Below are 72089 nucleotides of genomic sequence, written 5' to 3'. Positions count from 1 at the left end.
TATCAAAGTAACAGCAAATCGAGGCGACGTAACGTCAGCCCCTAACCCAAAACCAGAGGACCAGGAAGAGCCATAAGATCGACGAATACACGCCCTCGCATTACGAAGGAAATGACAGAAACAAGGAACAGGCAACCAAAACAGACGAAAACAACATAGTCCCCGCAAGAACTGTCAAAACTCGAATTAAACCTGAGTCAAGCGGCGAAACGCTTAACGAAACGAAACAAAACGCGCCGCTCAAGCTGGGTCAACCGCTAAAAGCCATACACAGTTATATAAAAGTTATAAAGTTCTAAATAAAAAGACATTTCATGTGACGTACAAAACACTCATAATTAAAGAGTTCTAATGAACAAGACTTATTCCAATTGACGTGCAATACAGAGTCGTAATTACAGTGGGTCTAGAGACCTGGACTGCTTGTCAGATATTAAAATTGAAGGCGTGCTGACGCATTTGTCTTCTTCTTTGGCGATCATCCGTGCTTTTATAACGACCCTTTTTATTTCAGCCCTCGCACGTGCTCTGATAACCTTTCGCGAGCAGAATAGTTCGCATGGTTTGAAAGTCTGTACGTAACAAAAGCGGCGGGCACCTGGACGACCATTGCAAGACTTGCAAAAGGTGCAAACCATTCTACTCATGAACGGTTGTCAGAGCACGTGGGAGGACCGAAATTGAAAGGGTCATTATTGAGGCACGGATGATCGCCAAAGAACCAGATAAGTGCGTTGGCATGCCTTCAATTTTACTTTCAGAGAAGAAGTCCAGATTTCTAGGCCCATTGTAATTACGGCTCTGTTTCGCATGTCAATTGGTATACACCTTGTCCTTTAGAACTTTTACTTTTCAATGACTCTGTATGGTTTTGAGCGGTAGACTCAACTTTAGCATAGAGTTTCGTTTGTTTTTGTTAAGCGTTCCGCCCCTTGACTCTGCTTTTCTTGGAGTTTTGACACAATTTTGCGGTGACTAAGTTGTTTTCGTCTTTGTGTTGGTTGTTTCTTACTTGTTTCTTGCATCTGCCTCGCGCGGCGAGGACGTGCATTCTTCTATCTTATGGCCCTTCCTGGTCCTCAAGTTCTGGGTTCGGCGCTTACGTTGCGTAGCCTCGATGTGCTGTTACTTTGATATTGTGGGCAATGATTTGTATCTGAGTTAGAGTTTTATCACGACTGCTGATTTATTTGGTCACGTGCATTATGGATGGCAATTTATAATGTCCTGTTTTCTCTGTAAAAATGTGTTGGTAGTCAGCGCTAGTCCTGTGCGCTTCTTCGTTTGTCCTTGTCTTCTCGCGCTGCATTATTTAACCGTGGTAACAGACCAACAAGCCCAAGCAGCCGCTTTAGCTCGCTCAGAGACACTTGATACATAGAGAAATTTGGTACATAAATAAGTTGGTACTAATAGAAAGTGTGCTAAGAGAAACTAGGTCACAGAGAAACTTTTTCACTTAAAGAAAGTTGGTGGATAGAGAAAATTTGGTACTTGGAGGAACTTGGTACTTGTAGATAATTGGTCACTTAGAGATTCTTATTTACCAAGAGGAACTTGGTCACACAGAGAAACTTGGCGCATATAGAAAAATGGTACGCTGAGAAACTTGGTACATATAGAGACTTGGTCACTTAGCGAAATCATGGTTAAAAATGCCGCGCGAAAAGACGGGGACAAACGAAGAAGTGCACAGGAGTTGCGCTGACTACCAACACATTTATTCAGAGAAAAGATCAGCTTATAAAATGGCATACAGAACTCACGTGGCCAATTAAATCAGCAGCAGTAATAAAACTATCTAACACACTAATTATTGGCCACAATATCAAAGTAACAGCAAATCGAGGCAACGTAACGTCAGCCCCGAACCCAAAGCCAGAGGACCAGGAAGAGCAATAATATCGACGAATACACGCCCTCGCATTACGAAGCAAATGACAGAAACAAGAAACAGACAACCAAAACAGACGAAAACAACATAGTCTCCGCAAAAACTTAAAGCAACTTGACCACTTAGAGAAACTTGGTCACTTAGAGAATCTTGGTACTTAGAGTATCCTGGAAACTTAGAGAAACCCGGTACTTATAGAAAATTGGTATTAGAGGCACTTGGCCACTTTAAGACTTCGTCACTTAGTGAGTCTTGGCCACTTCGGGAGACTTAGTTGCTTAGGGAAACTTTGTTGCTTAGTTGCTTAGGGAAACTGTCCCTTAGAGAAAGTTCCTGCATATAGAAAGATGGTACTTAGAGGAAGTGGGTACTTAGACAAACTTGGTATTACAGAAAGTAGGTACTCCGAGAAATCTTGTGACTTAAACTTGATACCAACAGAATCTTGGTCACTTAGAGAAACTTGGTCAATTAGAGACACTTGGCACTTAGAATCACTTGGTCACTTAGAAAAACTTTGTCGCTTCGAGAAACTTGGTACATAGAGAAACTTTGTAGTTAGGAATATTTTTTATTTATTTATTTTTTCCTCAATGGTCCTTTTCGGGACATTACATGAGGGGTGGGGATAACACGGCAAAAATAATGTACATTAACAAAAATGGACAAAAATTATGATGATGAATAGGCTTCCTCGATAGTGGTCTTGAACAGTCGATGATTTATGATGGTGGCCACTTCGGCGGAGAGGTTATTCCAGTCACGGGCAGTTTTTAAGAAAAATGATTGCTGGAATGTGGTGGTATGTGCACGTTCACGGTAAACAGCGTTCGGGTGGTTATGGCGGGAAATGCGATGCACACGTAGAATTAATCGGTTGGCTTCTGGAAAGTTGTGAAAGAACTTATGAAATAAGCAGAGACGTGCCGCGTTCCGACGGGTGACTAGCGTAGGCAACTGCAATCGTGATTTCAGACCTGAGATGCTGGTATGATAGGAGTAGACAGATGAGATGAACCTGGCTGCACGATTCTGAACTGACTCAATGGTATTAATTATGTTAATCTGATGGGGATCCCTGACAGAATGATCATATTCAAGTTTAGGTCTGACGAAAGTCTTGTAAGCGAGCGATTTGAGAGAACTTGGTGCTAGAGCAAGTTTGCGCCGAAGATATTTAAAAACACTGTTTGCAGAGTTAGTTATGTTGGTGTCATGGAGAGTCCAAGTTAGATCATGAGAGATATGGACGCCTAAGTATTTGTAATGATTGACCGAAGAAATTGGGCAGTTAATAATAGTGTACACTGGCGCGATGAAGTTGGGGCTACAGTGCAAAGAAATCAGTGAGGTCTTTGAAACATTACGAGACATGAGCCACGTGTCACACCAATGTTGCACTTGTGAAAGGTCTTCTTGAAGAGCGACGATATCTGAAGAGTTTGTTATGGGGCGATATACGACACAATCATCAGCAAACAGTCGGTCGTTTGAAGAAAGACTAAGGGGAAGATCAATAATATATATTAGGAAAAGAAGGGGACCTAGTACACTTCCCTGTGGGATGCCAGACTTCACGGGTGAAAGAGATGATGAGTGACAATTAGCATAGACGAACTGATGACGGTCAGTTAAGAAGGCACGAATCCAAATAACGATGAAGGGGTGCAGATTCAGACGGGAGAGTTTGTGTATTAAGCGGCCATGAGAAACTTTATCGAACGCCTTTTCGAAATCAAGGAACACAGCGTCACATTGAATATTACGGTCCAAGTTCGAGTGCAAATTGTGTAGGAAAAGGGCAAGCTGTGTCTCATATGAGCGGCCTTTAAGGAATCCATGCTGATTAGGATGGAAGAAATTTACAGAAGTTAGAAAGGCAGCAACATGTGAGTACAAAATATGTGATATGATTTTGCAGCAAACGCAGGTGAGTGAAATCGGGCGATAATTTAACGGGGATGAACGGTGACCTTTCTTGAACACTGGAATGATTTTGCCGATCCGCCAGTTACGTGGTAAAGATCCTGATGATAGAGATTGCTGAAAAATGAGTGACAAGATCATATTGCTAATATCTTTAGTATTCTTGAGAACTTTAGAATTTAAGCCACCAATACCAGATTACGAAGTATTGGTTAGCGAGTGAATAATTTTGACAATACCTTGAGGTTCAAATGATATGTTTTCCATGTGCGGATGGTCCAAAAATGGTATATCTGGAAGGTTATCGGCAGGCTCACTAGTGAAAACAGAAGAAAACGCACAGTTAAGGACACTCGCCACATCAGATTCATAAATGGGAAATCCGGAATTATCACAGAGGGTAATGACAGAAGGTTCATGAGGCATAATGATTTTCCAAAATCGCTTGGGGTTATTTTGTAGCATTGATGTTAAAGTGTTTCTGAAGAAGGTACGTTTTTCTTGTGCTGTTTGCGCGTTTAGTGTTTTTCGGCGCTGGTATATTGACACCGCCAAATCATCGTCGTCGTTCTACTAGAACCACGAGAGCGCGGAATGCGCGCGCGAGCTGGCCTTAAAAAAAGAAGCCGAAGTGTCTGTCTGCGAAGGCTCCGCTTTTGGGACTACTACTGACGTCCGCTGCAGTCACCTACTCCAACCGAGCTGTACCACCCGTGACATCTGGTGGAGGGCGCTGGGTAACGCATTCTATGCCTCGGACTCCCCCAGCAAGCAGGGATTCAAGTGCTCGAGGGTCATCTGCCATCGAGGTGTCGCCTGTACACCACGGCAGCCGCCGGCTCCAAGGCCTTCAACCCGAGTTTGGGCTTCTAGAGTCTCGCTCAACCCAAGCGGTTCGTTCAGCGCCATCGTCGACGACCGTCCAGCCCGAAATAGGCATGCAGACGACGATTAGTTCACCTTCTGTTGTGCTGCAGCAGCCTCGGGAGCCACCGATCTTCCAAGGTTCTCCAGGCGAAGACCCGGAAGACTGGCTGGAGAAATTTGAACGCGTGGCCCGGTACAACAGATGGGCGGAAGACTCCAAGCTTCAACACGTGTTTTTTTCGCTGGAGGGCGCAGCTCGTACGTGGTTCGAGAACCGGGAGTCGTCCATAACGACGTGGAACGTATTTAAAGACCAGTTCCTGAAGGATTTCACCACGGTGATTCGAAGAGAACGGGCCGATCTGCTCCTTCAGTCCCGAACCCAGCTACCAAATGAAAACATACTGGTATACTTCGAAGAGATGGCAAAGTTATTTCGTCGAGCTGACCCGGACATGACAGAGCAGAAGAAACTCCGGTACCTTATGCGAGGTGTCAAGGAGCAAATCTTTGCCGGACTGGTTCGCAATCCACCGAGCACGGTCGCAGAGTTTCTGTCGGAGGCAACCACCATGGAAAAGACACTCGATATGCGGTTGCGGCAATACGAGCGTCAACCTTTGGCCATGACTGCGGCAACCACGGACATCAGTAACACCCACATGCTTCGCGAAACCGTACGAGCTATCGTTCGCGAGGAGCTCCAGAAGCTGTTCCCGGCTACGCCGCCTGCGCCAACGGTTACTGCTCTATCCGAGGTTATTCGGGAAGAGGTGCAACAGGCGCTTACAACACCAGCTCCCTTTCAGCCGTCCACAGCCCCACCACAAATGACATACGCCGCTGTTGCTCGTCGCGCACAACCGCCGCCGACTCGTCTTCAGGAAACCCCGGCCTCTTTTCGGCCGCCACCACCTGCTCGTCCTGCTCCATCGTATCCCCGTAAAAGTGACATCTGGCGCACTCCCAACTACCGTCCTCTCTGCTATCACTGCGGTGAGCCGGGCCACCTGTACCGCAACTGCAGGTATCGTCAGATGGGCCTGCCGGGGTTCCCTGCAGATGCACCACGTCCGCAGCCTGGGCAGCGACCCAGAGAAATCAACGATTATCTGGCCGAATCTGCCGGTGGGACCCGCAGGTCGCCATCCCCACGTCGTCGGTCTTACGGTGACTTTCCTCGGGGAAGGTCGCCAAGCCCCCGCCAGGAAAACTAAAAGCAGCAACCTTTGAGGGGGAGGTTGCTCACCGACGAAATGTAACAGACCCTCCTACGCCGCAACTAGGTGGCCACCCGATGCCACTACCGAATGCCGTCCAACACCGTGAAACGCCGACTCGACGGGAATGCCACCTGACGTATCGAAATGAACCCGCGCCGCACCGCAGCCGTGACCGAACACCGCGCCGTACCGCTCACACGCCGTCTACGACAGCAAACCTGAGCATTTCCCTCGACGGAACAGACGTCACTGCACTCGTCGACACAGGGGCGGATTACTCTATCCTCAGTGGAAATTTCGCCGCCACTTTGAAAAAGGTCACCACTCCGTGGATGGGCCCACAGATTCGTACAGCCGGGGGTCACTTAGTTACACCGACCGGGACTTGCACATCAAGAGTAGCAGTTCAAGGCGCAACCTACCTGGCAACGTTCGTTATACTCGAACATTGTTCACGTGACGTCATTCTCGGGATGGATTTCTTGACCGAGAATGGAGCGGTCATCGCCCTCCAGTCAAAGGCCGTGTGTTTCTCCACAGAGAACGCAATACACAGAGATCCAGACCATCCGACCGCACTTTGCATCCTGGATGACCACGTCACCATCCCACCTCGTTCGAGTATTATGGTTTCTGTCGGCGCCAAGACTGTGCGGAATTTCGAAGGCGTCGCGGAAGGCAACCAGATCTTGCTTTTTGCCAGGAGCCTTGCTGTCGCCAGAGGAGTCGTTAATCTCGTCGACGGAGAAACAGAAGTGCTGATAACCAATTTCGGTGGTGCACACCAACATCTGAACGTGGGAACCGTTGTGGCTCACGTTGATGCCATCGCCCATGTCAGCAGCACACCCAGTATTTCCACAATGTCGTTGTCGCAAGAGCAGAGCCCAGTCACTGGTTTCACGTTCGACGTCAATCCAGCACTCTTCCCGACGCAGCAACAACAAGTTAAAGATCTTCTGCGCTACGGCGACATCTTCTCGGTATCATCGCGTGTTGGACGAACTCACCTAGCGAAGCATCGCATTATTACGGACGATAACGTGCACCCTCTCCGACAGTCCCCCTACCGAGTGTCTCCCGCTGAACGCGACGCTATTGGCCGCCAAGTCAAGGAAATGCTCCGCGACGACGTAATTCGTCCTTCCCGGAGTCCCTGGGCAGCGCCAGTCGTCCTTGTGAAGAAAAAAGACGGAACATTGCGGTTCTGTGTAGACTACCGTCGCTTAAACAAAATCACCAAAAAGGATGTCTATCCTCTCCCCCGGATCGACGACACTCTGGATCGCCTTTGTAGCGCTAAATACTTTTCTTCGATGGACCTCAAGTCAGGTTACTGGCAAATTGAGGTCGATGAGCGGGACCGTGAAAAAACAGCTTTTATTACTCCAGATGGCCTGTATGAATTTACGGCCATGCCCTTTGGACTGTGCTCTGCACCGGCAACTTTCCAACGCCTCATGGATACCGTCCATGCCGATTTAAAATGGCAGACGTGTCTCGTCTATCTTGACGATGTTGTCGTCTTCGCCCCGACTTTCCAGGAGCATCTTCACCGCCTCGAATTGGTCCTACAAGCAATAAGGTCTTCTGGACTCACGCTCAAAAATGAGAAATGCCACTTTGCGTATACAGAGCTGAAGTTCTTAGGGCACGTTGTGAATCAAGCCGGTGTTCAGCCTGATCCTGAAAAAACAACAGCTATTGCACATTTTCCGCCGCCGCAAGACCTGAAAGCTGTCCGCCGTTTTCTTGGATTGTGCGCGTATTACCGTCGCTTCGTGAAAGATTTTGCTCGCATTGCCGAGCCGCTGACGCGCCTAACAAGGTCGGACACACCTTTCACATGGGAAGCAGCGCAAGAAAATGCATTCCGCAGCCTTCAAAGTTTCCTGCAGGCGCCTCCCGTTCTGGCTCACTTCGACGTAAACGCCGACACGGAGCTCCATACTGATGCCAGCAACATCGGCTTAGGTGCTGTCCTGGTCCAGATCCAAGCAGGTCAAGAACGGGTCATCGCTTGCGCAAGTCGATGTTTGTCACCAGCCGAATCAAACTATTCCGCTACCGAGAAAGAATGCCTTGCCATTGTATGGGCCACTTCGAAATTCCGACCGTACCTTTACGGCAAAAATTTTAAGGTGGTGACCGATCATCATGCCTTATGCTGGCTCGCAAGCCTTAAAGACCCGTCCGCTCGCCTCGTCCGATGGAGTCTGCGGCTCCAGGAATACGACATGACTGTCGTGTACAAATCCGGGCGCAAGCACTCTGACGCCGATTGTCTGTCCCGCGCCCCAGTAGATCCTTCTACCGACGCCTGTAATGATGACGACATCTTACTGACTGCTCTCAGCGCCTCCTGCCTCGCTGACCAACAATTCGCCGACCTCGAACTTCGAGACGTAATGGAATTTCTCAACGGCAGCAACACGACCGCCCCACGCGCTTTCAGGCGCGTGTTGCCATCTTTATGCATCCGCAATGGTCTTCTGGTCAAGAAAAATTTCGCTCCAAACAATACGCAATACCTAATCGTCGTACCGTCTAGCCTGCGCAATGAAATCCTCCAAGCCTCCCATGACGAACCCACTTCTGGACATTTGGGCGTAGCCCGTACGCTAGCCCGAATCGAAGAGAATTACTACTGGCCTCGTCTCCGTGCTGATGTCACTCACTACGTCAGAACGTGCCGAGGCTGTCAGCGTCGCAAGGTACCGTCAACCAAACAAGCTGGGTTCTTGATGCCCATTAGACCACCCACAAGGCCCTTCCAACGAATAGGAATGGACATGCTGGGTCCGTTCCCACGTTCGAACTCTGGCAACAAATGGATAATTGTCGCGACGGACTACCTTACCCGCTATGCAGAAACGTCAGCTCTACCCAGCGGCACCGCTTTAGAAGTCGCTAAGTTCTTCGTGCATCAGATCGTACTCCGCCATGGGGCACCTGAAGTGCTGATCACTGACAGAGGCCCTGCGTTCATGGCTGAGCTGCTGCAGGAGATCTTGGTTTACAGTCATACCGACCACCGCCGAACAACGTCGTACCACCCTCAAACGAACGGGTTGACTGAAAGACTGAACCGAACCCTTTCTGACATGATTTTCATGTACGTCGATATTGAACACGAAACGTGGGACGAAGTGCTTCCTTATGTCACCTTCGCCTACAATACGGCCATGCAAGAAACAACGCAGATGTCTCCATTCCAACTCGTCTACGGCCGTGCAGTGACGACGATGCTCGACGCAATGTTACCACATCTGGACGACTCTAACCTTCACACTGATACCTACACGTTCCTGGAACGCGCCGAAGCTGCTCGCCAACTGGCCAAAGTTCGAATTCAGGACCAACAACTTCGAGATGCAGATCGCTACAATCGGCGCCGTCACGACGTCCATTATGCGCCTGGCGACCGTGTGTGGGTGTGGTTCCCCATTCGGCGACGAGGACTGAGCGAAAAACTCCTCCATCGCTACTTCGGACCATACCGCGTGGTCAGGTCATTGGGCGACCTCAACTACGAGGTCATTCCCGATGGATTTCAGAAGTCCCGACGGTCCCCGTGCCCTGAAGTGGTTCACGTGGTCCGCCTGAAGCCTTATCACGATCGGTAGCCTCGCCCACTAACCCCGTTCAGTCCTTCCGACCTCTCCACTCACTCCCAGCATCGGGACGATGCTTCTTTTTGCCGGGGAGTAATGACACCGCCAAATCATCGTCGTCGTTCTACTAGAACCACGAGAGCGCGGAATGCGCGCGCGAGCTGGCCTTAAAAAAAGAAGCCGAAGTGTCTGTCTGCGAAAGCTCCGCTTTTGGGACTACTACTGACGTCCGCTGCAGTCACCTACTCCAACCGAGCTGTACCACCCGTGACAATATTTCGTCCATGTTAGGGGAGAGTTAGTGAGCTTAGCCTTTCGAAATAAGCATTTTTTCTTGTTATTTATTCGTTTTAACGAAACGTTAAACAGTAGAGAACCAGCCCGCTCGGTTATGTCTATGGTTGGTATATGTAGTTTTAAGAGACGCTGAAATTCTGATTTGAAAAGCACCCAGTTTGATTCGACGAAGCGAAAAGGAAACCCAGGTGTAAACTTATCTAAGAAGGTTGTTATGTCGCGAATTATGCCTACGTAATTGCCTTTATTATAAAGTGTAATCATCTTTTTAAGTTTTTTGTGATTATTCATGCTGAAAGAGAAAGTAGTGTGATCTGCCAAATGGTCGCTCAGGCCATGCATAATACAAGATATAGAGGAAAAATTCTCTGGATGAGTCGTTAGAACAAGGTCCAAAATGTTGGCGGAGTTATCTGTTACACGCGTAGTAGTAGTAACTAACTGTGTTAAACCGAACGTAAGGCACGTGTTTAGGAATTCGCTTGGTAGTGTACATTTGGTTAGCATAGACGCTGCGCTGTATCAGACCAGTTTATTGACGGAAAGTTGAAGTCACCAAAAAACATGATGGACGTGTTTTGGTGTGTGGTGATTATGGTGCTCAGTGCGTCATGAAAAAGAGGTACGAAGGAACTATCATAACTGGGCGTGCGGTAGCAGACGCCAATTATGACGTTTGGAAAACTTTCGGTGCAAATTAGCCAAATAATTTCAAGCGGTGATGAGATATCTAAGCAGGAACAACGAAAAATATCAAAAATGCGAAAAATGTCAAAACCTGATAGTGAAGGCAGAATCTCAGAGTCACGAATGTTTGAACTAAGCCACGTTTCTGTTGGTAAAACGATATTGGAAGAGGACAAAGAAATTAGGCTGCATAAGCGATCTCGTTTAGGGATGACACTTCGAATATTGACTAACAAAAATGACATCGGATATGGGTCATGATGGCTGGTTTTGTGCTTTGTTGTGACTGGTTGCTATTTTGTTAGTTCAATAACATTGTCGGAATCACGATCAAACACCTAAGTCTTGTTTCCCGCGAGAAGCCTGTCGTATCTCAGTTTAAATTTTGTCTGGAGATTTAGACTGAGGCCAAATTCGACGAGGCGTTTACAAGAAAGTCGTGTTCAGGGCGAGAAATCCTCAGCAATACTGAAGCCACTGTTCTTCAGTTTGCCACTTGCTGAGCTTATTCGCTGCTTATCCTTGAAATGAGCGAACTTGACAATTATTGGCCTAGTCTTGCCGTTTTAAAAGGCGCCTAACCGATGAGCGCGTTCAATATCTCGGGGTTCAACAGGTTCTTCCAACTTCTCAGCACAAAGGTCGATGACATGTTTCTCGGACCCATCCCATGATTCCTTGCCTTTGTCTTCGAGACCGTAAAATATCAAATTACTACGACGTGACCTGTTTTCCGCTTCGTCAATCCGAGCAGGCAGTGTCAAGACTAAATCCTTACACTCCTTAGTCGTGACCCTGATGCATTCTACTTCATTTTTAACATCAGAGAAGCACGTGCAGTCGGTTTCAATTTTCGTCAGTCGCGTTTTCAGTTCGTTAAAAGTTAATTCGTGTTCGGTTAAATTGGAGCGAATGGTTTTCAATTCTTCAAGCATAGATATCTGCCCGGACTTTATTTCACGTATCCCTTCTAGCAGTTGGGCAAAACCTTCATGAGGAGGTCCAGGGTTAGTCTCTACATCACCGGCTAATATAGTAACTTCAATAGCATGCAAGCACAGTCTTACATATTGAGACATGAGCTGCGTGGGCCCGGCAGCACGAATAAACAACGGTTGCTAGTACGCTTAGCATAGAGGCAATAACAATTCGTTACATGCGCAGCGAAGAAGCGAGGCAGGTTAGTGATGCCCATTGTAGACGTGCTGCCGAGCCCACTGAAGGGTGCACCGATGTGCAAAGGGATTATAATGGCCGTCCTTGATGGCGATAGCATGATTGAAGTTCCGGTGACCAGATGTGAAGATAGGCACAGCCTTTGATCCAGAGAAGGGAGGTGGGGTTGCGCACACTGGTATTCGCAACCGTCAAATGATGCAGCGCCTTCCGAGAGACGCAGTTTCTCCGAGTACACCGATCGCTTGGGCGTGAAGTTGAAGTCCTCAGGCTCGGAACGAGCGGGGCAACGGGGCATCGACCACGGGCCAGGCGGGACGCCCGGTAGCGGACCAGTCACAAGGGCAGGACCGGAGACCTGCCCGCCGTAGGAGCCAGGGACTGAAGCCACCAGATGCCAAGGCACTGCACAGCGAAGAAGCGAGGCAGGTTAGTGATGCCCATTGCAGATGTGCTGCCGAGCCCACTGACTTGGTTCTTACAGACACTTGATACTTAGAGATCCTTGGTACTTAGAGACACTTTGTATTAGATAAACATAGTATTAGAGAAACTTGGTGTTTCAGAAAATTGGCATTACAGAAACTTGGTATTAGAGAAACTTGGTGCACAGAGAAACTTGGTACATAGCGATAGATGGTTAAATAGAGATTCTTGCTTACTTAGAGAGACTTGGTCACTTAGAGAGACTTGGTCACTTAGCGAAATCATGGTTAATAATGCCGCGCGAAAAGACCGAAACAAACGAAGAAGTGCACAGGAGTTGCGCTGAATACCAACACATTTATTCAGAGAAAAGATCAGCTTATAAAATGGCATCCAGAAATCACGTGGGCAATTAAATCAGCAGCAGTAATAAAACTATCTAACACACACTAATTATTGCCCACAATATCAAAGTAACAGCAAATCGAGGCAACGTAACGTCAGCCCCGAACCCAAAACCAGAGGACCAGGAAGAGCCATAATCTTGAAGAATACACGCCCTCGCATTACGAAGCAAATGAAAGAAACAAAGAACAGACAACCAAAACAAAGACGAAAACAACATAGTCACCGAAAAACTCTGTCAAAACTCGAAGTAAACCAGAGTAAAGGGGCAAAACGCTTTTACAAAACCAAACAAAACGCTACGCTAAAGCTGAGTCAACTGCTCAAAGCCATACATACTTATAAAAAAGATAAAAAGTTCTAAAGAACAAGACTCATTCCGATTAAAATGCAAAACAGGTTCGTTATTATAAAGTTCTAAAGAACAAGACTTATTACAATTGACATGCAAAACAGAGTCGTAAATACAGTGGGACCAGAAACTTGGACTCCTTGTCAGAAATCAAATTTAAGGCGTGCTGACGCGCTTGTCTGCTTTGACGATCATCCGTGCCTATATAATGACCCTTTCAATTTCGGTCCTCGCATGTGCTCTGATATTCGTTCGCGAGTAGAAAAGTTTGCACCTTTTCAACTATTGCAATGGTCGTCCAGGTGCCCGCCGCTTTTGTTAAGTAAAGACTAGCAAAGGGTGCAAACCATTCTACTCGCGAATGGATATCAGACCACTTGCGAGGACTGAAATTGAACTGGTCATTTTTGAGCCACGGATGATTGCCAAAGAAGCAAATAAGTGCGTCAGCACGCATCCAATTTTATATTCAGAAAATTAGTCCAGTTTTCTAGGCCAACTGTATATAAGGCTCTGTTTTGCATGGAAATTGGAATAAGTCTTGTTCTTTAGAACTTTATAATAACGAACCTGTTTTGCATTTTAATCAGAATGAGTCTTGTTCTTTAGAAATTTTTAACTTTTCTATGTATGTATGGCTGTGGGCGGTTGACTCAGCTTTAGCGTAGCGTTTTGTTTGGTTTTGTTAAGCGTTTTGGTTGTCTGTCCCTTGTGTCTGTCATTTGCTTTGTTCTGCGAGGCCGTGTATTCCTAGATCTTATGGCTCTTCCTGGTCCTCTGGTTTTGGGTTCAGCGCTGACGTTGCGTCGCCTTGATGAGCTGTTAATTTGATATTGTGGGCAATGATTTGTGTCTGTGTTAGATAGGTTTATCACGGCAGCTGATTTAATTGGGCACGTGGGCTATCAATGGTATTTTATAAGCTGCTCTTTTCTCTCAATAATTGTGTTGGTATTCAGCGCCAGTCCTGTGTACTTCTTCGTTGGTACTTTGTTTTTCGCGCGGCATTCTTTAACCATGATTTCTCTTAGTGACCATGTTTCCCCAAGTGACGAATTTTCTCTAAGTACCAAGTCTTTTTCCACGGTGTCTTTTTCCGACGCGGAGTCTTTTTCCGACAAGGAGTTCTTTTCCGACGCGGAGTTAATTTCCAACACGGAGTTTTTTCCAACACGGAGTTTTTCCAACACGGAGTTATTTCTATTGGAGTTTTTTTCCGACACGGAGTTCTTTTCTCACACGGAGTTCTTTTCCAACACGGAGTTCTTTTCCAACACGGAGTTCTCTTCGAACACTTAGGTCTCTTCGAACACGGAGGTCTCTTCCAACACGGAGGTCTCTTCATACACGGAGGTCTATTCAAACACGGAGTCTCTTCCAGCACGGAGTCTCTTACAGCACGGAGTCTCTTCCAGCACGGAGTCTCTTCCAACACGGAGTCTCTTCCAAAACGGAGTCTCTTCCAACACGGAGTCTTTTCCAGCACGGAGTCTTTTCCAACACGGAGTTCTTTTCCGACAAGGAGTTCTTTTCCGACAGGAATTTTTTTCCGACGCGGAGAGTTTTTACGACGCGTACTGTTTTTCCGACGCGGAGTGTCTTTCCGACACGGAGTGTTTTTTCGACACGGAGTGTTTTTTCGACACGGAGTGTTTTTTCGACACGGAGTGTTTGTTCGACACGGAGTGTTTTTCCGACTCGGAGTGTTTTTCCGACACGGAGTTCTTCTCCGGCACGGAGGTTTTTTCCCGACACGGAGTTTTTTTCCTTACACGGAGGTTTTTTTGCGACACGGATGTTTTTTTGCGACACGGATGTTTTTTTGCGACACGGACGTTTTTTTGCGACACGGATGTTTTTTTGCGACACGAAGGTTTTTTTTGCGGCAAGAAGGTTTTTTTGCGACACGGAGGTTTTTTTGCGACACGGAGGTTTTCTTGCGAAACGGAGGTTTTTTTGCGACACGGAGGTTTTTTTGCGACAAGGAGGTTTATTCCGACACGAAGTTTTCTTTCCGTCACGGAGTTCTTCTTTCCGACACGGAGGTTTTTTTTTCCGACACGCAAATGGCCAATACACGCAAATGGCTCATGCAAATGGCCAATACAGTCTGTCGGTATTTATCAATCTAAAAAAAACATACGACACAACATGGAAGTATGCAATTCTCGAGGACCTCGTAAACACTGGAATTAGTGGAAGAATGCTAAGATGTATTGAAGACTTTCTTTCCGCACCTTCAGAGTCAGATTGGGCAACTCTTTCTGACGAGTTCCTTCAAGAGTATGAAGGCTCCCAAGGTAGCCCATTGAGTGTGACGCTCTTTTCCTTAAAAATAAATTCATTAACCAATGTAATTCCACCTAGTGTACAATACATGTTGTACTTAGATGATCTGCAAATCAGCTTCGCATCCTGCAGCTTTGCTATCTTCGAACGACAAATACAAACAACTGTCAATCGCCTCACAAAGTGGGCGGATGAAAGTGGGCGCAGGTTTTCACCAGAAAAAAAGTCTGTTTCAGCCTGCTTCTCACGCAAACTATGCCTACATCAACAGCCATCCCTGCATCTCAATGGAAAAACCATTCCCGTAAAAACCGAACAAAATTTTCTTGGTTTGATCTTCCATTCACTACTAACATTCGGACCACACACCAAACAGCTGAAGCTCTGCACTTAGAAAGGCAAAACATCGTGAAAGTTATATTCCAGAAGACATGGAGTTCAGACAACCTTTGCTTACTCCGCCTATAACTATCACTGATACGCTTAAAGATGGACTATAGGTGCGTTGTTTATTCTTCAGTCCGACCATCCACATTGAAAGCTCTAGACGACGTCCATCATTTCGATCTAAGGATTATTTTTGGCGCATACCGAACGTCGCCTATTCAAAGCCTATATGTGGAATACCACGAACCATCTTTGCAATCGCGAAGAGCGTTTTTAACACTGACATTGCAGGAACACACCTCCAAGCCTATTTTGGAAAATACGTCAGACGGCTCTCTTCCGAAATAATACAACATACATACCGACCATAGGAACCAGGATAGACCAGATCGCCGAATCACATGAACTCCATCTTTCTATAGAGCATCTGTTCCCATACGAAAATGACCTCGCACCTTGGATGAAAACATCCGTGCAAGTAATTTTGCATTAGCCAAGTACGACAAGAAAGCTGTACCGTTGGCATTTTTAGAAAGCGAGTTTTTGAAATTGAAGAAAATATAATGAATTTACAGCTTTATACACAGATGGCTCAAAAACTTTTGACAGAGTTGGTGCAGCTGCCGTGCAAAAGTGTTCAACCAGTCGTGCCATTGTACTTAACAGAAAAGCAAGTGTGTACACCGCGGAAATATTTGTAATATTGACAGCACTGGACGACATAAGTAATCAACACAATAAAAACGCAGTAATATACATACTCCAGAAGTCCCATGACTGCAATTATCTCGAGAAATAGATAAAAAAATCCTCTTTTACTGCATTTCCTGCAAAAACTGCATCAGCTTGCAATACGCGGGTACAACGTACATTTCTGCTGGGTTCCAAGCCCTGTCAGAATTCCTGGGAAGGAGCTCGCAGACTCCGTAGCAGGAAATGTAACCAGGAGTGACGTCTGCAAAATGAAGGTCTCCTGGCAGGACTATAAAGGAACAATTAAGCGAGCACTGAAATCTGAATGGCAGGTCGAATGGAACCATGCAAAAAATAATGATCTGTACCTCATAAAGCCAAACATAAATTATAGAAGGATTGCCAACCAAAAAACAGATTATAGGAAGTCATATATTAAAGACTAATAATCGGACTCACACACTTAACGCAATTATCTACTCAAGGGAGCAGATCTATCAGAATGCCAGCAATAACATACAAAATGGTCCTATATGCTTCTGTGAAAAAACAATTTCCGTCTAAAGCCTTTTATGAACGTCCATAAGCACCCAAAGGGGAGCTTATTGCCAGCGATTGAAAAATCTATGCCACTAAAGGTATAGCTTTGGAACCATACAACTGTCTTAAGCTCTCTATAGAAAAATATATAAGCCTGTATATACAGCTATAGACAGAAATATAAAAGGTCTACAGCTATTTGGGCCAAAATCCTATAGCCGGCCATAGGACATTTTTGTATGGGCTGCAGTTTCCTGCTTTCAGTCACTCACATTTCTTAACCTGTCCATTGTATGAAATGCATAGTCAAACTCATTTTACAAAATTTTACAAACATCACAGCAGATACCATTCCGTCCATCTCTTCTGTTAGGTGATGAACGTATGGTACCATTTGATTAAATTATAGATTTTTAAAAACAATTCAACTTTATAGCTTTCATAGTTTTTTTTCCTATGGCATCATCTAAAGGGTACCCTGTCACAGACAAGGAGGCGCCGTAGCCATGCACAGCGGGAGGCAACTCCTCGCCCTCTTGCTCTCGGCAGTACCCTACATTCAGACTCCATATCATTCATTTTTTACCGCCATTATTAAGTCACATTTTAAGTAATGATATTTAGATCCTATGAATTGGTTCCAGCCATTTACATCGGGTTTTATTCACTTTGGTTTGCTTATTGCGCACAGCATATCATAATAACATCAGTTTCACTTATAAATTATATATCAATAAGCATCGGTTTGGCGCTCTTTGGCCTTAGTCGCCCTTGCGCCAATAAACTCTCAATAAACTGACTACCTACCTGATTACTGCTGCAGTATCTCAGTACCATGCAAGTCAGGCAGGCAAGGGTCGTCATTTTCAACTTTGTAAATGCGGCAATGCTGCACTAGGTTAGAGGAAGTGGATTTTATTCGTCCAGCTGTCGCCGCTTCCTCCGCTCATAGTCAGCGGGCCAGAATTCAGGCAGGATTACTGCATGGAGCTCATTGAAAGATGCTGCCCGGTGGCCGGCAAGCTGATACCATCTAGATGCTGTGCCAGGCAGTGCTGCAGGAACGATGTCTGCAAGCACAAATTGATCAGTGAGGCCCATAGCTCCCTGGTAATGGTTCAGGTACTCAATGAAATCCCGAGCACTTAACAGGTCATCACACCCGCGGTATGTTGGCATAGGCCACTTGACCGCGAGGTGAGGCACGTTCGGCTTGGCCAAAAGTGCCTCAATAGCCCCTCAGAGCAACTGAATCATCTAGGATGCACTTGTTAGTAGAGACTGCGCCCCGCCTTTGAGGAGGTTTGGGCGGGCTGCACGAACACGGGAGGCAAGGCTCCCAGTTCGATGAGCGGCACGGTTTCCACAGAGGGCCGGGCCTGCGCCTCACCGTTCCCAGAGCAGAACTGACTGCTAGTAGGACACTGCCTCTGCTGCGAGGGACGGACAGATTTCGGAAGCGTCGCACGTACCACTTTCGCGCTGGGCGGAAAACTTGTACGGCGGAGGCAGGTGATTAACGGGTGCACTGCATGATGCTCCCAATAGAGCTCCAATGATAGCCGCATGATCTACGGTGGGGTTGCATCGCCTTATGCCCCAATAGGACTCGCTGCCAAACACGATGTTGGCTATTCGAAGGAACAGCAGCCAACGGATTAAATGTCGGTACGTTACAGTAGATAGGTGACGCGTAGCTGCCGAGAGTGGTAGACACGGTGCGCAAGTGTGATCGTCAAGGCGACTTGCTCGCCAATGGGCCTTCAAAGGTATAAGAGCCAGCGACTAGGCACGTTGGTGCGAGTAGTCTTTCAGTGGAAACAGGCCACTAACCACCACGAGATCAGGCTTCACGAGAGACAACGGCCTTGATCAGTCGTCACCACAAGTGCCCTGCGGCTCACTCAACCTCAGCAGAGAGATCTACTCGCCACAAAGAGACAAAGGCCTCCTAGTTCACGAAGGTGATGTTTATTCACGCCGTCCTTCAGTGGTACACACTCAACAGTCACTCCGACACGGGGCGCGCTAGGAGCGACAAGAAAAATGCGCTCCGTTAGTGCGCCGCTGAAGGAGATTGTCCTCGCGGCAGTGCTGTGATCTCGTGTGTGCCGTTGGGCCGTTTGCTTGAGAAAGTGGGCAGTCAACGCAAGGTTCACCTGTCGGAGGTTGCTCGACTCCTGGACAGGCTTGAGCCGCTGCAGGTGGAGGACCCGTGCAGAGATCTCGAGAATGCCCTGGTACGAACGGCAAAGGCCGGCCCGAACAGGTTAGTGTACGCGCCTTACCCTGTCTCGGTGGAGTCTCTGTCTCTCTTGGGCTCTACTCGGACAGTCGCGCAGACCGCAGCCGCACAAGCGGGTCTCAAATCCCTGAAAAAATTTTGCAATGGCAAAGGCCCTTGGGAAGCTGCGGCGGAGCTACTGCGGAAAGACGCTGATTATTCACTTAGCCGCCTCTCCGTCGCCTGAGGCCGGAAAGGGGAAAGGGAACAACGCGGAATGCCTGCAGCTGCGAGGAAATGCAACGGCGGGACGCCCAGATTCCACAAACTTAACTTCACTAGAGAAACTTGTTCACTTAGAGAAACTCGGTCACTTAGAGAAACTCGGTCACTTAGAGAAACTCGGTCACATAGGAAAACTTGGTCACTTAGAGAAACTTGATCACTTAGAGAAACTTGGTACTTAGGTGAACTTGGTTTCTTAGAGAAAGTTGGTGCTTATAGACAGTTGCTACTTAGAGGATGTTGCTACTTAGAGAAACATGGTGCTTACAGATAATTGGTACTTAGACAAAACTGGCCTTAGAAAAAATTTTACATAGAGAAACTTTGTCGCTTAGAGAATCTTAGTACTTACAGAAATTCGTCACTAAGGGAAATTTGGCACTCAGAACACTTGGTACTTAGCAAAAATGAGTACCTAGAAGAACTTGGTACTTATAGATAATTGGTTACTTAGAGATTCTTGGTTACCTAGGGAAACTTGGTCACTTAGAAAAACTCGGTCACTTAGAGGAACTTGGTCATTAGAGACACTAGGTCACTATTATAAGCTTGTCACCAAGAGAAAGTTGGTCACTTAGAGAAAATTGCTCACTTAGAGAAGATTGGTTACTTAGAGAAAATTGGTTACTTAGAGAAAATGGGTCACATAGAGAAGATTGCTCACTTAGAGAAACTTGGTGCTTAGAGAAACATGGTGCTTAGAGAAATCTGGTCAATTAGAGAAACTTGTCACTTGGAGAAGCTTGTACTTAGAGCAAGTTGGAACATTGAGAAACTTAGTAGATAGAGAATCTTGGTCCCTTAAAGAAATATTGTTTTTAGGGAAGCATTGGTTCTTCGAGAAACTGTAGTTAGATAAACTTTGTAGTTTCTCTTTGTAGAGACACTTTGTATTAGAGGCACTTCGTATTAAAGAAACTTGGTATAACAGAAACTTGACATTAGTCAAAGTTGGTCACTTAGAGAGACTTGGTACTTGGAGAGACTTGGTACTTAGAGACAAGATACTTGGATAAATTTGGTACTTGGACAAAGTTGGTACTTAGGGAAACATGGTACTTAGACAAAATTGGTTTTAGAGAAACTTGGTACTTAGAGAAAATTTGTCACTTAGAGAAACATGGGCACTAAGAGAAATCATGGTTAAAGAATGCCGCGCGAAAAACAAGTACAAACGAAGAAGTACACAGAACTGGCGCTGAATACCAACACATCTTAATCGTACTACGAAGCGGGGCGGAGGCGTAGCAATGTTGATCAAAAAAAACTATTCCTGTGACATTTTATCTGATCACTGCTTAAGTGACGATGACATAGAAATGCTGGCAGTTAGGTGTGGCGGTCAAGCTTTTTGCGTTGTTTATCGTCCCCCACATGGCAATATAGCCAATTTTTTTTGGCAGCTTCGAACACGAGTTATCTTTTCTTTTTGAAAACTTCTTGGCGTGCATCGGGGGCGATTTCAACATAGATATGAGCACAAGCAGTTCAGTGCAAGAGCGCATGTTAGTCACCATACAAACAGCTGGCTTCCAAAATAAAATCCGCGGACCTACACGTGTTACCTCACATTCTTCTTCTTCTTTGGATTTACTAATCACCAATCGCGAGGATGCGTCATTTGTCGGTCGTATTGCGATAGACATTAGCGACCATCTTCCTATCTTCGTCCGTCTTCAAAAAGAACCTTTCGCCAAGACAGCCTTGAAAGTCCGTCGACAGCTACTTTCCCAAAACCGCCTTGACCATTTCAGGAACAGTATTTCACTCGTGAACTGGAATCCTGTTTTCCAGCACACAACACCCGATGAATCATACAGTGAGCTCCTTCGGCTCTTTCTCACAATTTATGATGAGTGTTTCCCTATCGTTGAGATAAAACCTTCAAAAAAAGCACGAAAGCCATGGATGACTGCTCGCCTGGTACGACTGGTAAAAAAGAAACATAAGCTCTTCGCGACTTTCATAAAAAGTAGAGCCCCCGCAGTGTTAGCCACTTATAAGTCGCTAAGGAACCGCTTAAATAGCGAAATTAAATCATCCAGGACTGCCTACTATAATAATTTGTTTAATGCGCATCTCTCCGACCGCCCGAAAGAAAAGTGGAGACGCCTAAATGTTCTGCTAAATCGAAATAACCAACATCAGGACCTCGCGAGCCTAGTTATGCATGGCAAGGAAATAGCTGGGCCGTCCCTTGCAAATGTCTTTAACCAATATTTCACTGAAGTTGGAAGCAGTCAGTACAATCCAGGTATGTCTCGATTTTTGGGCGACAGGCTAAACGAATCGATGTTTCTTGAACCAACCGAGGAAGCTGAGGTTTACTCAATGTGCAAAAGTTTAATGAACACGACAAGTCTTGACCCAAGTAATATCCAAAGTTTACCTGTAAAATACGTACTACCTTTGATCGTGCCATGCCTCACACATATTTACAATACCGCGCTTCGCACAGGACGTTTTCCCGCTGCCATGCAGGTGGCCAAAGTTGTGGTTATTTATAAAAAAGGTGATAAAAACGTTCTAGGAAATTACAGGCCAATATCTGTACTACCTTTTTTCTCCAAGGGGCTAGAGCGAATAATGCATCGACGATACTACAATTTCCTACAGAAGCACTGTGTATTAGCCAACTGTCAGTATGGATTCACCAAGCATAGATCAACTGAGCATGCTCTGCTTGATCAAAAAGAATACATATTAAATAACTTCGAAGCTCAACACCTCACCTTAGGCGTCTTTGTAGACTTTAGCAAAGCATTCGATACACTGAATCACGAAACTCTGTTTAAAAAACTCGACCACTACGGTATACGTGGCCACGACCTCTGTCTCATTCAATCGTATTTCAGTGCTCGTCGCCAGTATGTCGCTTTAAATCACTGCTCTTCGGACTTGTTAGCAATCACAAACGGCGTGCCCCAGGGCAGCCTTCTGGGGCCATTCCTATTCAACATATATATTAATGACGTATGCAACATCCGTAATTTAGTGTAATACATCATATGTGCTGACGACACCAGTCTATTTTTTCCTCACCTGACATTAAAGAACTAACTAGCAGCGCAAATACTGTTTTGTCATCATTATCTGAGTCGTCATCTTTGAACTCATTAAAAATAAACAAACTAAAAACTAAAGCTTTATTGTTCCATTCGAAGGGGCAGCATATAAGCAGTGTGCCACCACTCTATTTCGACAACGCCCCCATTGAGTACGTGGAAACCTTCACATTACTCGGAGTGGTATTTACTCCTACTATGTCGTGGGACGCCCACGTAAGCAAAGTGTGCCTATCCCTTTCCAGATATATTGGGATAATTTCGCGGAATAAACATATTCTACCCGCCAAAACCAAGCTTAATCTGTACTATGCGTTCTTTTATTCTTATGTAACGTATTGCTTCCTTGTATGGAGACAAACCACAGCATCTAACATCCAGAAGCTTCTAGTACTGCAAAAAAGAATACTTCGCGTAATTGCTAATGTACCGTATGATGCTCCGACATGTCCTATCTACCAGCAATACAGAATGATACCCGTAACAAGAATGTTCGATTACAGGTTTTCATCGTTCTATAAAAAAATAATAGCCAAAGACGACGCATTTTTTCCGGCATTGTGACACTTACACCACATCGGACACCGTATGTGACACGACAGCGTATGATCTATTCATTACCACGATGCAGAACAAACTATGGCTTTTCCACACTAAAATACATTCTTCCGAAATACTTGAACAAGCCATTTTATGACACGTTACACAGCATGTCTGTCTCGGCTATTCGAAATGTGTTTTCAAGCTAGGTGCCACAGTATGTGTACCAATGTATAGAACTCTATTGCATTGAACTGTAAATTTTGTGTAAAACCTTTATTCTGTTGTGCGGAAATACTACTTGTCCATGCAAATAAAAAAAAGTTTCCTTTCATGCATGTATTTGAAAAAAAAAGTTTCTTTTTATGCACGTATTAAAAAAATATATATATTTCCTTTTGAGCATGTATTTTACACGCCTTGTCTTTCCATGTACCTTTGGGTTGTTACAAGTGTATGTAACCATCACAGTCGCTACCAAACCACCTCTTTGTAGGGGTGGCGAGGCTTGTCAAGCGGTCGTAATGACTGCTTTTTTCTTGCCACCCTCAGTTTTGTAAAAGAAGCTGAAATAAAGTGATTGATTGATTGATTGATTTATTCAGAGAAAAGAGCAGCTTATAAAATGCCATTGAAAATCCTCGTGCCCAAATAAATCAGCTGCCGTGATAAACCTATCTAACACAGACACAAATCATTGCCCACAATATCAAAGTAACAGCTCATCAAGGCGACACAACGTCAAGGTGGAACCCAAAACCAGAGGACCAGGAAGATGCATAAGATCGAAGAATACAAGCCCTCGCAGAACAAAGCAAATGACAGACACAAGGAACAGACAACCAAAACAAAGACTACAACAACAAAGTCACCGAAAAAACTGTCAAAACTCGAAGCAAACCAGAGTCAAGGGGCGAAACGCTTAACAAAACCAAACAAAACGCTACGCTAAAGCTGAGTCAACTGCTCAAAGCCATACATACTTATAGAAAAGTTAAAAAGTTCCAAAGAACAAGACTCATTCCGATTAAAATGCAAAACAGGTTCGTTAGCATAAAGTTGTAAAGAACAAGACTTATTCCAATTGACATGCAAAACAGAGTCGTAATTACAGTGGGACTAGAAACTTGGACTCCTTGTCAGAAATAAAATTTAAGGCGTGCTGACGCGCTTGTCTGATTTGACGATCATCCGTGCCTATATAATGACCCTTTCAATTTCGGTCCTCGAGTTTACTCTGATATTCGTTCGCGAGTAGAATAGTTTGCACCTTTTCAAGTATTGCAATGGTCGTCCAGGTGCCCGCCGCTTTTGTTACGTAAAGACTAGCAAAGGGTGCAAACCATTCTACTCGCGAATGAATATCAGAGCACGTGCGAGGACTGAAATTGAACTGGTCATTTTTGGGGCACGGATGATTGTCAAAGAAGCAGATAAGTGCGTCAGCACGCCTTCAATTATAATTTCAGAAAAATTAGTCCAGTTTTCTAGGCCAACTGTATATAAGGCTCTGTTTTGCATGGCAATTGGAATAAGTCTTGTTCTTTAGAACTTTATAATAACGAACCTGTTTTACATTTTAAACGGAATGAGTCTTGTTCTTTAGAAATTTTTAACTTTCTATAAGTATGTATGGCTTTGAGCGGTTGACTCAGCTTTAGCGTAGCGTTTTGGTTGGTTTTGTTAAGCGTTTCGCCCCTTGAATCTGCTTTTATTCGAGTTTTGACAGAGTTTTTTTGTTGACTATGTTGTTGTCGTCTTTGTTTTGGTCGTCTGTTTCTTGTGTCTGTCATTTGCTTTGTTCTGCGATGGCGTGTATCCTTCGATCTTATGGCTCTTTCTGGTCCTCTGGTTTTGGGTTCAGAGCTGACGTTGCGTCGCCTTGATGAGCTGTTACTTTGATATTGTGGGCAATGATTTCTGTCTGTGTTAGATAGGCTTATCACGGCAGCTGATTTATTTGGCCACGTGAGTTATCAATGGCATTTTATAAGCTGCTCTTCTCTCTGAATAAATGTGTTGGTATTCAGCGCCAGTCCTGTGTTTTTCTTCGTTTGTACTTGTTTTTCGCGCGGCATTCTTTAACCATGATTTCTCTTAGTGACCATGTTTTTCTAAGTGACGAATTTTCTCTAAGTACCAAGTCTTTTTCCACGGAGTCTTTTTCCGACACGGAGTCTTTTTCTTTTCCGAGACGGAGTTCTTTTCCGACGCGGAGTTATTTTCAACACAAAGTTTTTTCCAACACGGAGTTTTTTCTATTGGAGTTTTTTTTCCAACACGATGTTCTTTCCATTGCAGTTTTTTTCCAACACGGAGTTCTTTTCCAACACGGAGTTCTTTTCTAACGCGGAGTTCTTTTCCAACATAGAGTTCTTTTCCAACACGGAGTTCTCTTCCAACTCCGAGGTCTCTTCCAACACGGAGGTCTCTTCTAACACGGAGGTCTATTCCAACACGGAGGTCTCTTCCAACACGGAGTCACTTCCAACACGGAGTCTTTGCCAACACGGAGTTCTTTTCCGACACAGAGTTCTTTTCCGACACGGAGTTCTTTTCCGACACGGAGTTCTTTTCCGACACGGAGTTATTTTCCCGACACGGAGTTCTTTTCCCGACACGGAGATCTTTTCCCGACACGGAGATCTTTTCCCGACACGGAGTTCTTTTCCGACACGGAGATCTTTTCCCGACACGGAGTTCTTTTCCGACACGGAGTTCTTTTCCGACACGGAGTGTTTTTCCGACGCGGAGTGTTTTTCCGACGCGGAGTGTTTTTCTGACATGAAGTGTTTTTCTGACACGGAGTGTTTTTTCGACACGGAGAGTTTTTCCGACACAGAGTGTTTTTCCGACACGGAGGGTTTTTCCGACACTGAGTTCTTTTCTGACACGGAGTTCTTTTCCAACACGGAGTTCTTTTCCAACACGGATTTCTCTTCCAACACGGAGGTCTCTTCGAACACGGAGGTCTCTTCCAACACGGAGGTCTATTCAAACACGGAGTCACTTCCAGCACGGAGTCACTTCCAACACGGAGTCTCTTCCAGCACGGAGTCTCTTCCGACACGGAGTCTCTTCAAACACGGAGTCTCTTCCAACACGGAGTCTCTTCCAACACGAAGTCACTTCCAACACGGAGTGTTTTCTAACACGGAGTCTTTTCCAACACGGAGTGTTTACCTACACGGAGTTCTTTTGCGACACGGAGTTCTTTTCCGACACGGTGTTCTTTTCCCGACACGGAGTTCTTTTCCGAAACGGAGTTCTTTTCCGACACGGAGTTCTTTTCCGTCACTGAGTTCTTTTCCGTCAATGAGGTCTTTTCCGACGCGGAGTGTTTTTCCGACGCGGAGTGTCTTTCCGACGCGGAGTATTTTTCCGACGCGGAGTGTCTTTGCGACGCGGAGTGTTTTTCTGACACGGAGTGTTTTTCCGACACGGAGTGTTTTTTCGACACGGAGTGTTTTTCCGACACGGAGCGTTTTTCCGACAGAGTTCTTTTCCGACACGGAGTTCTTTTCCGACACGGAGGTTTTTTCCCGACACGGAGGTTTTTGCGACTCGCAGTTTTTTGCGACACGGACGTTTTTTTGCGACACGGACTTTTTGCGACACGGAGGTTTTTTTGCGACACGGAGGTTTTTTGCGCCACGGATGTTTTTTGCGACACGGAGGTTTTTTTTTACGACAAGGAGGTTTTTTGCGACACGGAGACTTTTTGCGACACGGAGGTTTTTTGCGACACGGAGGGTTTTTTGCGACACGGAGATTTTTTTGCGACACGGAGGTTTTTTTGCGATACGGAGGTTTTTGGCGACATGGAGTTTTCTTCCGACCGATTCGACGCTGTTTGCAAAACACATTGTTCTGCTATTTCGATAGGTGTGATGGACTGGCAACTACAAAGTCCGGCTGGCGTCACAGCGACATCGGAGTGTGGAACCAGCGAAATGTCGGTGCTGCGATTCACACGATTGCGTCTGTTGACCCAAGCCTTCCTATTAAAGTAGCACGAGAGTGTTTTCCTGAGCGCTCCATTCCCGAAGAAAAGTGGTTTTCGTCACTACGGCAGCGAAGTTTGCCCGACGACCTGTTCTGACGGATCCGCCGCTGCTTGCCACTAACAGTGCAGCCTAGTCGGTGTGTTAGGTGGAGTGGCGACTACAAAGTCCCGCTGGCGTCACAGCGACATCGAAGCGTGAAACAGCGAAATGTCGGTGCTGCGATTTACACGATTACTTATGCTGACCCAGGCCTCTCTGTGAACGAGTCTTGGCAGTGGCTGTCTGAGCGCTTAATTCCCCCAAAAAAGTTATTTTTAGCACTACGGCTGCGCAAAATGCCCGACAGACGATTCTGACAGATTCGACGCTGTTTGTCATTAACATTGCGCTCCCTTGTCGGTGGGTGTGGCGGACTGGCCACTACAAAGTCCGGCTGGCATCACAGCAACATCAGAGTGTGGAACCAGCGACATGTCGGTCCTGGAATTCACACGGTTACATCATCTTACCCAGGCCTTCCTGTTAACGAGGCATGTTAGTGGCCGTCTGAAGGCTTCATTCCCAAAAAATGTGGTTTTCGTCAATATGGTTGCGAAGGCTGCCCGACGGAAGGTTCCGACAGATTCGACGCTCTTTGCCTCTAACATTGTTCTCCTTTTTCACTAGGTGTGTTGGACTGGCGACTACAAAGTCTGTCATGTGTCACCGACAATGGAGCGTGGAACCAGCGAAATGTGGGTGCTGCGATTCATATGATTACATGCGATGACCCAGGCCTTCCTGTTAACGAGGCATCACAGTTGCTGCCTGAGCGCATCATTAACGAAAAAAAGTGATTTTCATCACTACGTCTGCAAAGGTTGCCCGTCAGTTATTTCCGACCGATTCGACGCTGTTTGCCACACACATTTTTCTGCTATTTCGATAGGTGTGATGAACTGGCGACTACAAAGTCCGTCTGGCGTCACAGCAACATCAGAGTGTGAAACCAGCGACATGTCGGTCCTGCAATTCGCACGGTTACATCATCTGACCCAGGTCTTCCTGTTAACGAGGCATGACAGTTGCTGCCTGAACGCTTCATGCCTCCAAAAAAGAGATATTCATCACTACGGCTGCAAAGATTGTCCGACAGACGGTTCTGACAGATTCGACGCTGTTTGCCACTACCCTTGTTCTTTTTCAGCAGGTGTGGTGGACTGGCGACTAAAAAAGTCCGGCTGGCATCACAGCGACATCGAAGCGTTCAACCAGCGAAATGTCGGTGCTGCGATTTACACGATTATTTATGCTTACCCAGGCCTCTCTGTGAACGAGTCATGACATTGGCTGTCTGAGCGCTTAATTCCCCCAAAAAAGTGATTTTCATCACTACGGCTGCGCATATTGCCCGACAGACGGTTCTGACGGATTCGACTCTGCTTGACACTAAAATTATGCTGCCTCGTCGGTGGGTGTGGTAGACTGGCGACTACAAAGTCTGCCATGTGTCACAGTGACAACGGAGTGTGGAACCAGCGAAATGTCGGCGCTGCGAATAATACGATTACATCCGATGACCCAGGCCTTCCTGTTAAGGAGGCATGACAGTTGCTGCCTGAGCGTTTTATTAACGAAAAATGTGATTTTAATTACTACGGCTGCGAAGGCTGCCGACAGTTGGTTCCGACCGATTCGACGCTGTTTGCAAAACACATTGTTCTGCTATTCCGATAGGTGTGGTGGACTGGCGACTACAAAGTCCGGCTGGCGTCGCAGCGACATCGGAGCGTGGAACCAGCGAAATGTCGGTGCTGCGAATCACAAGATTACATCTGCTGACCCAGGCCTTCCTGTTAACGAGGCATGGAAGTGGCAGCCTTAACGCTTCATTCCCGCAAGAAAGTGATTTTCATCACTACAGCTGCGCAAATTGCCCGACAGACGGTTCTGACAGATTCGACGCTGTTTGTCATTAAAATTGTGCTGCCTTGTCGGTGGGTGTGGCGGACTGGCTACTTCAAAGTCCGGCTGGCGTCACAGCACCATCAGAGTGTGGAACCAGCGACATGTCGGTGCTGCGATTAACAAGATTACATCTGCTGACGCAGGTCTTACAGTTAAAGAGGCATGACAGTGGCTGCCTGAACGCTTCATTCCCGAGTAAAAGTGGTTTTCATCAATACGGCTGTGAAGGCTGCCCGACATTTGGTTCCGACCGATTCGACGCTGTTTGCTAAAAACATTGTTCTGCTATTTCGATAGGTGTGGTGGACTGGTGACTACAAAGTCCGGCTGGCATCACAGCCAAAGCGGAGCGTGGAACCAGCGAAATGTCGGTGCTGCGATTTACAAGATTACTTATGCCGACCCAGGCCACTCTGTGAACGAGGCATGACATTGGCTGCCTTAACGCTTTATTCCCACAAGAAAGTGATTTTCATCACTAGGGCTGCGCAGATTGCCCGACAGACGGTTATGACAGATTCGACGCTGTTTGCCACTAACCTTGTTCTCCTTTTTCAGTAAGTGTGGTGGACTGGCGACAACAAAGTCCGTCTGGCGTCACAGCGACATCGGAGCATGGATCCAGCGAAATGTCGGTGCTGCGATTCACAAGATTACATCTGCTGACCCAGGCCTTCCTCTTAAGGAGGCATGACACTGGCTGCCTGAATGCTTCATTCCAGAAAAAAAGTGGTTTTCATGAATACGGTTGCAAAGGCTGCCCGACGAACGGTTCCGACAGATTCGATGCTGTTTGCCACTAACCTTGTTATTCTTTTTCAGTAGGTGCGGTGGACTGGCGACTACGAAGTCCGGCTGGCGTCACAGCGACATCGGAGTGTGGTGACAGCGAAATGTCGGGGCTGCGATTCACACGATTGCATCTACTGACCCAAGCCTTCCTGCTAAAGTGGTCCGATAGTGGCTGCCTGAGCGCTCCATTCCCAAAGAAAAGTGGTTTTCGTCACAACGGCAGCGAAGTGTGCCCGACGACTTGTGCTGACAGATCCGACGCTGCTTCCCACTAAAATCGTGCAGCCTTATCGGTGGCATTGGTGGACTGGCGACTACAAAGTCCGGCTAGCGTCACAGCGACATCAGAGCGTGGAACCAGCGAAATGTCGGTGCTGCGATTCACACCATTACGTCTGCTGACCCAGGCCTTCCTGTTAACGAGGCATGAAAGTGGCTGCCTGAACGCTTCATTCCCCAAAAAAACTGATTTTCTTCACTACGGCTGTGCAAATTGCCCGACAGACGGTTCTGACAGATTCGACGCTGTTTGTCATTAACATTGTGCTGCCTTGTCGGTGGGTGTGGCGGACTGGCGACTACAAAGTCCGGCTGGCGTCACCGCAACATCAGTGTGGAACCAGCGACATGTCGGTCCTGCAATTCACACGGTTACATCATCTGACCCAGGCCTTCCTGTTAACAAGGCATGATAGTGGCCGTCTGAAGGCTTCATTCCCGAAAAAGGTGGTTTTCTTTAATATGTTTGCGAAGGCTGCCCGACGGAAGGTTCCAACAGATTCGACGCTGTTTGCCTCTAACATTGTTCTCCTTTTTCAGTAGGTGTGTTCGACTGGCGACTACAAAGTCTGTCATGTGTCAGCAACAACGTAGCATGGCACGAGCGAAATGTCGGTGCTGCGATTCACAAGATTACATCTGCTGACCCAGGCCTTCCTGTTAACGGGGCCTGAATGCGGCTGTCTGAACGCTTCGTTCCCGAAAAAAGTAGTTTTCATCAATACGGTTGCAAAGGCTGCCCGAAGAACGGTTTCGAAAGATTCGACGCTGTTTGCCACTAACATTGTTCTCCTTTTTCAGTAGGTTTTGGGGACTGGCGACTACAAAGTGCGGCTGGCGTAACAGCGACATCGGAGCGCGGATCCAGCGAAATGTCGGTGCTGCGATTCACAAGATTACATCTGCTGACCCAGGCCTTTCTGTTAACGAGGCATGACAGTGGCTGCCTGAACGCTTCATTCCCGAAAAAAGTGGTTTTTATCAATACGGTTGCGAAGGCTGCCCGACAGTTGGTTCAGAAAGATTCGATGCTGTTTGCAACACACATTGTTCTGCTATTTCGATAGGTGTGGTGGACTGGCGACTGTAAAGTCCGGCAGGCGTCACAGCGACATCGGAGCGGGGAACCAGCGAAATTTCGGTGCTGCCATTAACAAGATTACATCTGCTGACCAGGCATTCCTGTTAACGAGGCATGACACTGGCTGCCTGAACGCTTCATTTCCGAAAAAAAGTGGTTTTCATCAATACGGTTGCGAAGGCTGCCCGACGAACGGTTTCGTCAGATTCGACGCTGTTTGGCACTAGCATTGTCCTCCTTTTTCAGTAGGTTTGGTGGACTGGCGACTACGAAGTCAGGCTGGCGCCACAGCGACATCGCAGCGTGGAACCAGCGAAATGTCGGTGCTGCGATTCATACGATTACAACTGCTGACCGAAGCCTTCCTCTTAACGAGGCATGAGATTTGCTGCATGAGCGCTTCATTAACGAAAAAAGTGATTTTCGTCACTACGGCTGCGCAGGTTGCCCGACAGACGGTTCTGACAGATTCGACGCTGTGTTCCTTTAAAATTGTGCTGCCTTGTAGGTGGGTGTGGCGGACTGCCGACTACAAAGTCCGGCTGGCGTCACAGCGACATCGGAGTGTGCAATCACCGAAATGTCGGGGCTGCTATTCACACGTTTGCATCTGCTGACCAAGCGTTCCTTATAAAGTGGCACGACAGTGGCTGCATGAGCGCTCCATTTCCGTAGAAAAGTGGTTTTCGTCACTACGGCAGCGAAGTTTGCCCGACGACCTGTTTTGACGGATCCGACGCTGCTTGCAACTAACATCGTGCAGCCTTGTCGGTGGGTTTGGTGGACTGGCGACTACAAAGTCCGGATGGCATCGCAGAGACATCGGAGCGTGTCACCAGCGAAATATCGGTGCTGCGATTCACAAGATTACATCTGCTGACCCAGGCTTTCCTGTTAACGAGGCATGACAGTGGCTGCCTGAACGCTTCATTCCCGAAAAAAATGGTTTTTATCAATACGGTTCCAAAGGCTGCCCGAGAGTTGGTTCCGAAAGATTCGACGCTGTTTGCCACATACATTGTTCTGCTATTTCGATAGGTGTGGTGGACTGGCGACTATAAAGTTCGGCTGGCGTGCAGCGACATCGTAGCGGGGAACCAGCGAAATGTCGATGCTGCCATTCACAAGATTACATCTGCTGACCAGGCATTCCTGTTAACGAGGCATGACACTGGCTGCCTGAACGCTTCATTTCCAAAAAAGTGGTTTTCATCAATACGATTGCGAAGGCTGCCCGACGGACGGTTTCGTCAGATTCGACGCTGTTTGCCACTAACATTGTTCTCCTTTTTCAGTAGGTTTGGTAGACTGGCGACTACAAAGTCCGGCTGGCGTCATAGCTACATCGCAGCGTAGATCCAGCGAAATGTCGGTGCTGCTTTTCATATGATGTCACGGATCTCTCCGGAGAACACTCGGACCGAAAGAACTGACTAGGCGACGGGTGTACCCACAAAAACGCACATTTGATACACCCTACGCGACACACACACTAGAACACAAAACTAACACAACACACAAAGGCTATAAATACAGACGACCCGGGCACACTACTACCAGCGTCTACTGCTAGCGTTCTACTATTCGTGGTCGGCGTACATGCTCACGGTTGGTTCGGTGTGGCTGTGGCGTTGTATGGATCCAGTAGGCGGCGTCGTGGCGGCGTTCGCCGTGCTTGGGCTGGCGTCGCTGTCGGTGTTCGACGTGCTCGGGCTGGCGTCGCTGGCTGCGTCCTAAAAGCTCCAGGTCCAAGCACCCGTGGAGGTGAAGCCGGTGTCGTTGGCGTGGGGGGCACCACCCGGATGGGTGGCAACAGCGCTGGAGACACCCCTGGCCGTAGCAGGTGGTAGCTTCTTCTGTTGACTCCACGGAACGGGCTCAGGCACGGCAGGGGTCCACTATGCGGAATCGTAGAACGCGAGCTCACCGGAGCAGTAGTCGGCGTCGCTCTCTTCCAGACAAAGTGTCCCTGACCCGCCGGAGCCTCCACTTCTCTGCTGTTCCACCCTGCGCTTCGCTCTCGCTCGCCCTTTTATAGCCTCAGTGTTTGTCCACGTAAGCCTTGTCGTAGTCTTCTCTGCTCCACCAATCATCTCTCCACGTCTCCGTATGCTTCTCCACCTATTATCTCTCTCCACCTCAACGAATGCTTCTTCTTCCTGTTCTTTATTCTTCGGTCAATTCGCGTCGTCTTCTTCACACCTTTTTCCTTTAAAATTTAATTTAGGCTCCTTGACATATGTGACAAGGGCCCGCTCTCTCAAAAGTTTTTCCATGAAAAACTGCTCACGTCAACCTCATCTTCAAGCCATCCAGCCAGCCGAATTCTTCTGTGGCGATTCTGGACTCAGCATACAGCACACATCAAACGCACACCACTAACACAGCACACCAAATTGCGTTTCCAGAACACTAACGCAACACTGCCGCTGTCCGTACAGAGTTCTGAATAAACATGTTCGTGTCCGCAACACACTCCCTTATATGATCACAACACCAACAATAGCAACAACAACAACAAGGTAAATCCCAGAGATACAATAACACAACAAGAAGAACATATATCCCAGAGACACCCAGAGCTGACCAGTTAGCTCTATCTCTATGCAAGTCTAATTTGTAACATATGACCTCAGTTTTGCTGGGCCCATCCCAAACCGTCTCCCCCTTGATTTGGAGTAGAACTGTAATCCTCTGTCTGCATTCAAATTGGGCTTCTTCTGTACCTCATCCACTCCTGCGTTTTTCTTCTCACTGAACGAGGACCCCTCGGCAGCATCACCTGACTCCTCGGCCACTACCGAACAAGTTGCCCTGGGGGCGTACCGCCGTACGGGACCTCCTCTTCATATTCCTTCAACATATTTACATGAAACAAACTCTTAATGGCATCTATAAATACCTCATAACCGATATCCTTTTCCTTCCGGGTCACAAGGTACGGGCCCTTCCAATGCATCATTATCTTATCATGATCCATGGGTAGCAACACAAGAACCCGGTCGCCCGGATTCAGATTTCTGTTAATGGCTTTCTTTTCATAACATCCCTTGTGGCGTTCACACGCCTTTCCAGGCTTTGATGTGCAAGCCTGCATGTTTCCTTCAACCTATCCCGCATCTCAAACACGTATGTTTATGTGCTCTTGAGATCTGATACAATCTCTTTATTAGCCCACAGTGGACTTCTAACGGTTCTCCCGTACAACATCTCTAAGGGCGAGAAACGAAGACTCGTTTGTGGTACTTCGCGGTAAGCGAACAAAAGAGCTGGGAGATATCTATCCCAATCAATAGGTCTCTCCTGGCGCATTTTCTTGATCATAATTTTGAGGGTGTCGTTGAAACGCTCTATAAGCCCATTACACATGGGGTGGTAAGGCGTCGTCAGTAACTGCCTTACTGACAACAGGCGGTTAACCTCCATGATTAGTTCCGATGTCAAGTTCGAGCCCCGGTCACTCAAAATTTCTCTCGGAAACCCATTACGTGAAAACATTTCCACAAGACCCTTCGCCACTTGGATACTGTCAATACTTCTCAGTGGAATAGCGTCAGGATAACGAGTGGCCACGTAAACTAGAGTAAGCACATATCTATAGCTTTTGGCGGATACTGGAGAGATTGGCCCCACAATGTCAATTGCAACTCGCTGAAACGATAGGTCGATGGCTGGCATCTTGCCCAGAGGTACGGGACCAACTCTTCCCTTCGGAACTGAGCGCTGGCACACATCACATGAGCGAACAAAGCGCTTAACGTCACTCTGAACACCCGGCCAAAAGAAGTCCTCGGTGATCCTAGACACCGTTTTTTGAACACCCTGGTGTCCGGCCATAATGGCGTCATGTCCTAATCGTTTTACGGTCTCTCGCATATCTGTTGGTAACACCAACTGTTGGACCCGCCTTCCTGAACTAAATATGCATTCCCTGAGCAGAAGACCATTTAAAATTTGATACTTGAATGACGTCCGACTCTTCCTTCTTTTCACTCTTTCCCCGACTCTTTCGAAGCAAGCCTTTAAGCTCGGGTCTTCCTTTTGCCTAATTGCATTTTCGCCCGGTGTTACACTCAGGCACATCGTAACAAGAGCAGAGAGCGGACGCTGCGTTGCTCGGGCTGTCGCTTGAGCTCTTGTCTCCACTGGCGACGAAAAACTGACTGCACCCGTCTGAGCTGTCGCAGGCCTTAACTCTTTTGGATGTTTTTCACCGTCGAGCATCCTCCGCTCGAAATCGGGGTCTTCGACACCTCTTGCACCCGTAATGTCCCCAAGATGAGATCGTAGATGCGTTGATCTACGCATTTTGCCGCTACCTGCCCAGTATAATATGGCGTGGACACTAAAATCCTTGCTTCAGGAAGGTACCTTATTGTGCTGTCTACCAGAGTGACGGCCGACGCTTCCCCTGTAACATCATCGTCCTTCACCAGGCTTCTACGAACAAAGACTGTATTAGCTCCGCCGTCTCTAAGCACCTATATAGAACGGTCCCCTATTTGCCCAACCACCACTGGCATTGCTGCTTTCAACTTGGGTGTTCCACTCACTCCCTCATTTTCAAGCGGCGTTTGCTCTCCTTTAAGCTGTGGAACTTCAGGTGGCGTGACAAGTTCTACGCTTGAGTCGACAACGCATGTAGCTCGGTCCTGTGTTCTGTATCGGCACTCATCCAGAGTATGACCCCTCTTCTACAACCTTGACACACAACCTGTGTTTTCTGGGCAGCGCTACTAGTCCGACAGTCACCTGCACGGTGTCCCACCTTGCCGCAGAGAAAACACCTTACTGGCGCCTTAGATGCACCGCCATAAGATCTTGGTTTTGCCGCATCTGTCTCCAAGGTCTTTTGGGTTTCCTCCTTTGCCTTACTCAAATTTCTTAGCCCTTGAGCCAGGAGGAATTGGTCTGAAGTGTCGGCGAACTCTTCCAACGAACACAACTTTCTTTCCTTCAGGAATAGCGCCAGCTTTGAGCTGCAACACGCTAAAAATTGCTCTGTGACCAGCTTGTCACGCACCCCTTCAAAAATCTTTTCTGTGTTTGACATATCAAGCCACCTGTCAAAATAATTGTTCAGCCAGCAGGAAAACTGCTTAGCGGTTTCCGAATCCTCAGGATTCGCGGTGCGAAATCTCTCACGAAAACCCTCTGCCGTAAGCCTGAATCTTTGGAGTAGTGCCTTTATGATTTTCTCGTAGTCCATGGAATCAGCAGCGGGCACCCTTCCAAACACATTCAACGCCTCTCCGAATAAATACATGCTCAATGCCGTGGCCCATTCACTGCGCTCCCAGCTTTGCCCCAAAACTATCCCCTCGAATCGCTGCAGATAAGCCTCCAAATCATCTCTCTTGTCATAAAAAGGAGCCATCAGCTTCCTTGGGCAAACTCTGGCTGGTCTAGGAGATTCTGTACCCGCTATGGAACGCTGAACATTGTCCGTGATCTCCTCGTATCCTCCCGCGACATGCGCCTGTTTCCACAAAAGAAACTGCTTCTCCCGTTCTATCCTTGTTTTCTCCTGTTCTTCTGCCTCGCGGGCTCTTCTAGCTTCTTGCTCTTCTGCCTCGCGAACTCTTTTCGCCTCGCGCTCTTCTGCTTCGCGAGCGTCTGCGCGTGCTTGCGCCCTTTCCTCTCTGCCTATCTGCCTCCTCTCTCTGCCTCTTTTCCTCCTCGTCATAGAGACGCATCGCCTCTTCTTTGCTTAACCCCACCTTGAGCGCCAGTTCTAACGTTTTTGACAAATCCATACTTTCTGCCGTCGAGAGATCGAAAAAATTTGAGACAATGCAAAAAGAAAAAAAAGGAAATGAATCCTGGCAGGCTCGTCATTTACCTTTGTCACGGATCTCTCCGGAGAACACTCGGATCGAAAGAATGGACTAGGCGACGGGTGTACCCACACAAAAGCACATTTAATACACCCTACGCGACACACACACTAGAACACAAAACTAACAAAACTAACACAACACAAAGGCTATAAATACACACGACCCGGGCACACTACTACCAGCGTCTACTACTAGCGTTCTACTATTTGTGGTCGGCGTTCATGCTGACGGTTGGTTCGGTGTGGCTGCGGCGTTGTATGGATCCAGTAGGCGGCGTCGAGGCGGCGTCCGCCGTGCCTGGGCTGGCGTCGCGGTCGGTGTTCGACGTGCTCGAGCTGGCGTCGCTGGCTGCGTCGTACAAGCTCCAGGTTTAAGCGCCCGTGGAGGTGAAGCAGTTGTCGTTGGAGTGGGGGGCACCACCCGGATGGGTGGCAACTGCGCTGGAGACACCCCTGGCCGTAGCAGGTAGTAGCGTCTTCTGTTGACTCCCCGGAACGGGCTCAGGCACGGTAGGAAATCCACGTTGCGGTATCGTAGAACGCGAGCTCACCGGAGCAGTAGCCGGCGTCGCTCTCTTCCAGCCGAAGTGTCCCTGACCCGCCGGAGCCTCCGCTTCTCCGCTGTTCCCCCTGTGCTTCGCTCTCGCTCGCCCTTTTATAGCCTCAGTGTTAATCCACGGAAGCCTTGTCGTCGTCTTCTCTGCTCCACCAATCATCTCTCTCCACATCTCCGTATGCTTCTCCACCAATAATCTCTCTCCACCTCAATGAATGCTTCTTCTTCCTCTTCTTTATTCTTCCGTTAATTCGCGTCGTCTTCTTCACACCTTTTTTCTTTAAAATTTAATTTATGCTCCTTGACATATGTGACAAGGGCCCCCTCTCTGAAGAGTTTTTCCATGAAAAACTGCTCACGTCAACGTCATCTTCAAGCCATCCAGCCAACCGACTTCTGTGGCGATTCTGGACTCAGCGTACAGCACACACCAAACTCACACCACTAACATAGCACACCAAATTGCGTTTCCAGAAAACTAACGCAACACTGCCGCTGTCCGTACAGAGTCCTTAATAAACATGTTCGTGTCCACAACACACTCCCTTATACGATCACAACACCAACAATAGCAACAACAACAACAACAAGGTAATTCCCAGAGATACATTAACACAAGAAGAAGATATATCCCAGAGACACCCAGAGCTGACCAGTTAGCTCTATCTCTATGCAAGTCTAATTTGTAACATATGACCTCAGTTTTGCTGGGCCCATTCCAAAACGTCTCCCCCTTAATTTGGAGTAGAACTGTAATCCTCTGTCTGCATTCAAATTGGGCTTCTTCAGTGCCTCATCCACTCCTGCGTTTTTCTTCCCACTGAACGAGGACACCTCGGCAGCATCACCTGTCTCCTCGGCCACTACCGAACAATGTCCCTGGGGGCGTACAGCCGTACGGGACCTCTTTCTTCATATTTCTTCAACATATTTACATGGAAAACACTCTTAATGGCATCTATAAATACCTCATAATCGATATCCTTTTCCTTCCGCGTCACAAGATACAGGCCCTTCCAATGCATCATTAGCTTATCATGATTCATGGGTAGCAACACAAGAACCCTGTCACCCGGATTCAGATTTTTGTTAATGGCTTTCTTTTCATAACATTCCTTGTGGCGTTCACGCGCCTTTTCCAGGCTTTGATGTGCAACCCTGCATGTTTCCTTCAACCTGTTCCGCAACTCAAACACGTAAGTGTATGTGCTCATGAGATCTGATGCAATCTCTTTATTAGCCCACAGCTCCTTCAGTATTCTTCTAACGGAGTGGACTTTTAACGTTCTCCCATACAACATCTCTAAGGGCGAGAAACAAAGACTCGTTTGTGGTACTTCGCGGTAAGTGAACAAAAGAGCTGGGAGATATCTATCCCAATCATTAGGTCTCTCCTGGCACATTTTCTTGATCATATTTTTGAGGGTGTCGTTGAAACGCTCTACAAGCCCATTATACATGGGATGGTAAGGCGTCGTCAGTAACTGCCTTACTGACAAAAGGCGGTTAACCTCCTTCATTAGTTCCGACGTCACGTTCGAGCCCCGGTCACTCAAAATTTTCCTCGGGGACCCATAGCGTGAAAACATTTCCACAAGACCCTCCGCCACTTGGATACTCTCAATAGTTCTCAGTGGAATAGCGTCAGGATAACGATTTCTGTATTTTGATTTGTGTTGTTATTATGCCGCTCTGCCATTATTTTATTTTATTTTTTTTCTTGTCCTCTCTTTTGTTTCTTGAATTTTTTGTAATCTGGGGAGCTGGGAGCTAGTCAAGCTGAATTTTCAGCTTTTTTTCCCGCACTCCCTCACTTCATGAGTGAAATAAAGAATTTATTTATTAAAAAAAAACTAGAGTAAGCACATATCTATAGCTTTTGGCGGATACTGGAGAGATTGGCCCCACAATGTCAATTGCAACTCGCTGAAAGGGTAGGTCGATGGCTGGCATCTTGCCCAGAGGTACGGGACCAACTCTTCCCTTCGGAACTGTGCGCTGGCACACATCACATGAGCGAACAAAGCGCTTAACGTCACTCTGAACACCCGGCCAAAAGAACTCCTCGGTGATCCTAGACACCGTTTTTTGAACACCCTGGTGTCCGGCCATAATGGCGTCATGTCCTAAGCGTAGTACGGTCTCTCGCGTATCTCTTGGTAACACCAGCTGTTGGACCCGCCTTCCTGAACTAAATATGCTTTCCCTGAGCAGAAGACCATTTACCAATTGATACGCGAATGACGTCCGACTCTTCTTTATATTCACTCTTTCCCCGACTCTTTCGAAGCAAGCCTTCAAGCTCGGGTCTTCTTTTTGCCAAATTGCAATATCGCCCGGTGTTACGCTCAGGCACATCGTAACAGGAGCAGAGAGCGGACGCTGCGTTGCTCGCGCTGTCGCATGAGCTCTTGTCTCCACTGCCGTCGAAAAACTGACTGCACCAGTCTGAGCTGTCGCAGGCCTTTCCTCTTTTGGATGTTTTTCACCGTCGAGCATCCTCCACTCGGAATCGGGGTCTTCGACACCTCTTGCACCCGTAATGTTCCCCAAGATGAGATCGTAGATGGGTTGATGTACGCATTTTGCCACTACCTATAGTATGGCGTGGACACTAAAATCCTGGCTTCAGGAAGGTACCTTATTGTGCTGTCTACCAGAGTGACGGCCGACGCTTCCCCTGTAACATCATCGTCCTTCACCAGGCTTCTACGAACAAAGACTGTATTAGCTCCGCCGTCTCTAAGCACCTATATAGAACGGTCCCCTATTTGCCCAACCACCACTGGCATTGCTGCTTTCAACTTGGGTGTTCCACTCACTCCCTCATTTTCAAGCGGCGTTTGCTCTCCTTTAAGCTGTGGAACTTCAGGTGGCGTGACAAGTTCTACGCTTGAGTCGACAACGCATGTAGCTCGGTCCTGCGTTCTGTATCGGCACTCATCCAGAGTATGACCCCTCTTCTTTCAACCTTGACACAACCAGTGTTTTCTGGGCAGCGCTACTAGTCCGACAGTCACCTGCACGGTGTCCCACCTTGCCACAGAGAAAACACCTTACTGGAGCCTTAGATGCACCGCCATAAGATCTTGGTTTTGCCGCATCTGTCTCTAAGGTCTTTTGGGTTTCCTCCTTTGCCTTACTCAAATTTCTAGCCCTTGAGCCAGGAGGAATTGGTCAGAAGTGTCGGCGAACTCTTCCAACGAACACAACTTTCTTTCCTTCAGGAATAACGCCAGCTTTGAGCTGCAACACACTAAAAATTGCTCTGTGACCAGCTTGTCACGCACCCCTTCAAAAATCTTTTCTGTGTTTGACATATCAAGCCACCTGTCAAATAGTTGTTCAGACGGCAGGAAAACAGCTTAGCGGTTTCCGAATCCTCAGGTTTTGCGGTGCGAAATCTCTCACGAAAACCCTCTGCCGTAAGCCTGAATCTTTGGTGGAGTGTCTTTTTGACTTTCTCCTAGTTCATGGAATCAGCAGCGGGCACCCTTCCAAACACAATCAACGCCTCTCCGAATAAACACATACTCAATGCCGTGGCCCATTCACTGCGCTCCTAGCCTTGCCCCAAAGCTATCCACTCGAATCGCTACAGATATGCATCCAAATCATCTCTCTTGTCATCAAAAGGAGCCATCAGCTTCCTAGGGCAAACTCTGGCTTTTCTAGAAGATTCTGTACCCGCTAAGGAACGCTGATCATTGTCCGTGATCTCCTCATATCCTCCCGCGACATACGCCTGTTTCCAAAAAATAAACTGCTTCTCCCGTTCTATCCTTCCTTCCTCCTGTTCTTCTGAATCGCGGGCTGTTCTAGGTTCTTGCTCTTCTGCCTCGCGAACTCTTTTCGCCTCGCGCTCTTCTGCCTCGCGAGATCTTTTCGCCTCGCGCTCTTCTGATTCGCGAGCGTCTGCGCGTGCTTGCGCCCTTTCCTCTCTGCCTATCTCCCTCCTCTCTCTGCCTCTTTGCCTCCTCGTTATAGAGACGCATCGCCTCTTTTTTGCTTAACCCCTCCTTGAGCGCCAGTTCTAACGTTTTTGCCAAATCCATACTTTCTGCCGTCGAGAGATCTAAAAAATCTGAGAAAAAGCAAAAAGAAAAAAAGGAAATGAATCCTGGCAGGCTCGTCACTTATCTTTGTCACGGATCTCTCCGGAGAACACTCGGACCGAAAGATTGGACTAGGCGACGGGTGTACCCACACAAAAGCACATTTAATACACCCTACGCGACACACACACTAGAACACAAAACTATCAAAACTAACACAACACATAAAGGCAATAAATACACACGACCCGGGCACACTAGTACCAGCGTCTACTTATAGCGTTCTACTATTTGTGGTCGGCATTCATGCTCACGGTTGGTTCGGTGTGGCTGCGGCGTTGTATGGATCTAGTAGGCGGCGTCGAGGCGGCGTTCGCCGTGCTTGGGCTGGCGTCGCTGGCGGTGTTCGACGTGCTCGGGCTGGCGTCGCTGGCTGCGTCGTACAAGCTCCAGGTCCAAGTGCCAGTGGAGGTGAAGCCGGTGTCGTTGGCGTGGGGGGCACCACCCGGATGGGTGGCAACAGCGCTGAAGACACCCCTGGCCGTAGCAGGTGGTAGCGTCCTCTGTTGACTCCCCGGAACGGGCTCAGGCACGGCAGGTAGTCCACGTTGCGGACTCGTAGAACGCGAGCTCACCAGAGCCGTAGCCGGCGTCGCTCTCTTCCAGCCAAAGTGTCCCTGACCCGCCGGAGCCTCCGCTTCTCTGCTGTTCCCCCCTGCGCTTCGCTCTCGCTCGCCCTATTATAGTGTCAGTGTTAGTCCACGTAGGCCTTGTCGTCGTCTTCTTCTCTGCTCCACCAATCATCTCAATCCATGTCACCGTATGCTTCTCCACCAATCATCTCTCGCCACGTCAACGAATGCTTCTTCTTCCTCTTTTTTATACTTCGGTTAATTCGCGTCGTCTTCTTGACACCTTTTTCCTTTAAAATTTAATTTAGGCTCCTTAATATATGTGACACAAGATAACATCTGCTGACCCAGGCCTTCCTGTTAACGAGGCATGATAGTGGCTGCCTGAACGGTTCATTCCCCAAAAAAGTAGTTTTCATCAATACAGTTGCGAAGGCTGCCCAATGGAAGGTTGCGACAGACTCGACGCTGTTTGCCACTAACATTGTTCTTCTTTTTCAGTAGGTGTGATGGACTGGGGACTACAAAGTCCGGCTGGCGTCACAGCGACATCGCAGCGAGAACAAGAAAAATGTCGGTGCTGCGATTCACACGATTACAACTGCTGACCCAAGCCTTCCTCTTAACGATGCATGACAGTTGCTGCATGAGCGGTTAATTGGCGAAAAAAAGTGATTTTCATCACTACGGCTGCGCAGACTCCCCGACAGACGGTTCTGACAGATTCGACGCTGTTTGTCACACACATTGTTCTGCTATTTTGATTGGTGTGGTGGACTGGCGACTACAAAGTCCGGCTGGCGTCACAGCCACAGCGGAGCGTAGAACGAGCGAAATGTTGGTGCTGCGATTTACACGATTGGTTATGCTGACCCAGGCCTCTCTGTGCACGAGGCATGACAATGACTGCCTGAGCGCTTCATTCCCAAAAAAGTGATATTCAGCACTACGGCTGCGAAGATTGCCCGGCAGACGGTTCTGACGGATTCGACGCTGCTTGACACTAAAATTGGGCTCCCTGGTAGGTGGGTTTGGTGGACTGGCGACCACAAAGTCTGTCATGTGTCACAACAGCGACAACGGAGCGTGGAACCAGCGAAATGTCGGTGCTGCGATTCATACGATTACATCTGTTGACCCAGGCCTTCTTGTTAACTAGGCATGACAGTTGCTGCCTGAGCGCTTCATTAAATAAAAGCGATTTTCATTACTACGGCTGCGGAGAATGCCCGACAGACGGTTCTGACAGATTCGATGCTGTTTGTTACTAACATTGTGCTGCCTTGTCGGTGAGTGTGGCGGACTGGCGACTACAAAGTCCGGCTGGCGTCACAGCGGCAGCGGAGTGTGGAACCAGCGAAATGTCGGTGCTGCGATTCACACGATTACATCTGCTGACCCAGGCCTTCCTGTTAACGAGGCATAGCAGTGGTTGCATGAACACTTCTTTCCCGAAAAGAAATGGTTTTCTTCAATACGGGTGCGAAGGCTGCCCGACAGTTGGTTCCGAAAGATTCGACGGTGTTTGCCGCACACATTGTTCTGCTATTTTGATAGGTGTGGTGGGCTGGCGACTACAAAATCCGGCTGGCGTCACAGCCACAGCGGAGCGTGGAACGATCGAAATGTTGGTGCTGTGATTTACATGATAGCTTATGCTGACCAAGGCCTCTCTGTGAACGAGGCATGACAATGACTGCCTGAGCGCTTCATTCCCAAAAAAAGTGATATTCATCACTACGGCTGCAAAGATTGCCCTGCAGACGGTTCTGACGGATTCGGCGCTGCTTGACACTAAAATTGGGCTGCCTGGTCGGTGGGTTTGGTGAACTGGCGACCACAAAGTCTGTCATGTGTTACAGCGACAACGGAGCGTGGAACCAGCGAAATGTCGGTGCTGCGATTCATACGATTACAACTGCTAACCGATGCCTTCCTCTTAATGAGGCATGAGAGTTGCTGCATGAGTGCTTCATTAACGAAAAAAAAGTGATTTTCATCACTACGGCTGCGCAGATTGCCCGACAGATGGTTCTGACAGATTCCACGCTGTTTTTCATTAAAATTGTGCTGCCTTGTCGGTGGGTGTGGCGGACTGGCGACTACAAAGTCCTGCTGGCGTCACAGCGACAGCGGAGTGTGCAATCACCGAAATGTCGGGGCTGCTATTCACACGTTTGCATCTGCTGACCAAGCCTCCCTGTTAAAGTGGCACGACAGCAGCTGCATGAGCGCTCCATTTCCGTAGAAAAGTGGTTTTCGTCACTACAGCAGCGAAGTTTGCCCGACCACCTGTTTTGACGGATCCGACGCTGCTTGCAACTAACCTCGTGCAGCCCTCTCGGTGGGTTTGGTGGACTGGCGACTACAAAGCTGGCTGGCGTCACAGCGACATCGGAGCGTGTCACCAGCGAAATGTGGGTGCTGCGGTCATTCGATTACATCTGATGACCCAGGCCTTCCTGTTAACGAGGCATGACAGTTGCTGCCTGAGCGTTTCATTAACGGAAAAAAAGTGATTTTCATTACTACGGCTGCGAAGGCTGCCGACAGTTCGTTCCGACCGATTTGATGCTGTTTGCAGCACATATTGTTCTGCTATTTTGATAGGTGTGATGGACTGGCGACTACAAAGTCCGGCTGGCGTCACAGCGACATCGGAGCATGGAACCAGCGAAATGTCGGTGCTGCGATTTACACGATTACTTATGCTGCCCCAGGCTTCTCTGTGAACGAGGCATGACAATGGCTGTCTGAACGCTTTATTCCCGAAAAAATAGGTTTTCATCACTACGGCTGCAAGATTGCACGACAGACGGTTCTGACGGATTCGACGCTGCTTGAGACTAAAATTGTGCTGCCTGGTCGGTGGGTGTGGTGGACTGGCGACTACGAAGTCTGTCATATGTCACAGCGACAACAGAGTGTGGAACCAGCGAAATGTCGGTGCTGCTATTCATACGATTACAACTGCTGACCCATGCCTTCCTGTTAACGAGGCATGACAGTGGCTGCCTGAACGCTTCATTCCCGAAAAAAAGTGGTTTTCATCAATACGGTTGCGAAGGCGGCCCGACAGTTGGTTCCGAAAGATTCGACGCTGTTTGCCACCCACAATGTTCTCTTATTTTGATAGGTGTAGTGGTCTGGCGACTACAAAGTCCAGCTGTCGTCACAGCGACATCGGAGCTTGGAGCCAGCGAAATGTCAGTGCTGCGATTCACAAGAATACATCTGCTGACCAGGCCTTCCTGTTAACTAGGCATGACATTGGCTGCCTGATCGCTTCATTGCCGAAAAAAAGTGGTTTTCATCAATACTGTTGCGAAGGCTGCCCGACGAGCGGTTCCGACAGATTCGAGTCTGTTTGCCACTAACATTGTTCTCCTTTTTCAATAGGTGTGGTGGACTGGCGACTACAAAGTCCGGCTGGCGTCATAGCGACATCGGAGCGTAGAACCAGCGAAATGTCGGTGCTGCGATTCACAAGATGTCATCTGCTGACCCAGGCTTTCCTGTTAACGAGCATGACAGTGGCTGCCTGAACGCTTCATTCAGCTTCCTAGGGCAAACTCTGGCTGGTCTAGGAGATTCTGTACCCGCTAAGGAACGCGGATCATTGTCCGTGATCTCCTCATATCCTCCCGCGACATACGCCTGTTTCCAAAAAATAAACTGCTTCTCCCGTTCTATCCTTCCTTTCTCCTGTTCTTCTCCCTCGCGGGCTCTTCTAGGTTCTTGCTCTTCTGCCTCGCGAGCTCTTTTCGCCACGCGCTCTTCTGCCTCGCGAGATCTTTATGCCTCACACTCTTCTGCATCAGGAGCTCTTTTCTCTTCTCGCTCTTCCGCCTCGCGAGCTCTTTTCGCCTCGCGCTATTCTGCTTCGCGAGCGTCTGCGCGTGCTTGCGCCCTTTCCTCTCTGCCTATCTGCCTCCTCTCTCTGCCTCTTTGCCTCCTCGTCATAGAGACGCATCGCCTCTTTTTTGCTTAACCCCACCTTGAGCGCCAGTTCTAACGTTTTTGCCAAATCCATACTTTCTGCCGTCGAGAGATCGAAAAAATTCGAGACAAAGCAAAAACTAAAAAGGAAATGAATCCTGGCAGGCTCGTCACTTATCTTTGTCACGGATCTCTCCGGAGAACACTCGGACCGAACGAATGGACTAACGATGGGTGTACCCACACAAAAGCACATTTAATACACCCTACGCGACACACACACTAGAACACAAAACTAACAAAACTAACACAACACACAAAGGCTATAAATACACACGACCCTGGCACGCTACTACCAGCGTCTACTACTAGCGCTCTACTATTTGTGGTCGGCGTTCATGCTCACGGTTGGTTCGGTGTGGCTGCGGCGTTGTATGGATCCAGTAGGCGGCGTCGAGGCGGCGTTCGCAGTGCTAGGCCTGGCGTCGCTGGCGGTGTTCGACGTGCTCGGGCTGGCGTCGCTGGCTGCGTCGTACAAGCTCCAGGTCCAAGCGCCCGTGGAGGTGAAGCCGGTGTCGTTGGCGTGGGGGCACCACCCGTATGGGTGGGAACAGCGCTGGAGATACCCCTGGCCGTAGCATGTAGTAGCGTCCTCTGTTGACTCCCCGGAACGGGCTCAGGCACGGCAGGGATTCCACGATGCGGAATCGTAGAACGCGAGCTCACCGGAGCAGTAGCCGGCGTCGCTCTCTTCCAGCCAAAGTGTCCCTGACCCGCCGGAGCCTCCGCTTCACTGCTGTTCCCCCTGTGCTTCGCTCTCGCTCGCCCTTTTATAGCTTCAGTGTTAGTCCACGTAAGCCTTGTCGTCGTCTTCTTCTCTGCTGTACCAATCATCTCTCTCCACGTCACCGTATGCTTCTCCACCAATCATCTCTGTCCACCTCAAAGAATGCTTCTTCTTCCTCTTCTTTATTCTTCGGTTAATTCGCGGCGTCTTCTTCACACCTTTTTCCTTTAAAATTTAATTTAGGCTCCTTATTATATGTGACACAAGATAACATCTGCTGACCCAGGCCTTCCTGTTAACGAGGCATGGCAGTGGCTGCCTGAACGCTTCATTCCCAAAAAATGTGGTTTTCATCAATACAGTTTCGAAGGCTGCCCAATGGAAGGTTGCGACAGACTCGACGCTGTTTGCCACTAACATTGTTCTTCTTTTTCAGTAGGTGTGATCGACTGGCGACTACAAAGTCCGGCTGGCGTCACAGCGACATTGGAGCATGGAACCAGCGAAATGTTGGTGCTGCGATTCACAAGATGTCATCTGCTGACCCAGGCCTTTCTGTTAACGAGCATGACAGTGGCTGCCTGAACGCTTCATTCCCGAAAAAAGGTGGTTTTCATCAATACGGTTGTGGAAACTGCCCGACAGTTGGTTCCGACCGATTCAGCGCTGTTTGCCACACACATTGTTCTGCTATTTCGATAGGTGTGATAAACTGGCGACTACCAAGTCCGGCTGGCGTCACAGCGACATCGGAGCGTGGAAGCAGCGAAATGTCGGTGGTGCAAATAACACGATTACATCTGCTGACCCAGGCCTTCCTTTTAACGAGGAATGGAAGTGGCAGCCTTAACGCTTCATTCCAGCAAGAATGTGATTTTCATCACTACGGCTGCGCAAATTGCCCGACAGACGATTCTGACAGGTTCGACGCTGTTTGTCATTAACATTGTGCTGCCTTGTCGGTGGGTGTGGCGGACCGGCTACTACAAAGTCCGTCTGGCGTCACAGCAACATCAGAGTGTGGAACCAGAGACTTGTCGGTGCTGCGATTAACAAGATTACATCTGCTGACGCAGGTCTTCCTGTTAATGAGGCATGACAGTGGCTGCCTGAACGCTTCATTCCCGAGGAAAAGTGGTTTTCATCAACACGGCTGTGAAGGCTGCCCGACAGTTGGTTCCGACCGATTCGACGCTGTTTGCTACAAACATTGTTCTGCTATTTCGATAGGTGTGGTGGACTGGCGACTACAAAGTCCGGCTGACATCACAGCCAAAGCAGAGCGTGGAACCAGCGAAATATCGGTGCTGCGATTTACAAGATTACTTATGCCGACCCAGGCCACTCTGTGAACGAGGCATGACATTGGCTGCCTGAACGCTTTATTCCCACAAAAAAGTGATTTTGATCACTAGGGCTGCGCAGATTGCCCGACAGACGGTTCTGACAGATTCGATGCTGTTTGCCACTAGCCTTGTTCTCCTATTTCAGTAGGTGTGGTGGACTGGCGACTACGAAGTCCGTCTGGCGTCCCAACGACATCGGAGCATGGATCCAGCGAAGTGTCGGTGCTGCGATTCCCACCATTACATCTGCTGACCCAGGCCATCCTGTTAATGAGGCATGAAAGTGGCTGCCTGAACGCTTCATTCCCCAAAAAAAGTGATTTTCATCACTACGGTTGTGCAAATTGCCCGACAGACGGTTCTGACAGATTCGACGCTGTTTGTCATTAACATTGTGCTGCCTTGTCGGTGGGTGTGGCGGACTGGCGATTACAAAGTCCGGCTGCCGTCACAGCGACATCGGAGTGTGGAACCAGCGAAATGTCGGGGCTTCGATTCACACGATTGCATCTGCTGACCCAAGCTTTCCTGCTAAAGTGGCCTGACAGTGGCTGCCTGAACGCTTCATTCCCCCAAAAAAGTGATTTTTATCACTACGGCTGTGCAAATTGCCCGGCAGACGGTTCTGACAGATTCGATGCTGTTTGTCAATAACATTCTGCTGCCTTGTCGGTGGGTGTGGCGGACTGGCGACTACAATGTCCACCTGGCGTCACAGCAACATCAGAGTGTGGAACCAGCGAAATGTCGGTCCTGCAATTCACACGGTTACATCATCTGACCCAGGTCTTCCTGTTAACGAGGCATGACAGTTGCTGCCTGAACGCTTCATGCCTACAAAAAAGAGATATTCATCACTACGGCTGCAAAGATTGCCCGACAGACGGTTCTGACAGATTCGACGCTGTTTGCCACTACCCTTGTTCTCCTTTTTCAGTAGGTGTGGTGGAGTGGCGACTAAAAAAGTCCGGCTGGCATCACAGCGACATCGGATCGTGGAACCAGCGAAATGTCGTTGCTGCGATTTACACGATTACTTATGCTGACCCAGGCCTCTTTGTGAACGAGTCATGACAGTGGCTGTCTGAGCGCTTAATTCCCCCAAAAAAGTGATGTTCATCACTACGGCTGCGCATATTGCCCGGCAGACCGGTTCAGACGGATTCGACGCTGCTTGACACTAAAATTGTGCCGCCTCGTCGGTGGGTGTGGTAGACTGGCGACTACAAAGTCTGTCATGTGTCACAGCGACAACGGAGCGTGGAACCAGCGAAATTTCGGTGCTGCGATTCATACAATTACATCTGATGACCCAGGCCTTCCTGTTAACGAGGCATGACAGTTGCTGCCTGAGCGTTTCATTTACGGAAAAAATGATTTTAATTATTACGGCTGCGAAGGCTGCCGACAGTTGGTTCCGACGGATTCGACGCTGTTTGCAAAACACATTGTTCTGCTATTTCGATAGGTGTGATGGACTGGCAACTTCAAAATCCGGCTGGCGTCACAGCGACATCGGAGTGTGGAACCAGCGAAATGTCGGGGCTGCGATTTACACGACTGCATCTGCTGACCCAAGCCTTCCGGTTAAAGTGGCACGACAGTGGCGTCCTGAGGGCTCCTATCAAGAAGAAAAGTGGTTTTCGTCACTACGGCAGCGAAGTTTGCCCGACGACTTGTTCTGACGGATCCGACGCTGCTTGCCACTAACTTCTTGCAGCCTTGTTGGTGGGTTTGGTGGACTGGCGACTACAAAGTCCGGCTGGCGTCACAGAGACATCGGAGCGTGGAACCAGCGAAATGTCGGTGCTGCGGATCACACGATTACATCTGCTGACCCAGGCCTTCCTGTTAACGAGGCATGGAAGTGGCAGCCTTAACGCTTCATTCCCCCAAGAAAGTGATGTTCATCACTACGGCTGCGCAAATTGCCCGACATACGGTTCTGACAGATTCGACGGTGTTTGTTATTAACATTGTGCTGCCTTGTCGGTGGGTGTGGCGGACTGGCTATACAAAGTCCGGCTGGCATCACAGCAACATCAGAATGTGGACCCAGCGACATGTCGGTGTTGCGATTAACAAGATTACATCTGCTGACGCAGGTCTTCCTGTTAATGAGGCATGACAGTGGCGGCCTGAACGCTTCATTCCCGGGGAAAAGTGGTTTTCATCAATACAGCTGTGAAGGCTGCCCGACAGTTGCTTCCGACCGATTCGACGCTGTTTGCTACAAACATTGTTCTGCTATTTCGGTAGGTGTGGGGGACTGGCGACTACAAATAATGGCTGGAGTCGCAGCCAAAGCGGAGCGTGGAACCAGCAAAATGTCGGTGCTGCGATTTACAAGATTACTTCCCCAGTAGCACAAGGTGGCAGGCCCATGCGTGCCCGACATGGGCAATGAGGGCTGGTGGCTGCCCGCAATAAACCTACATGGGTCCCTCGTGGGCTCAATGCTGGCAAAAAAGTTTTGGGTTGCCCATTTTATGCCTGAGTGGGCCCCTCGTCAGCTACGCATGGGCTTAAAAAGAGCGGCCAGCCCACCTGGGTCCTACCACAGAAACATGCGGGCAACAGTGCGGGCTCTATCATGGCGAAGTGTGGGCAGCCCCTCTTGGGGCTGCCCGTGCAGCGCCTTGAGGGAGCCACGGTGGTTTTTTGTGGGCAGAGAGATAGTATTCCCGCCTTCGCCCTACATGGGTCCTGTGTGGAAAATACAGGGGCTAAACTTTGGGCTGCACAGCGGCGAAGCGTTGTAGGCATGCAGTTTGGGCTGTCTGAGCAACGCCTACGTTGGTCCCGCATGGGCTAGGCGTGGGCACGTTTGTCATTTCCGCATCTTCCCCGCCTTTATCCTAACCAGGGTATGGAAGGGCTAAGCATGGGCTGCATGCAGTTCGTGTGCATAAAATATGGGGTTACATAATGGTGAAGTGCGGGCAAGCCCAATAGAGGCGGCCCCTGCAGCACCCTCAAGGATCCAAGGAGGCTAGCTGCGTGTGGGCAAACATACAATATTCCCGCCTACAGCCTACAAAGGCGCTGCGTAGAAAATACGTGGACGGCGCATGGGCCTATATCAGCCATTCCCACACATTCCCTACATATCTGGTAGAAAAGGGCTATGTGTGGACTAGGCAGTGGCAAAATGTGTGTGCGTGAACCTGGGCTATACGACGGTGAATTGCGGGCAACCGCGTTGGGGGCTTGCCGTGCATCACTCTGACGACACTGTGTGTGGAAGCAGGAGTATATTTCAGCCTGTAGCCTTCGTAAGTCCTGCGTCGATTATTCTGGTGTTTGCGGTGCAGAAACATCACGCGTAATGTTACCGATCATTGCCCGGCGACACCTATGGACATGTAGTTCCACTTACATTAGCCTGGCTGCATATCCTACATTACATGTAAAAGGGCTGCATGGGTACCACAGCGATGGAGCATGGCCGCATGGGTGAAGTGCAGGCATATATATATATATATATATATATATATATATATATATATATATATATATATATATATATATATATATGCTCAGTATATGGGCTGCCACTCAGCACGTTGATGAAGCCAGACGAATGTGGTCAAATAGCTTGCATTCCCGCCTTCAAGCTAAATATATTCTGCATAGAATATGCAATTAAGCACGTATTTTAAGTAATATGCGCTTCAAAATGGCAAAGCATATAGGTAGACGAATTCCGGCTGCCAGCAATAACTGAGGCGGTGCCCTCTTCCGACCTATACCCTGGTACAAATGGTTCTTGTCAGTTTTGTTGGAGGTCATTTGATAATTTGAACTTTTTATGGTCCCATGGTGTTCGATTTAATGAGATTTTGCAGTATTACACATTTTGTTGAAATCTACAATAGCACCTTTGAGATTAACCTTTTTTTTGAAGTTGAGTAAAGCAGACTTGTTCTGCAGATCATATGTTTGTAGCATAAGGCGAAATGTGGTTTACGAGAAACTTAGTGCTGTGCTAAAAAATATGCAGTGAAAGCTCTTTAATCCTGTCGGCAAAAGACCAGAAAGAAAAGAGAAAAGCTAAGAAAACAATTTGTAAAATTGTTCTGCAAGGAGCTGAAACAATGTCGCCTGCTTTTGAGATGAAAACTGCACGGCAATGATGCACGGAGGCGCGGAGCGCCTTAGTCTAGCTGCAATTTTGTAGCAGTTTGCAGTATATATTTACCATGACGCCACGCTAATAGCCACGCGCCAGCGCCTAGCGTGCTTCCCAACGCCGTTCAAATCCAGCGCGCTGCTGCCAGGTCACGTGGCAGGACGCAGCACACCCTCCTCCCCTCCCTCGGTGCATTTCCGGAGTGATATCCGGCTAGGCCTTACGCCGCGCCGTGCCGTGCTCCTTGCTGCTGTTGTTCGTGGGCTGTTTGTGTCTGATTTCAAAATCGTTCCTTCAAACTTCCGTTTGGATTTTTTGCTTATAGTAGCTTGCGCCGCGTGTCAGCAATGCAGCCGTTCGCGTACTTTGTGAAAAGTGACCACGCCGAGAAGCATGGAGCCGTTTCATATTGACAACACGTTCGGTTTAAACCGTAGCAACCGCGAAGCAAGAGAAGAAAGCGGTTACTGGAATGCGTCGAGTCCTCGTTTCCACAGCACGTTCGACTTCAACCATAGCAGCCGCAAAGCAAGAGAAGAAAGCGGTTACTGGAATTCGTAGAGTCTTCGTTTCCAGCTGAGACCCATATTGTAGCGCAAGAGTGCGTGCAATTTGTGACCGCGAAAATAAACGAGCGAGCGCAAAGGCGAGAAGGAGCGGAAGGGACGAGGCTCTGTCAGCTCTGTCCTGTTCGTTTCCCTTCGGCATTGCGCGTGAGTCACTGGTTGTTTCCGCGGCAGCAAAGTGCATTCCACATCGAATCATCAAACTGCTGGTCCGTCAGTGTTCACAGTGTATGCGTTGCGACGCGAGCGCCGAGGTGTATGCATAGATGCGTTTGCTGAATGGCAGGCGCGCGTAGGAGTCCTAAATGTAAATGTGGCAATTGTATACCGCCCAGCAAGGCGCGTGACTATGTTTTGGGCTTTCGTTAAGGTGGTTGCCCGACTTCCTGTTCATTATTCGACGTGGGGCGTGATCGTGCACTGCCTGCACGCGTGTTTTTGACGCCAGTATCGGCCCGTTGCGAACTGCCGATAGCGTGCGCCGCTCGGTCTGTTTAGCGTTGTGTTATTCGCTACGCGTATGTGCGTCTTTATAGTAATCTGATGCGGCGTCTTAAGGTTAGAACACACCTCTACGAGCCGATTACACCAGCTGTCAAGCTCAGAGTGGGAGGGGTGTGACGCGTCAAGGCATGCAAGCGACTGAGTGAATTGAAGCGACGTGTCACTGCGATACCACAACAGGTAGCTGCCTGCTCGATCACTTTTGTAACATTGGTACCGTTGCCTGCAGCTGTAAAGTTCTTTTAGTTGCTGGCGGCCGTGAATAAAAGTCATTGCTAAATGATGACGAAGAAGTAGCCATAGAAAAAGAGCGCTTTGTAACCCTTTCAAATTAAGTGGTTTTTATTAACCTGAGTAGTACAGAGCTGATCATAAAAACTAGTGTGGGCAAGTGGCGTTATGTATTTGAAGTTTGGCTGTTTAAACATTTTCTTGTGGTTGTGTGAAATGCCAGCAATACAAATAATTATCAGGAAGTACCAGGCATTGTGGGTGCAAAATACACAGCTAGAAATTATGTTATATAGGTGAAGTGCCTTCTCTTCAGTAATGAAGAGGTCTGAAAAGAGCTTCATCGGAGAAGATGTCTCCACTGTCGAGATTTGGGGCTGTTTTTGTCTGTGCCTGTTCAGCATACATTGCAGAGCACAAGTATGTGTCGAGTTTTCTCAGATCTGTTTTTTTTCACCTCTGCATTGAGATCAGTGTGTTGCAATGTCTGCTTTGGACCAGAACGTTGATGGCATGTATTGGCATTCCCCTATTCAAAATAACGTGTGTGTCTCTTCTCAATAGGTCATCATCAGATAGTGCCAGTTTCATGCTCAGAAAGAAGCAGTGCTTATATACAGGGGTGTCTCGGCTGGCCTCGGAACCCTTACAGAACTAGCGAGGAATCTGAGACTTCCTGTACTAGAATGCTTATAAGGAGCGTATGAATCCGAAGCAATCAACCAATTTTCTTTTTCTTGTTAGTGGTGGTTGGAACATTTCTCCTGTCATTTCTAAAATTTCGTGGTGATTTTTAACAAGAATCATTAAAACGTTTTCTCAAAGCCAAAACGCAAAAAATGCAACGTTGACAGCACAACACACAGGGTGGAAGAAAAATGGAAACCCGCACCCTCATACCACGATTGAGTCCAGAGCTGGCCGCTCAACTCCAAGGCTACAAAGCAACAGCGAGCACAATGGCATAGCCTCAGCTCAGCCGCTTTCTCTCTCTCCCTCTCTAGTTCCCTCCCCACCCGTTCTCGAGTCACTAGAGACCCCCTTCAATGCAGCCAGGCTTTAAGAAATGCCAATATGAAGTAATGGGCTACAGGGCAGCATTCTAAGGTGATATTACAGCATGAGAACAATGCTTTTATTCTTTTTTCCTCTAGTATCCATCTCCCATGGCACTCTTCATAGACACTCATAGTAGAAGGATAACCATGTCAAGCTTCTGCAGTAATGCCGGTGTCACATGGCACTCCTCAGAGACTGGTCCAGCAAATACGTTTTATTTCACTTGATGAAAAGAATATGAATGGTGTTTGATAGTGCAGCTATGAATGCACCTCAAAGATGAGAAACATTAATTGGACTTGAAGCTTGGCAGCTTCTCTTCTGTGGCCTCTCACTGTATAACGAAAGTAAAAACAGCGCTAATTTTTACACAAACCACACAGAAAGAACAGACAGGACAGCGCCCGTCCTGTCTGTTTTTTCTGTGTTGTTTATGTAAACATTATTGCTGTTTTTACTTTTGTTACACAATGTTACACCAACTAGTCCAGCAAGAGGTACTGTTAAATGAACTTTTCACTGTAGTTGCAATATTTTTACTGCCTCTAGATCTGAGTGGAAAATAAGCACCGTCTACTGCAAACTACTTCAAGGTCTGTTGAATTATAGCCTGTGCACAAAAAAGCTAAAAGTGCTAAATGAAAAAAGGTGAATGTTCACCATAAATTGTTACCTCTGTGATTATCTTGGTCAGTTCTGATTTTTTTTGCCATTTCACTTGCTTGGTGATGACACTGTGCAAGTTCAGTGAATATACTTGCTCTGTTACACTTACAGGAAATTAGGAGCTTGTAGTGACCTGTTTGACTCAGCCTTTCGGCATGCTACCTGATATAGTTCAACAAAGCTTGAAAGAAACTGCATATACTATGGACACCAGATGTTTGCTTGCGTCTTTTTCAAATGCCTTAGACATTAATGTGCAGGCGCGGACAGAAGTAAACGAAGCGCGCCGCACAAGAAAGAACTGCTTTTCAGCGCCGCCTAGCAAAACCACACGTAAGCTCAAAATCGCGACACGCATATGCAGGCCCCTTACCAGCGCAACTCTCATTGCTCCGCTCGCCTCTCATTCGGCCGTAGTCAGGGTCACGCTGATGATGGTCATGATCAGATGGTTGCGCCCTTAGTAGCGAGCGGGCATTTCGGAGCACACAGACCGCTGCCTTGAAGCCAAAAATCCCGCGGGGGCGACGCTATCATTATGTCGTTTCATCTGTGACAGCTGTGGCGCGTTTCCATTGCAAATAGCGCGCGTCCTTCGAACTTTAGTTGCTTCTGGGATTCATTTCCATCTCGCTATAGACCAAATAAACTCAAAAGCACTCGATCCACCACCACAGTTTCGGGATCTTTTATACAGTTACCGTTCATTTTCGGCTTGCTCCTACGAGGAACCGACGGAGCGGCAAAGCATGCGCCCTGTGTGTCTGTACTGCACCACAGTGCTCCTGCATTGGAACCTCGCCTAGGAGGTCAGCTTAAAAGGAGATGAAACCGCCGCTCTTGGCGCTTTTTGCAGCGCGATCCAGCGTCTCAAGGATAGTGACTGCTTCCAAATGTGCTGGATGCAGCTGTTGGGTTTTCACACCTATATTCTCAAACAGACCAATGTCTATATGTAACCGGTAGCTGTGAAGTAATACAGCTCGTACAGAAGAGTTTGCATCACTTGCTGGGTTCTGTCGTGGCTCATACTGTGATTAGTGGGCGATCACGGATACTTACATGCCGAATTTCGCACGCGGGGCACGCAACAGTGACGCACTGCTGCCGCGGCATTCATGTGGGTGAGACAGCGGGTGCTTGTAGTCATCCTAAGATCCAAAGGTGCATGCAAAGTGATTACCATGAGCTCTGCTCCGCACATGACAGCGCGATACGCAGCGCACTGTCTCAGTGGTGATAAGAGCAGGATCCATTATGGGGGCAGTTTGTTTCGGGGCAGACAGGCAGGGTGCATACACTAGCGCTGCGTCAGCGCCTGGTAGGAACAAGACAAATCATCAGTGATAACTGTAGAAAATGAACACAAAACTGCGGCAGTATGCCGAGTGTTTCGAGCGCGTTTGCTTGCGAGTGAGACGCAGCAGAGTCCCAGCGGCAGCAAAAGTTCGAAACATGCGGGTTGTTTGCGGCGCAAACATGCCTCCAGCTGTCTCAAACGAAGCGGCTTAATGGTAGAGCTGTCCCCGCGCAATTTGCCTTATCAAGACAGCGGTCTTTGTTTTCCGAAATGTTCGCTAGCTACACAGAGCACGACCATCCAATCATGATCATCATCAGCACGACACAGACGCCGGACGAATGCGAGGCAAGCGGAGCATTGAGAGGGTCGCGCCGGAAGCGGGCCTGCACATGCGCGTGGCGATTTCCAGCTCTCGTCTGGTTTGTCTAGGCGGCGCTGACACGCAGTTCTTGTGTGGCACGCTCTGTTTACTTCTGTCCTCACCTGTACATGGACCACCCCGTGATATTTGCTCTATGACTGGTAAATAATTTATAAATGTCTTTCTCTTTGTTGTTTCAGTATTATCAACCGAACCATGGCTGCGACGTGTAGTTGGTTTTCAGGTCATGGTAAAAGCAAGAAAACTGGTAATATAACTGCTGCTATGGCATTTGTTGTCATTCCAGCTTTTGAAACAGGCTGTTTTAGATGTTGTAGTGAATTAAAACTGCATATCAACATTTAAATTGTAGCCTTTTCTATGCCTCAGCAGACCTAAAGGCCAACTAGGCGTCACAGCCATCATTTGGCTGATCAAGCCTAAACAACATCAGAGAAGGAAATGGAATTATAAATTATTTAATGATAGGCAAATACCATTTGGGGATTCGTGTATTCTAATGTTTAATGCAGCGTTTAAAAAATATGTGACCAAAGTTGCATTTTCATAGTCCTTGAAACTTATTTTTTAGGTGTTTTCTATTTCTCTGTTCTCAATTTGGAGAGGTAGCAGTGTTCAGTACTGCTTACCTTCTTTTTGTTGTTCTCTTTTCATTCATTGGTTGAGCCCTGTTTTCCTGTGTTATTCTGTGTTGTGTAATCGCATAGTGCATCCCTTCTTTTTTGTTTGTGCACCACTTCTGTTCAGTTTTTTTTTCTGGCAGGCCTCATGACAGCTGGCAGCTTTCCTTCCATTTTTGCCTTCTCCTCTGACGGTGCTCATGGTACTAGACAAAATATAGTTTACTGAAAGGCTGGATTATAAATTGTACAACATCATTAAGGTGCCCTCTTCCTTTTTAGCACATGCCATTAATGGTGATGCCTACTGTTGCCAAGAATCTTACATTGACACAAATTTGTTTCACCAGTGCAGGGCATGCTTTGCTCTCATGTAGAGTTTGTGCATTTACAGTGTATAGCTTGTACATTTCCTCTTAGTTGGTGACTTACACAGTGGCCTCATTGGTTGGCTTTTATATTATTATGAAGGTTAGAATTTGTTTTTCTCGCTGCTGATCAGCTTTACAGGAGCTTAAGATGCCTTCAACAGTCATGTCTTTTTTATTGTTTTAGTTAGGATACTGAGGCTCAAATGAGCGAGCATCTGAGACCAAAATACCAGTATAACTTCGTGCCGTTTGTCAGATTTCTTTATGATGTGCATAATTTTTCAAGTAGGAAATAATTTCAGGTCTTAGTGGTCCTTCATTTTCTTTTGCTTTTCAGCCTTTATGCCAGATGTCAGATTTTGGAGGATAGTTTGTCACATCCTTCATCATTGAAGTAGGTAGCACAATGTACCAGCCGTGACAATTGGTCATTATAACTAAGCACCCCACCTTCCCTTTATGAGCACACCAAAGTTGAGATCTGATGGCAACTTTGATGAGTATTTACACGTGAAGTTGTCTTGTTACAAGCATAATGTTACGGACCACTTTAAAATATCCTTATGCTATTAGGTTCAAATCATGTTTTTGCTTGCTGTCAAACTCGCTCAACGGCACTTTCATTGTGAAAATTAGTATAACACTTGGAAAAGGCAGCCAGGTCCTTCACTAAATGTGAGTGGTGCACACTGGAATCCTGCACCTGCAGCAAATCATGTGGGTCATATTGGAGGTTGTGTTAAAAAGTAATGAAGCATAGATATGAAAATGGTGATACACAGTTATTACCATTTTGTGGCCCTTGACCAATTTCTGTCTTTTAAAGGCACTGTACTAAAAAGAAACTGAAGTGCACTGGAGCCGCTGGAAACCTTTTGTGTGAAAAAAAGGCATAATGACTGTGCTCATGACAATTTCATGATTATGCAAAATTTCAAAATGACCATTTTACTACTTCTTTATGAATATGTACTCTCTAGTGTCACATAAGGTGTAACGACAGAACTTGTCTCTAATTTTTCTTTGCACTTCAGTTTTGTTTTTATTTATATTTTGTATTTCTTACCATGAACAGCACAGGCCATGCACTCCTGTATTACTTTGTGTACGGAAACAGTGGCAAGTCAAGTGTCTGCGTGTGGGCCCCTCGTTGAACACTATTCTAAGGCACTAAGTTGTTTGCCTTGGACTCAATAGTTCATGCGCTTCTAGCTGAAAAAATAAGTAATGTTTCGTTCAATTTTGACTACAAGAACTTTACTAACTAGGCAGCATGTTGAGGATACATTAGATTTACTGCAGGTCAACCGGCATTAGTGCCTTGCTTGAAAAGGGCATGGGCAAGAACTGCAATTAGAAAATTGCTCTTAGCAGTCACTGCGAAGCCGCCGCGGTGGCTGAGTGGTTATGGCACTCGGCTGCTGGCCCGAAAGACGCGAATTCAATCCCGGCCGCAGCGGTCAAATTTCGATGAAGGCGAAATTCTTGAGGCCCGTGTATTGTGCGGTGTCAGAGCACTAAAGAACCCCAGGTGGTCGATACTTCTGGAGCCCTTCATTACGGTGTCTCTCATAGCCTGAGTCGCTTTCTGACGTTAATCCCATATAAACCAAACCAGTCACTGCGTGTTGATTTAAACACTGGCAGTGCTCCTACTATTTTTATTTTCAGTATTTGCTACCACACATACTAATCTGCGATTTTCAAGGATGAAGTCAATTCCTTTTCAATAATTGTGCAGTTAAAGTTGCATGTTTTAAAATTCGAAGCAAGCAGTTGCCTTTTGTACTTCACACTCCTATCAGAACTCACCACTATTGCATGACACCATCAACATCAAGGTTCAAGTCTTGTGTTGGTAATAAACGAAATGGTTTCTACTTTCTTGTTTCAACAGGCGTTAAAGCATACTGCTGTTGTTGCTGTGATGCATACAAATACAATTATTATCATATTCCTGGCTGCAAATATGGCTAAGAATTTTTATATGCGTGTTCTTTTTCTTTTAGGTGCATCTGAATTCAAGGTAGAGAAGGCAATGTATGACACCGTGAAGGGAATCCCAATGGATGCAGTATTTCACAAGAGAACTGCCATTCCCATCTGGTCAACAGAAGCAGTTGTACTATGCAGTCCCAGTGGCAAGTGCTCAGGAGGTGACAGCGGAAGGCAAGGAAAAGGTTCTCCACAAGGCTCAGAATAGAGGGTTGGGATAGTCGGTTCTGGGAAGAATTATGAGACATCATTCCAGCGCACAAAAATTATGTCCGGTGTCCGTGGTGTCTATCCTCTTCGTTCGTGTATTTTTGTGCGCTGGAGTGTGAAAAATGGATGCACTGAGAGGTAATTGCTAGCTGTAGCTGGATTTATCTCAGGGGCATATACTCACTCCATCAGTGTATGTGAGAATTACGACTCAGGTTTGTTAGTGGTTTATAATATGAGAGCGCCAAACAAAGGATAATGACAGACATACAAGACGTGATCAAATAACTGTAGATGTCTTCATGTGAAAGTTTATTTACAAGAGGTTAATTGATGGGTTCAGTTAGCTCGTGTGAGGATAAAAGCAGCTTAAAAGCCTAGGCTCTATGTTCAGTGCGGCAGTGCATAATCAGTGAAATTACTCATAATGAACAACTTTTAGTGAATATGTACTTCTCATGCCATGGAAACAGAAGACGGACGGTACTTAGCAGTCATTTGCCCTGAAGCTTGGATTTTAGCTACTGAGGCCTAAGTGATGCTGATTCAGTATAGGCATACGTGGGTGCCGCCACATTTGCCATCATGAATCCTCTGGTTGCCTCTACTTAACAACGAAAATTTGTATGTTATAACTTGTAGCCATCACTGAAAGCATTTTGCATGAAAATAAGCTTGAATTGCATGCTAGCTGGCCTATTGTTTAACTGTGAGATGCCATGATGGAAGTGACTGTTAGAGTCCATCATGTAGCCCATAATGAACCCCTGTTTGCCCATACCTTCTCTGCTCTCTTGTCTAGCTGTTATTCATACAGTTTTGCAAGTCATGTTCTAACTTCAGCTACTTCATTTTACATGTAAAAAGATTTTGGCTGCTTTTTACTCAAGCATAGGTGTGCTTGAGCACTCTTTTGCTAGCTTTGCTGCATGCTTTGTAAAAATAGTTTGTAGCATTGAATATGACAAAGCATATCTTAGCCACTTTTTTTCACACTTAGCAGGGACGGCCCAGCGGGGCCTGTAGAGATGGCTCGAAGCGGTTGCAATATTTTGTTGCATACATGTTTGGAGGAATCATGCGACTAGTGAGTTACGTATATGTGTGGCAGTAAACATTGCTACTTTGGAAAAGGCGCCGGTCTGCCATACAATGTCAGCGAAGCTTAACGAACCCCACTTGGTCTAAACTAATTTGGAGCCCTGCACTACAGTGTCCTGAAGCCATTATTGTTTTCTGCCTTGCTGTGAGAAGCGGATCTTGCAAGTGATCTGCCTGCTTAGAACCAGTCAACTTGTTAAGCTTATTCACTTAACTCATAATCAACTCAGACATTTTTTATAACTGGAACCTTAACGCTTGGATGCACCAAAAGAAGTGCATCTCACTGGAAGACAGGGCGTGCTAGGCACTATAGTGGGCAATGCACAGTACGCAGAATCTAGTGTGGGTTTTGTATGTGTGCAAGTGTCTGCAGGTACTCTGCAGTCAACTGCACCAGAGGCTCTGGATGTGCTTAGCAAGCTATACCTAAACAAAACTCGTGCGCTCAGGCAGCTTTGGTTTTAATACATTCAGCAGGAAAAATAATCTGGCAGCTTTTTTTTGCGCTTCTGTTGGGGTTTTACCAGTGCCAGAGTTCATCGCATCTTGTTTAAGATTTCCTTTCGAATCATTAACATTCCACCCTTGTCATTTTGTATGTGGCATTCAGCTGAAAATAAATTTCCGCAGTCGGCTTTTTATGATTTGCTGCCACTTTTTTGGAAGAAATTAAGAGGAATGGTCTTCTAAATAGATGCAGCCAGCCATGCAGTGCTTTACAGTTCTGCACCCTGTGCGCATAAAGTCTCAATACATGGATTTTGTCACCCTGAAATATACTTGCATCAGATATTTTTTTTAGTCGAACTACATCTTGTCTCCTTTTTGTGCCCATCTTTATGGGCATCTTGTAATCATTGCTGTAATTCCTTAATTTCTCTTATTTTCTTTTCTGCAGCAGTAGACTTTCCATATCAATTTATTTCTCTAGGCTACCAAGTATTAGTATCTCTGAGCCTGGTAATGAATCAAATTACCGGAGATGCTAGAGTGCTGTTGATTGTCTCAGAAAGCCTGACTGTGTTGGAAGGACTGTCATGCTCAATATCAGCTGCAATGCCAAAATATGACGAATTCAGATTATGATGCAGGTGTACCCAACTGTATTGTAAATATATGCAGTTAGCTATGAATACAAAAGAAAAACACAACGCAATAATTCACATTTTCATTCACACAGCATGATGATGAACAGGGGCAAGGGAGGAGGGACCTCAAAGTGTTTTTCGGTGTCTTCCCCCTTGTCCATGTTCATCGTTGTACTGTGTGAATGAAAGTGTGAAATACTTGCTCATCCAGATACTGATTTCAAGCAAATTAATGCAAGTGGGCTGCTTTATGTGAGTAGCATTGATTTACTATAAAGCAGAAGTCAGTTGGTTTACTGTAGAGGCATTGCGAGTCGTATTGAATGTGTACTGTATAATTGCACCACTGAGCTAAATTTAATAGCAGTATTTGCTGGTTGTCCTTGCACCGTGATTATTATAGTGTATTTCACACAAATTCGTGATTTTGTTTTGTTGTTCTTCAGGCATTGTGGCTACACAGCTGGAGTCAAGCTGCTATCGGAAATTCAACCTATTCGACTTTGCCAGAAAAGATGCACGCTATGATGCTTGGGGCCTCCATCTTGACTATACTGCCAATTTTGTCTACCAATGAAGCTAAGGACGCTTTTGTGCAAATGTGAGCATTTTTTCTTTCTTTACAATACGTGCTTGCTCTTCGGCAAGAACAGAAATGATGTGGTTATGTGCATGCTCCAGTGTACAATCATGTGGAAAATTATGACGCTGCGAGTGTGTGCCATACTAAGCCTAACTGCGTGCAGGTGCCATCTAATGAAATGCTCGTGCCATCAAGGCCGGCGCAGCGAGATTGATGGATGTTAGTGCACCTGACTCGACATCGGAGTCCTTGCTGTTTTACACCATTTGGCATGCATTCGCTGGGATCTCTTAATTTTTCTCACGATAGTATGTCCAAACTCACAGCATCTCAATCAAGACATTCTACGGTATACCAACCACACCGAATCTAATGGTACATCGACCACACCAGGAAACACCAAACGAAACCACACCAGAGCCGGTATTAGACAACTGGGTCACAGCACAGAAAACCAGACCAGAACACACTAAAGCACACCACACTACGCCACATCAGGACCCGTGTCTGAAAATTCTGGTCTGGTCGGAACACCAGACACGGTCACACCAGAACCCGTGTCTAAAAAAGCCAGTTTGGTGTAAACACCAGAAACGGGCTGGTGTTTTTTTCGACTGGGTATATGGCATTTCTTTCAATTGTGCCTATGAACTACTGGCAACGTATTGATTCCTTTCAATATAATTTTGATGCATAGTGTTTTGTTCAGCTGTAGGTTAATTTGAGCCCTCTACATATGGTGAGTCCACTTCAGATTAAGTTGGGACTTCGAAATTGCCTCATCTTGCATTTGGATTTGTAGACCTGAAAGCTTCATTTTGTACAAGTGTATTTGAAAGAGGATTTGCTGTATATAATATCTAGCCTACTACAAGAAATTAGCACAAGCATTAGCCCTGCTGTTCATAGTGGCAGCTGACGGTTATGTTCTTACATCAATCATTTAGCTCCAGACTACAATTTTGCCATGGTTCAAGGTGGCCTTAAAGTAATGGCTTCACTTTTTCCCCCTTGTCTTATTGTTTGGGAAGTGTATGCCATTGAGTCGTGCATAAAAGGAAGTTAATGTGATGATGCAAAGATGGGCATTTAGAAGACAACAGAGAATTTTGTTATCATTAAGCTGAGTCACACCACTGTGATCATAGGTCTCTGAGTCCTCTGTATTATCCTGTTCTACATCCTTCTGATTTTTTGTTGACTTGCACAAGGTTCCTCGAAGAGGGAGTCTTATGAATGGTTCAATGTATGGTTTTCATGGCATTGTTCACTTTGTATAATCTGTATAATCTATTTCAGATCAAAAAGCTAGCACTCATTGGGAGTGAGCCAGCTGATGAGGCTACAAAACTTATTATGAAGACTAGTGAAGACTCCTGTGGCCCTTATGTACACATTGAAGGGGCGGGGCGAAAAAGAAGCATTTAAGAACCTACGGCTGTACAGCGCAATTTTTGGTGAGTACATGTGAATCTTCTGAAGGTTATAGACACTTTGTGAACACACCATCTAATTGCAGGAAAAAGCTACTTTCAGTCTGCCTGGTGTGGTTTTCAGCACTTCCGTTATCAATTACTGAGTAGCCATCCAAATATAAAGGACTATAGGTACCAAATATTTGCTTTTGCGTTTTTTCTTTCAAACCATGCGTTAGACATTCTATACATGTACGACCACTAAATAATTTATTATTTAATTGCATAGTGGTGGTTCAAAAGTGCCAACACACACGGACCAAGAGACGAGACACACAAATCAGCACTGATCTTACAACTGATTTTTTTTATTAGGAGGAAGCACGTCATATATATACACACGGAAAAACAGCGCACATGTGCGATGTCAGCAAGACTCCTAGTGCTAGTAAAAGGCAAAAACCGCTTTAAAAGCATGTGTGTATCTGCAGAACCGCTACCCACTATGTAGCATATTGACTTCTCGAAGCGATAATGTAACAGATGATTTACTCACGCACCCATTACTTTTTCTGATAATATGAAACGCCTCAGCAACTTCTCTAGTGGGCTGGTCAGAATGAGCGAACAAGACATCAGTATCGGTGCTTGAAATTTTCTTTAGTGCTAAGATGCACAAGCTTAAAGTTCGTTTCCGGGCAAGCGTATCTGAGCACAATTTTTTGCAGTTGTTTGTGTCTATCTATCTTCGCAAACATTTGTCGTCACTTCGCGTAAAGGATCCGTTTCTCGTACCTACAGTGGACTCCTCTTAAACGGAACTTGAAGGGGATTCAAAGTGTTCCATTTATCAGAAGTTTCATTTAAGCAAAGCACACATATTTCATGTAGAAATATTTATTTACACTGCACCAGCCCTTACTGATCTGGGCGTGAAGAAAAAAAGAAATCAGTTGTGGTCTGTTTTACATTCTTCAGTTGCTTTTTAACAAAGTAACTGTGCATATTTGAAAGGCTTTGCGAAAATTCTGCGCTCCCTTCACGTTCAAAGTACTGTAGCAAAAGTGCAACTGCATTCCTAGCTGCGCTGTCTGGCACCGCACTGGGCACAGGGTCCTCGCACTCATCACTGGAGGAAGAGTGGTCCTCGGCTTGCACTTCTGCAATAATTTCTTCAAGGCTTTCCTCGCGACAGGTGCATACATTTGCATCTATGTCCTCATAGTCTTGTCGTGAGAAAGGGGCAGAGGGCACTATTTGATTAAGTATAGTGTCTGCTTCTTCATCAGCAGTACCTGCCTCTTCATGGGCTATTGGATCGTGTGCTTCGAAGCCTGCATGGTGGAAGCACTTCTGCACTGTTGTTGCCTGAACTTGTTCCCAGGCACGGGCCAATATGTGGATAGCAGACAGCAAGTCAATGACATAATCCTTTCCCCTGTCAGCACAAAGCAGCATGCGTTGAAGCAGTTGGCGGCGGTAGTGAACCTTGACGTTCTGGATGACTCCTTGGTCCATTGGTTGGATGACAGCAGTTGCATTGGCAGGGAGGAATTCAAGGCTGATGGACTTCAGCCCTTCCGCATGGCCATGGGCAGGGCAATTATCTACGATGAAGACAACTTTCCTGCCCTGTCTCGTAAACCTTGCGTCCTCCTCCCGGAGCCAATTTTCGAAAATTGCTGTTGTCATCCACGCTCTCCCATTTGCAGTGTAGGCCATAGGTCGATTTCAAATGCCCTTGAAGCAATGTGGGTGTCTCGATTTTCCTACCACCAGCAGCTTTAACTTTTCATCGCCTGCCATATTAGCGCCCACCAGCACGGTAATGCGCTCTTTGCTGCGCTTCCCACCTGTACAGGCTTCACCTCTGTAGGCGAGAGTCTTCGATGGAAGCTCCTTGTAGAAGAGGCCCATCTCGTCGACGTTGAATACGTCTCGTGGCTCATAGCTGTTTAAAATCTCCTGCAGCCGTCCGCGTTGCCAGTCAGCGCAGACTTCTCTATTCACTGCATTACTTTCTCCTGAGATGGTTTTGAAGACTAGACCATGGCGCTTTTTAAATCTGCTAAGCCATCCGTCGCTGACGCAGGAATTCTCAACCCCATTTGCAGGGCTATCTCCCGCGCCTTTTGCTCCAAAATTGGTCCACTTATGAGAAAACTGGCACTCCGCGCACGCTTAAACCACAGAAAAAGAACCTTTTCAAGTTCTTCATACGGTGTCGTCCTCATACGCATCCGGTTGGAAGCGGAGGTCCCAGACTTGACAGGTCCTTGAATGACGTCTTTGTTTTTCATGATCTGCGAAAGCGTCGACTTCGTGATGTCGAACTTCTTCGCAACTTCTGTTCTTGAAAGGGAACTTCGCCCAAGCTCCTGCAGAATTTGTAACTTCTTTTCAAGCAAGAGCGCTTTGTGCGGCCGCTTCTTAATGCTTTCTATCACGTCGACGCACCGACAACACCGGTCGCACGTAGGCCTAACGCAGAACGACCACACAAACAAGATTATCAAGCGACTTACTGGATTGGCTTGTCCCGGCTATAGCGTTGGCTGCGAAGAATTTGTTCATGGTTGCGAGACTGCCGCTGACATATGCGAGCACAAATACGCTCGGGAGGATTCCAAATTTTTAACTTTTCTGCCGTTTAGCCGAGGGTAACACGTTAGTGGTGTTCCAATTATCCGAAGAATTTTACTGCTGCAGATATACGAAACCAACCAAGTAACCCTGCTTAATTTTGTTTATCCGTAAGTTTAATTTAACCGAGTTTCGTTTATTGGGCGTCCACTGTAATTCTGAGGCAGTAGCGGATTTCCTCTGAAATCAGAGGCGGGCACTATGTGATGGTTTTAGTGTAGATGTGGTTGATTTGTTTTATTCTCTTCCACACTTTGAACAAATCCAGTATGTTCAGCATTGTATTACGGATGAGAGCAATGAATGCGTGTTCCAAAATGAGTGTGGAATCACAAGGGATTCTTTCTTTAACTCTTATCTTACTACCTGAGTAACATGTTTGTTGAGTGGGATGGTCGTCTTTATATGCAAAAATCGGGTGTGTGCATAGGTGCCAAGGTAGCTCCCATTCTCAGTAACATTTATCCAAGCAAGGTTGATATGATAGTTGAGACTGATCTAGCCGGTTATTGCATATGCATTTTCTGTTATGTGGATGATTACCTGGTGCTGGCTAGGTCCGTGAATCCCGAATTTCTGTCAAATGTTCATAGTTTTGCATGTTTTGGTTGGAGCTGAGGTTCACACATGAAGTCCCTCAAGAAAGAGTCTTGCAGTTCCTTAATTAAAATTCTCTTTCGAACCCAACCATGTCTGTTGGCAGTATTCCCCTAGAAGTGAAAAGTCCCTTTCGAATTACAGGTCCTTTCATTCAAAGCTTGCAAAAAGTGGCGTCGTTACGGGATGCTCAGGCATGGCAGTAAAGAAATGTTATCATAAAATGATGTCCTGTCTCTTAGCCCAAATAGACGGATGTAGGTAAGCTGGTTTCTGGGACTCAGTTCTCGTTTCAAGTGCAGACAGTCCTCCATGAGCTGAAATCGTCTGCAAGTACCTCGGGGCTGAAAAAGGATTCGGAAGAAGGGAGAAGAAAGGTAGTGGGTTATGCCATATGTCCACACGCTATCGCACCGGATTAAAAAGAGTGGGAAGCAAGCATGGGGCAAAGGTTCTGTTCCCTGCACATAACAAGCTAGAGAGTGGGGGCGGCAGTTCAAAGAAAGCATGAAGGGCGCAGAAGAAATGCTTGCAACATAAATCATGAAAATAGATGGCGTAGAAGAGAAGACTGGTGTAGCATATCAAATCCCTCAGTCCTGTGGCCTTACCTACATAGGTCGAATTGGCCGCTGCGTTAAGGTGCGGCTCATGGAGCACGCTAAATCTTTAGGAAAGAAACTAACCTAGCTAAGCATTGTTTCAAGTGCAAACGTACGCCATTTTTTTGACGATACTGATGTCTTGTTCGCTCATTCTGACCAGCGCACTAGAGAAGTAGCTGAGGCGTTTCATATTATCAGAAAAAGTAATGGGTGCGTAAGTATGCATCTGTTACATTATCGCTTCGAGAAATCAATATGCTACTTAGTGGGTAGTGGTTCTACAGATATTCACGTGCTTTTAAAGCAGTTTTTTCCTTGTACTAGCACTAGGAGTCTTGTTGACACTGCGCATGTGCGCTGTTTTTTCGTGTGTGTATATATGACGTGCTTCTTCCTAATGAAAAATCTGTAGTAAGTTCAGCGCTGGTTTGTGTGTCTCGTCTCTTACATTGTCCGTGTGTGTTTGCGCTTTTGTATGGATCAACACCAACTAGCGCAATGTGCAGTTTTTCTGCAATTTAATTTCTTCTTGACGCTGTTTCGGTTTCATCAGTCGAACGATGACTGTGACATGTATATGGTGTTTAATTCACATGAGGCATAAAAAATCTTTTATATTATTGCCGACAGGTCATTTTTGTCATTCCAGGTCTTGGAAGAGGCTGGAATAAATGTCGTCGTCAATTAAAGCTACATATCAGTGATTGTATTAGTTTTTCTAGTTGTATCATGTGACCAAAACATCAACTTGACGACAGTCGGCGTTCGGTCGATGAAACCAAAACAGCATGAGAGAAGAAATTCGATTATAAATTATTTAGCGGGGTTGTAGGCAAGTACTACCTGGTAATCCATGTATTTTATTATCTAACGCATCATTGGACAGAAGAAAGCATGCAATAACTTTAGGTGTCAATATTCTTTTAATGGCTCATGCACCTTTCGGTTATTCTTATTATGGATATTTATGTTTATTATGGTTACGGATATTAACAGCAAACGAAATTTGCTTATATTTCAAGCATTGCACATTGTAGCATTGCATACGGCTTTGAAGCATTTCCTGAAAGATGTGACTATAATACTTTGGAAAGTGATTTTTATCCACCATACTGAATATCAATTTGATGTGTGTGTTTATTTGTTCACTTTTACATCTGCTATGCAGCGCAGAATCCCAACAGCCACCATGGAAGTCAACAACAGAGTGGCTGCGTTCGTGCTGGGGGCGAGAGACTGGGATGGTGGTCGAAAAGTTCGGATGAAGGGGCGGACACTTCACCCCAGTAATTGGGGCTTTGTATGCAAGAATGCCCAAAATGTCTTGCAAAAACAAATAAATAAATAAGAAGCATTCTTACTTGCATTGTAATTTCAGTAGTAACATGTACACAAAAAATACTGATGAAGTGAAGAAAGCCTCTCTGGGTTGGCAAGGTGGGCCTTAAGTCTAATTGGGTCGGTGGGCCCAAAGGCATACAGCTATTGGTTTTATATGGGTTACCTTTGTTGACTTCCCGCAAGTTATCACCTAAGAAGCCCGCAGTTCAGAGCCCCATTTGTGCTACTGGGGCTATGCCGACCCAGGCCTCTCTGTGAACGAGTCATGACAGTGGCTGTCTGAGCGCTTAATTCCTCAAAAAAAGTGATTTTCATCACTACGGCTGCGCGTATTGCCCGACAGATGGTTCTGACGGATTCGACGCTGCTTGACACTAAAGTTGTGCTGCCTCGTCGGTGGGTGTGGTAGACTGGCGACTACAAAGTCTGTCATGTGTCACAGGGACAACGGAGCGTGGAACCAGCGAAATGTCGGTGCTGCGATTCATACAATTACATCTGATGACCCAGGCCTTCCTGTTAACGAGGCATGACAGTTGCTCCCTGAGCGTTTCTTTAACGGAAAAAAGTGATTTTAATTAATACGGCTGCGAAGGCTGCCGACAGTTGGTTCCGACCGATTCGACGCTGTTTGCAAAACACATTGTTCTGCTATTTCGATAGGTGTGATGGACTGGCAACTACAAAGTCCGGCTGGCGTCACAGCGACATCGGAGTGTGGAACCAGCGAAATGTCGGGGCTGCGATTCACACGATTGCGTCTGTTGACCCAAGCCTTCCTATTAAAGTAGCACGAGAGTGTCTTCCTGAGCGCTCCATTCCCGAAGAAAAGTGGTTTTCGTCACTACGGCAGCGAAGTTTGCCCGACGACCTGTTCTGACGGATCCGCCGCTGCTTGCCACTAACAGTGCAGCCTAGTCGGTGTGTTAGGTGGAGTGGCGACTACAAAGTCCCGCTGGCGTCACAGCGACATCGAAGCGTGAAACAGCGAAATGTCGGTGCGGCGATTTACACGATTACTTATGCTGACCCAGGCCTCTCTGTGAACGAGTCTTGACAGTGGCTGTCTGAGCGCTTAATTCCCCCAAAAAAGTGATTTTCAGCACTACCGCTGCGCAAAATGCCCGACAGACGATTCTGACAGATTCGACGCTGTTTGTCATTACCATTGCGCTCCCTTGTCGGTGGGTGTGGCGGACTGGCCACTACAAAGTCCGGCTGGCGTCACAGCAACATCAGAGTGTGGAACCAGCGACATGTCGGTCCTGGAATTCACACGGTTACATCATCTTACCCAGGCCTTCCTGTTAACGAGGCATGATAGTGGCCGTCTGAAGGCTTCTTTCCCAAAAAATGTGGTTTTCGTCAATATTGCCGCGAATATTTGCAGTGTTTGTTCGTTTTTCAAATCTGCCGCGACACCACTTTATCGCTTTGTTTGCGACGCAAGACGCGACTAGATTTATCTCGATTGATCGCAGCCAGGCAAAGCTGATTCTACGTTGTTCCGGAATGTTCTAGTAACTTTGCGCCCTTTATCTCGAATGTTCGCTATCAGCTTTAAATTGAGCACGGCCTACAGCGGCGGGCATTCTGTTCGACGACCGCCGAGCACGCTTGTCGCTTCGCCGCCGCCGAGTGATTCAGTCCATTTTGGGTGCAAGTCAGCCCAATAAACAGTTCTTTTAGAAGACCCTTTCGTCCGTCTTCATCGCTGCTTCGACTGCCGTCACCACTACGTGACATCTGGTGGAGGTGATGGGTAACTTCCATGTTCCGGACGCCCCCTTCAAGTCGTGAACCCAGCCCTAAGCGCTTCACACCCGAGGACGAACCAGCAGCTCAGCGAGCCAGCCGACGTCTCCAGGGAGAAGAGCCTGAGTTCGGGAAACTGCCGGACCGCACCAGACAGCGAAAGGACGCTGATACGAGCACCGCAACCTCGCCAAAGATGTCGACACCGATCATACTGCAGCAGCCGCGGGTGCCGCCAACTTTCAATGGATTCCTAGGCGAAGACCCTGAAGAATGTTTGGACCAATTTGAGCGCGTGGCGTCATTCAACAAGTGGGATGATGCGGCAAAGATTGGACACGTTTTTTTCTCATTGGATGGCTCCGCACGCACGTGGTACGAAAACTACGAGTCGTCCCTTACGACATGGGAGCTATTCAAGAGAGAACTATTGAACGTATTCACCAGTGTCGTGAGGAAAGAAAGAGCCGAACGACTCCTCGAGTCCAGGATCCAGCTTCCGAATGAGCCCGTCCGCAGTTACGTCGAGGAGATGAAGCGCCTATTTCGCCGCGCCGATCCCGGGATGACCGAGGAAAAGAAAGTTCAGTTTTTAATGCGCGGCGTAAAAGAACAACTCTTTGCAAGCCTCGTCCGCCAGCCGCCAAAAACAGTCGAGGAGTTTATGCAAGAAGCACGCACTATTGAGAATACCCTCGACGTTCGAGCTCGGCAGTACAATCGCCCTTCCTCTGCCTGTGCAATCCGTTCGGACACGCCGGCCACCACC

At 47.1% G+C, this 72089-nt stretch overlaps 2 long non-coding RNA genes across 2 annotated transcripts; both read left to right on the top strand.

Moving 5' to 3' along the window:
- Positions 1-53395: 53395 nt before the first annotated feature.
- Positions 53396-60150, top strand: LOC144104102 (uncharacterized). Its single transcript, XR_013308435.1, has 3 exons — positions 53396-53532; positions 53880-54003; positions 59994-60150. It is a non-coding gene; the product is annotated as an uncharacterized LOC144104102 (long non-coding RNA).
- A 2693-nt stretch (positions 60151-62843) lies between these two features.
- On the top strand, positions 62844-69580 carry LOC144104319 (uncharacterized). The gene is made up of 3 exons (XR_013308497.1): positions 62844-62982; positions 64264-64421; positions 69393-69580. It is a non-coding gene; the product is annotated as an uncharacterized LOC144104319 (long non-coding RNA).
- Positions 69581-72089: the final 2509 nt, after the last annotated feature.

This window comes from Amblyomma americanum, chromosome 9 (genome assembly GCF_052857255.1).
Source record: "Amblyomma americanum isolate KBUSLIRL-KWMA chromosome 9, ASM5285725v1, whole genome shotgun sequence".
Classification (NCBI taxonomy): Eukaryota; Metazoa; Arthropoda; class Arachnida; order Ixodida; family Ixodidae; genus Amblyomma; species Amblyomma americanum.
This window is presented reverse-complemented; position numbering and strand designations above follow the sequence as displayed.